At 36.1% G+C, this 65671-nt stretch overlaps 2 protein-coding genes and 1 long non-coding RNA gene across 3 annotated transcripts; all 3 read right to left on the bottom strand.

The window, feature by feature from the left end:
* Nucleotides 1-10483: 10483 nt before the first annotated feature.
* Nucleotides 10484-17546, bottom strand: LOC130630666 (uncharacterized). The gene is made up of 10 exons (XM_057444241.1): nt 15071-17546; nt 14928-14996; nt 14307-14372; nt 14127-14215; nt 13935-14040; nt 13748-13856; nt 13592-13677; nt 12931-13128; nt 12234-12260; nt 10484-12057 (listed from the first exon to the last, which is right to left on the bottom strand). Exons 1-10 carry the CDS (start codon nt 15239-15241, stop codon nt 11734-11736), a joined length of 1245 nt encoding a protein of 414 aa, XP_057300224.1. The 5' UTR covers nt 15242-17546; the 3' UTR covers nt 10484-11733.
* A 9494-nt stretch (nt 17547-27040) lies between these two features.
* LOC130630667 (uncharacterized) lies at nt 27041-30685 on the bottom strand. The gene is made up of 2 exons (XR_008982095.1): nt 28746-30685; nt 27041-28509 (listed from the first exon to the last, which is right to left on the bottom strand). It is a non-coding gene; the product is annotated as an uncharacterized LOC130630667 (long non-coding RNA).
* Nucleotides 30686-54961: 24276 nt separating this feature from the next.
* On the bottom strand, nt 54962-61138 carry LOC130630668 (uncharacterized). The gene is made up of 2 exons (XM_057444243.1): nt 61050-61138; nt 54962-59005 (listed from the first exon to the last, which is right to left on the bottom strand). The coding sequence occupies exon 2, from the start codon at nt 58993-58995 to the stop codon at nt 55285-55287; it is 3711 nt and encodes a 1236-aa protein (XP_057300226.1). The 5' UTR covers nt 58996-59005; nt 61050-61138; the 3' UTR covers nt 54962-55284.
* Nucleotides 61139-65671: the final 4533 nt, after the last annotated feature.

Genomic DNA, 65671 nt, shown 5'->3' on the forward strand with positions numbered 1-65671 from the left:
GTACAGAATAATTCTGACATTCATACCTGATTTTTTCTGTACCCCCTATGGCGTTGCCAGATATTGTACGCCTAGAACTGTAGGGGGGTACAGAATAATTCAGGCATCCATACCTGATTTTTTCTGTACCCCCCATGGCGTACCCAGATATTTGTACGCCCAGAACTGTAGGGGGGTACAGAATAATTCAGGCATCCATACGTGATTTTTTCTGTACCCCCTATGGCGTTGCCAGATATTTGCACGCCCAGAACTGTAGGGGTACAGAATAATTCAGGCATACATACCTGATTTTTTCTGTACCCCCTATGGCGTTGCCAGATGTTGTACGCCTAGAACTGTAGGGGGGTACAGAATAATTCAGGCATTAATACCTGATTTTTTCTGTACCCTCTATGGCGTTGCCAGATATTTGCACGCCTAGAACTCTGGGGGGGTACAGAATAATTCAGGCATCCATACCTGATTTTTTCTGTACCCTCTATGGCGTTGCCAGATATTTGCACACCCAGAACTGTAGGCGGGTACAGAATAATTCCGGCATTCATACCTGATGTTTCCTGTTCCCCGTATGGCGTTGCCAGATGTTTGTACGACCAGCGCTGTACGGGGTGCAGAATAATTCAGGCATTCATACGTGATTTATTCTGTACCCACTATGGCGTTGCCAGATATTTATACGCCCAGAACTGTAGGGCTACAGAATAATTCAGGCATCCATACCTGATTTTTTTGCTGCCACCTATGGCGTTCCGAGATATTTATACGCCCAGAACTATAGGGCTACAGAGTAATTCAGGCATCCATACCTGATTTTTTCTGTACCCCCCATGGCGTACCCAGATATTTGTAAGCCCAGAACTGTAGGGGGATACAGAATAATTCAGGCATCCATACGTGATTTTTTCTGTACCCCCTATGGCATTGCCAGATATTTGCACGCCCAGAACTGTAGAGGGTACAGAATAATTCAGGCATACATACCTGATTTTTTCTGTACTTCCTATGGCGTTGCCAGATATTGTACGCCTAGAACTGTAGGGGGGTACAGAATAATTCAGGCATTAATACCTGATTTTTTCTGTACCCTCTATGGCGTTGCCAGATATTTGCACGCTTATAACTGTAGGGGGGTACAGAATAATTCTGGCATTCATACCTGATTTTTTCTGTACCCCCTGTGGCGTTGCCAGATAATGTACGCCTAGAACTGTAGGGGGGTACAGAATAATTCCGGCATCCATACCTGATTTTTTCTGTACCCCCTATGGCGTACCCAGATATTTGTACGCCCAGAACTGAAGGGGGGTACAGAATAATTCAGGCATCCATACCTGATTTTTTCTGTACCCCCTTCGCCGTTGCCAGATACTTCTACGCCTAGAACTGTAGGGGGGTACAGAATAATTCAGGCATTAATAACTGATTTTTTCTGTACCCCCTATGACGTTGCCAGACATTTATACGCCCAAAACTGTAGGGGGTACAAAATAATTCAGGCATCCATACCTGATTTTTTCTGTACCCTCTATGGCGTTGCCAGATATTTCCACGCCCAGAACTGTAGGGGGGTACAGAATAATTCAGGCATTCATACCTGATTTTTTCTGTACCCCCTGTGGCGTTGCCAGATATTGTCGCCTAGAACTGTAGGGGGGTACAGAATAATTAAGGCATCCATACCTGATTTTTTCTGTACTTCCTATGGCGTTGCCAGATATTGTACGCCTAGAACTGTAGGGGGGTACAGAATAATTCAGGCATTAATACCTGATTTTTTCTGTACCCTCTATGGCGTACCCAGATATTTGTACGCCCAGAACTGAAGGGGGGTACAGAATAATTCAGGCATCCATACCTGATTTTTTCTGTACCCCCTTCGCCGTTGCCAGATACTTCTACGCCAAGAACTGTAAGGGTGTACAGAATAATTCAGGCATCCATACCTGATTTTTTCTGTAGCCCCCATGGCGTACCCGGATATTTGTACGCCCAGAACTGTGGGGGGGGTACAGAATATTTCAGGCATCCATACCTGATTTTTTCTGTACCCCCTATGGCGTTGCCAGATATTTGCACGCCCAGAACTGTAGGGGGTACAGAATAATTCAGGCATTCATACCTGATTTTTTCTGTACCCCCTATGGCGTTCCCAGATATTGTACGCCTAGAACTGTAGGGGGGTACAGAATAATTCAGGCATTAATAACTGATTTTTTCTGTACCCCCTATGACGTTGCCAGACATTTATACGCCCAAAACTGTAGGGGGTACAAAATAATTCAGGCATCCATACCTGATTTTTTCTGTACCCTCTATGGCGTTGCCAGATATTTCCACGCCCAGAACTGTAGGGGGGTACAGAATAATTCAGGCATTCATACCTGATTTTTTCTGTACCCCCTGTGGCGTTGCCAGATATTGTCGCCTAGAACTGTAGGGGGGTACAGAATAATTAAGGCATCCATACCTGATTTTTTCTGTACCCCCCATGGCGTACCCAGATATTTGTACGCCCAGAACTGTAGGGGGGTACAGAATAATTCAGGCATCCATACCTGATTTTTTCTGTACCTCCTATGGCGTTGCCAGATATTTGCACGCCCAGAACTGTAGGGGGTACAGAAAAATTCAGGCATACATACCTGATTTTTTCTGTACCCCCAATCGCGTTGCCAGATATTGTACGCCTAGAACTGTAGGGAGGGTACAGAATAATTCAAGCATTAATACCTGATTTTTTGTGTACCCCCTATCGCGTTGCCAGATATTTGCACGCCCAGAACTGTAGGGGGTACAGAATAATTTAGGCATTCATACCTGATTTTTTCTGTACCCCCTATGGCGTTGCCGGATAGTGTACGCCTAGAACTGTAGGGGTGTACACAATAATTCAGGCATCCGTACGTGATTTTTTCTGTACCCCCTATGGCGTTGCCAGATATTTGCACGCCCAGAACTGTAGGGGATACAGAATAATTCAGGCATACATACCTGATTTTTTCTGTACTCCCTATGGCGTTGCCAGATATTGTACGCCTAGAACTGTAGGGGGGTACAGAATAATTCAGGCATTAATACCTGATTTTTTCTGTACCCTCTATGGCGTTGCCAGATATTTGCACGCCCAGAACTGTAGGGGGGTACAGAATAATTCAGGCATTCATACCTGATTTTTTCTGTACCCCCTGTGGCGTTGGCAGATATTGTACGCCTAGAACTGTAGGGGGGTACAGAATAATTCCGGCATCCATACCTGATTTTTTCTGTACCCCCTATGGCGTTACCAGATATTTGTACGCCCAGAATTGTAGGGGGGTACAAAATAATTCAGGCATTCATACCTGATTTTTTCTGTACCCCCTATGGCGTTGCCAGATATTGTACGCCCAGAATTGTAGGGGGGTACAGAATAATTCCGGCATCCATACCTGATTTTTTCTGTACCCCCTATGGCGTTACCAGATATTTGTACGCCCAGAATTGTAGGGGGGTACAGAATAATTCAGGCATTCATACCTGATTTTTTCTGTACCCCCTATGGCGTTGCCAGATGTTTGTACGACCAGCACTGTAGGGGTTACAGAATAATTCAGGCATTCATACTTGATTTCTTCTGTACCCCCTTTGCCGTTGCCAGAAACTTCTATGCCCAGAACTGTAAGAGGGTACAGAATAATTCAGGCATCCATACCTGATTTTTTCTGTACTCCCCATGGCGTACCCAGATATTTGTACGCCCAGAACTGTAGGGGGGTACAGAACAATTCAGGCATCCATACCTGATTTTTTCTGTACCCCCTATGGCGTTGCCAGATATTTGCACGCCCAGAACTGTAGGGGGTACAGAATAATTCAGGCATTCATACCTGATTTTTTCTGTACCCCCTATGGCGTTGCCAGATATTGTACGCCCAGAACTGTAGGGGGGTACAGAATAATTCAGGCATCCATACCTGATTTTTTCTGTACCTCCTATGGCGTTGCCAGATATTTGCACGCCCAGAACTGTAGGGGTTACAGAATAATTCAGGCATACATACCTGATTTTTTCTGTACCCCCAATCGCGTTGCCAGATATTGTACGCCTAGAACTGTAGGGAGGGTACAGAATAATTCAAGCATTAATACCTGATTTTTTGTGTACCCCCTATCGCGTTGCCAGATATTTGCACGCCCAGAACTGTAGGGGGTACAGAATAATTCAGGCATTCATACCTGATTTTTTCTGTACCCCCTATGGCGTTGCCGGATAGTGTACGCCTAGAACTGTAGGGGTGTACAGAATAATTCAGGCATCCATACGTGATTTTTTCTGTACCCCCTATGGCGTTGCCAGATATTTGCACGCCCAGAACTGTAGGGGGTACAGAATAATTCAGGCATACATACCTGATTTTTTCTGTACTCCCTATGGCGTTGCCAGATATTGTACGCCTAGAACTGTAGGGGGGTACAGAATAATTCAGGCATTAATACCTGATTTTTTCTGTACCCTCTATGGCGTTGCCAGATATTTGCACGCCCAGAACTGTACGGGGGTACAGAATAATTCAGGCATTCATACCTGATTTTTTCTGTACCCCATGTGGCGTTGCCAGATTTTGTACGCCTAGAACTGTAAGGGGGTACAGAATAATTCCGGCATCCATACCTGATTTTTTCTGTACCCCCTATGGCGTACCCAGATATTTGTACGCCCAGAACTAAAGGGGGGTACAGAATAATTCAGGCATCCATACCTGATTTTTTCTGTACCCCCTTCGCCGTTGCCAGATACTTCTACGCCAAGAACTGCAAGGGTGTACAGAATAATTCAGGCATCCATACCTGATTTTTTCTGTAGCCCCCATGGCGTACCGGGATATTTGTACGCCCAGAATTGTGGGGGGGTACAGAATAATTCAGGCATTCATACCTGATTTTTTCTGTACCCCCTATGGCGTTCCCAGATATTGTACGCCTAGAACTGTAGGGGGGTACAGAATAATTCAGGCATTAATACCTGATTTTTTCTGTACCCCCTATGACGTTGCCAGACATTTATACGCCCAAAACTGTAGGGGGGTACAGAATAATTCAGGCATCCATACCTGATTTTTTCTGTACCCTCTATGGCGTTGCCAGATATTTGCACGTCCAGAACTGTAGGGGGGGTACAGAATAATTCAGGCATTCATACCTGATTTTTTCTGTACCCCCTGTGGCGTTGCCAGATATTGTCGCCTAGAACTGTAGGGGGGTACAGAATAATTCAGGCATCCATACCTGATTTTTTCTGTACCCCCCATGGCGTACCCAGATATTTGTACGCCCAGAACTGTAGGGGGTACAGAATAATTCAGGCATCCATACCTGATTTTTTCTGTACCTCCTATGGCGTTGCCAGATATTTGCACGCCCAGAACTGTAGGGGGTACAGAATAATTCAGGCATACATACCTGATTTTTTCTGTACCCCCTATGGCGTAGCCAGATATTTGCACGCCCAGAACTGTAGGGGGTACAGAATAATTCAGGCATTCATACCTGATTTTTTCTGTACCCCCAATCGCGTTGCCAGATATTGTACGCCTAGAACTGTAGGGAGGGTACAGAATAATTCAAGCATTAATACCTGATTTTTTCTGTACCCCCTATCGCATTGCCAGATATTTGCACGCCCAGAACTGTAGGGGGTACAGAATAATTCAGGCATTAATACCTGACTTTTTCTGTACCCCCTATGGCGTTACCAGATATTTGTACGCCCAGAATTGTAGGGGGGTACAGAATAATTCAGGCATTCATACCTGATTTTTTCTGTATCCCTTATGGCGTTACCAGATGTTTGTACGCCCAGCACTGTAGGAGGTACAGAATAGTTCAAGCACTCATACGTGATTTTTTTGTACCCCCTATGGCGTTGCCAGATGTTTGTACGACCAGCACTGTAGGGGTTACAGAATAATTCAGGCATTCATACGTGATTTCTTCCGTACCCCCTTTGCCGTTGCCAGATACTTCTACGCCCAGAACTGTAAGAGGGTACAGAATAATTCAGGCATCCATACCTGATTTTTTCTGTACTCCCCATGGCGTACCCAGATATTTGTACGCCCAGAACTGTAGGGGGGTACAGAATAATTCAGGCATCCATACCTGATTTTTTCTGTACCCCCTATGACGTTGCCAGATATTTGCACGCCCAGAACTGTAGGGGGTACAGAATAATTCAGGCATTCATACCTGATTTTTTCTGTACCCCCTATGGCGTTGCCAGATATTGTACGCCTAGAACTGTAGGGGGGTACAGAATAATTCAGGCATCCATACCTGATTTTTTCTGTACCCCCCATGGCGTACCCAGATATTTGTACGCCCAGAACTGTAGGGGGGTACAGAATAATTCAGGCATCCATACGTGATTTTTTCTGTACCCCCTATGGCGTTGCCAGATATTTGCACGCCCAGAACTGTAGGGGGTACAGAATAATTCAGGCATACATACCTGATTTTTTCTGTACCCCCTATGGCGTTGCCAGATGTTGTACGCCTAGAACTGTAGGGGGGTACAGAATAATTCAGGCATTAATACCTGATTTTTTCTGTACCCTCTATGGCGTTGCCAGATATTTGCACGCCTAGAACTCTAGGGGGGTACAGAATAATTCAGGCATCCATACCTGATTTTTTCTGTACCCTCTATGGCGTTGCCAGATATTTGCACACCCAGAACTGTAGGCGGGTACAGAATAATTCCGGCATTCATACCTGATGTTTCCTGTTCCCCGTATGGCGTTGCCAGATGTTTGTACGCCCAGAATTGTAGGGGGGTACAGAATAATTCAGGCATTCATACCTGATTTTTTCTGTATCCCTTATGGCGTTACCAGATGTTTGTACGCCCAGCACTGTAGGAGGTACAGAATAGTTCAAGCACTCATACGTGATTTTTTTGTACCCCCTATGGCGTTGCCAGATGTTTGTACGACCAGCACTGTAGGGGGTACAGAATAATTCAGGCATCCATACCTGATTTTTTCTGTACCCCCTATGACGTTGCCAGATATTTGCACGCCCAGAACTGTAGGGGGTACAGAATAATTCAGGCATTCATACCTGATTTTTTCTGTACCCCCTATGGCGTTGCCAGATATTGTACGCCTAGAACTGTAGGGGGGTACAGAATAATTCAGGCATCCATACCTGATTTTTTCTGTACCCCCCATGGCGTACCCAGATATTTGTACGCCCAGAACTGTAGGGGGGTACAGAATAATTCAGGCATCCATACGTGATTTTTTCTGTACCCCCTATGGCGTTGCCAGATATTTGCACGCCCAGAACTGTAGGGGGTACAGAATAATTCAGGCATACATACCTGATTTTTTCTGTACCCCCTATGGCGTTGCCAGATGTTGTACGCCTAGAACTGTAGGGGGGTACAGAATAATTCAGGCATTAATACCTGATTTTTTCTGTACCCTCTATGGCGTTGCCAGATATTTGCACGCCTAGAACTCTAGGGGGGTACAGAATAATTCAGGCATCCATACCTGATTTTTTCTGTACCCTCTATGGCGTTGCCAGATATTTGCACACCCAGAACTGTAGGCGGGTACAGAATAATTCCGGCATTCATACCTGATGTTTCCTGTTCCCCGTATGGCGTTGCCAGATGTTTGTACGACCAGCGCTGTACGGGGTGCAGAATAATTCAGGCATTCATACGTGATTTATTCTGTACCCACTATGGCGTTGCCAGATATTTATACGCCCAGAACTGTAGGGCTACAGAATAATTCAGGCATCCATACCTGATTTTTTTGCTGCCACCTATGGCGTTCCCAGATATTTATACGCCCAGAACTATAGGGCTACAGAGTAATTCAGGCATCCATACCTGATTTTTTCTGTACCCCCTATGGCGTTGCTAGACATTTGCACGCCCAGAACTGTAGGGTGGTACAGAATAATTCAGGCATTCATACCTGATTTTTTCTCTACCCCTGTGGTGTTTCCAGATATTGTACGCCTTGAACTGTAGGAGGGTACAGAGTAATTCAGGCATCCATACCTGATTTTTTCTGTACCCCCTATGGCGTTGCCAGATATTGTACGCCTAGAACTGTAGGGGGGTACAGATTAATTCAGGCATCCATACCTGATTTTTGCTGTACCTCTATGGCGTTCCCAGATATTTATACGCCCAGAACTGTGGGTGCTACAGAATAATTCAGGCATCCATACCTGATTTTTTCTGTACCCCCTATGGCGTTCCCAGATACTTATACGCCCAGAATTGTAGGGGTGGACAGAATAATTCAGGCATCCATACCTGATTTTTTCTGTACCCCCTGTGGCGTTCCCAGATATTTATACGCCCAGAACAGAAGGGGGTACAGAAAAAATCAGGCATCTATACTTGATTCTTTCTGTACCCCGCATGGCGTTGCCTGATGTTTGTACGCCCAGCTCTGTAGGGCGTACAGAATAATTCAGGCATTCATACCTGATTTTTTTTGTACCCCCTATGGCGTTGCCAGATAGTGTACGCCTAGAATTGTAGGGGGTACAGAATAACTCAGGCATCCATACCTGATTTTTTCTGTACCCCGTATGGCGTAGCCAGATATTTGCACGCCAAGAACTGTAGGGTGGTACAGAATAATTCGGGCATTCATATCTGATTTTTTCGGTACCACCTATAGCGTTGCCAGATATTGTACGCCTAGAACTACAAGGGGGTACATAATAATTCAGGCATCCATGCCTGATTTTTTCTGCACCCCCTATGGCGTAGCCAGATATTTATACGCCTAGAGCTTTGGGTGGTACAGAATAATTCAGGCATCCATACCTAATTATTTCTGTACCCCCTATGGCGTTCCCAGATACTTATACGCCCAGAACTGTAGGGGGGGGACAGAATAATTCAGGCATCCATACCTGATTTTTTCTGTACCACTTATGGCGTTTCCAGATATTTATACGCCAAGAACTGTAGGAGGTACAGAATAATTCAGGCATCCATACCTGATTTTTTCTATACCCCCTATGGCGTTGCCAAATATTTGCACGCCCAGAACTGTAGGGGGGGGGGGGTACAGAATAATTCATGCATCCATACCTGATTTTTTCTGTACCACTTATGGCGATACCAGATATTGTACGCCCAGAACTATAGGGAAGTACAGAAAAATTCAGGCATCCATACTTGATTTTTTCTGTATCCCCTATGGCGTTGCCAGATATTTGCACGCCTAGAACTGTAGGGGGCACAGAATAATTCAGGCATTCATACCCGATTTTTTCTGTACCCCCTAATGCGTTGCCAGATATTGTACGCCTAGAACTCTAGGGGGGTACAGAATAATTCAGGCATCCATACCTGACTTTTTCGCTGCCACCTATGGCGTTCCCAGATATTTATACGCCCAGAACTGTGGGTGGTACAGAATAATTCCGGCATTCATACCTGATGTTTCCTGTTCCCCGTATGGCGTTGCCAGATGTTTGTACGACCAGAACTGTAGGGCTACAGAATAATTCAAGCATCCATACCTGATTTTTTCTGTACCCCCTATGGCGTTGCTAGACATTTGCACGCCCAGAACTGTAAGGTGGTACAGAATAATTCAGGCATTCATACCTGATTTTTTCTCTACCCCTGTGGTGTTTCCAGATATTGTACGCTAAGAACTATAAGGGGGTACAGAATAATTCAGGCATCCATACCTGATTTTTTCTGTACCCCCTATGGCGTTGCCAGATATTGTACGCCTAGAACTGTAGGGGGGTACAGAATAATTCAGGCATCCATACCTGATTTTTGCTGTACCCCCTATGGCGTTCCCAGATATTTATACGCCCAGAACTGTGGGTGGTACAGAATAATTCCGGCATCCATACCTGATTTTTTCTGTACCCCCTATGGCGTTGCCAGATATTGTACGCCTAGAATTGTAGGGGGTACAGAATAACTCAGGCATCCATACCTGATTTTTTCTGTACCCCCTATGGCGTTGCCAGATATTTGCACGCCCAGAACTGTAGGGTGGTACAGAATAATTCGGGCATTCATATCTGATTTTTTCAGTACCACCTGTAGCGTTGCCAGATATTGTACGCCTAGAACTACAAGGGGGTACATAATAATTCAGGCATCCATGCCTGATTTTTTCTGCACCCCTCTATGGCGTAGCCAGATATTTATACGCCCAGAGCTTTGGGTGGTACAGAATAATTCAGGCATCCATACCTGATTATTTCTGTACCCCCTATGGCGTTCCCAGATACTTATACGCCCAGAACTGTAGGGGGGGGGGACAGAATAATTCAGGCATCCATACCTGATTTTTTCTGTATCACTTATGGCGTTTCCAGATATTTGCACGCCCAGAACTGTAGGGGGGTACAGAATAATTCAGGCATCCATACCTGATTTTTTCTGTACCCCCTATGGCGTTCCCAGATACTTATACGCCAAGAACTGTAGGGGGTACAGAATAATTCAGGCATCCATACCTGATTTTCTCTATACCCCCTATGGCGTTGCCAGATATTTGCACGCCCAGAACTGTAGGGGGGGTACAGAATAATTCATGCATCCATACCTGATTTTTTCTGTACCACTTATGGCGATACCAGATATTGTACGCCCAGAACTGTAGGGGGGTCCAGAATAATTCAGGCTTCCATACCTGATTCTTTCTGTACCCCCTATGGTGTTGCGAGATACTTGCACGCCTAGAACTGTAGGGGGGTACAGAATAATTCAGGCATTCATACCTGATTTTTCTGTACCCCCTATGGCGTTGCCAGATATTCTACGCCTTTAACTGTAGGGGGGTACAGAATAATTCAGGCATCCGTACCTGATTTTTTCTGTACCCCCTATGGCGTTCCCTGCAAACCAGACGCGCTTCGCAACTTCGATCGATTTTGATACGCTGGTGTTTTCTATTTTCTGAAAATAATACGCATGCACATTAACGACTTGCCTTCCAGAACATGCTAACGATGTTATAGCTCCCAATCCCCTCTTTTCACCAAATGTGAACGACTAAGGCGAAGTGCACAGTCTATGAGTAGGCTAGAGTGTGCTGTGATATTTGATAGTCGTTTTTTTCATGGTGATCAACATAATACTTCTGGTCGCATTTCCAACCTCGTTTCTAGAGCTTCTTCTTCTTCTTTTTGACCTACTGGGGACGGTTCAGGTTCCGTCCCGATGTTAAGACCTAACAAGGCCAGGGGGGACGATTATGGCCGCGTTTTTTTATCCATATCCAGCCGTCATTCTTAAAATTACTCTTGATTTGATCCATTTTATCGTACGTACGTTCATAAAATAATGTTCACCCTAAATGCAAAACAGTATTTATGTATCATGAATGCTTTATATGCATTACATAATGAATTTTATATTATATGGCGCACGATCTTGACGCAGCGAATTGCGTACGTATGACCATTAGATTTCTCCTGCAACGCAGATGTTAAAGACGCTGTCTTCTTCTTGTTCTTATTTATTCTTTTTGTGCGAAAAATATAAAAACACACATTTGATATGGCTATTCAAACGTTTGAAGTTAAGTGATTGTATCTTACAATAAAATATGAAGAAAAGGAACACCATTAGATCAACAGGAAAGTCTGACACATACACATATTCCGCTGTATTTTAAAGAACATTTTCGTCATAAAACAGTCATAAAATACAATCTCTATAAAAAAAACTTGATAATGCTAAAAATTCTTGTTTTTCCTTAAATCCACCCCGTTTTGTTTAAATATATCTAGGTTTTCTTTTGAGATGAAGACGTTCATCGGATTTAATATATTATGTGCTTCAAATCCTCTGCCCAAACACTTTTGATCTATGTGGTAGTGCACATTTGTTTTCTTTCGTTTCCCGTGTGGTGCCTTTTCTCCTCTTAATAATCTCAATTCTGTTGTCATGACACACACATCTGTGCCTGTGAAATCTCCGCCACACCCGGCACATTTCCTCATGTAATTGTTTTTCCTTTTTATAACGAAGCAGCCCTCATCAACTTCATTTACGTTCTTCTAAAGGTGTATTTATTGGGTCAAACAAGGTTATACACACATTAATTTTAACAAAAAAGCTTTGTTTCTTTGCATAAAATGTTGTATAAAATCTTGAAAAATATTTTTTTTAAATTATACGTTGTCCACTTTATACACATGGGTTCATTATAGATTTCATAGAGCTAGACACATACCTTGACTGTACCGGTGTCTTGGTTATTCTAAAAATAATTTGTATATATAATAATAATACAGTATCATTTTTCTTCAAAGCCCCTGAAAAATGCATGTCTTAGATGTTACCACATCAATACATTAATTTAACGTTAGTTAATAAAAAGTCGTTAGTCCATTGAAACTAAACTGGGATTCACTCGTAGTTCACGTCAGCAAATTTTTTAAATCTCTATATTTTCTTAACCTTTATTGGTCTTTCACGTTTTCTTAAGTGTTTTAAGCTTTAAGTAATCAAATCCCTTAATATCAAATTTTACTGTCAAAGTGGATCTTCTAACGATTAGAATATCTTAATCAGTAATATTCCAAATAAAAGGAAAAAAGCTGCCCTAACCCTTAACCTTGTACTTTATGAGAATGGTTTCCTTTGTTAGGAGAATTCAACGACGACCTTCATATTGACCACAACACAAATTAAAGAAGCATTTAAATTGACGTGCTCTGATTTCGTAACATTTTTTTTATTTGATTGTTACCTTGCTGTAAGTAACTGATATTCATCCATCAAAACTTGTTTTATTTGTAGTTCAAGTTCTCGTACAAGGAGATTATAATACGTTCATTGTAAGGTTCCCTTTAACTTTGATTTGACACGCAAGAACAAAGCAGGCAGATGCATATCTATTTTTAGATAAACCTTACAAAAAGACGTACATTAATATCTTCGTCTTTTATGACAAGTACCTCCACTTTTTCATTTTTTTGTACAGTCCACAACTTCTCATTAAATTCCGGAGGAGCGACTTGCAGCATATCACAATTAAATGGGAAATTACTGTACGATTTTCTTAACGACTTGTGTAAACACTGCTGATGATACCACCTGGCTGGTAAGCAAGTATCGCAGCAAACCTATTAAATCAAACGACACGTTCAAACATAATTTTCGTTAGCAAAGGTAAAAAGATATTTATCAGGTATTACTGCAGTTTATATTTTTATTGGTTATTAGTCGTTTTTGCCCGTCCTTTATATATCGCATTTGGTGTTTCCGTAACAGACAGACAAACGATTAATATAGAGATTAGGCCTTATTCCGTGAAATATTCATGGGAGCTCACCTGTCGCATATATTATATATATTATTTGTTATTTGTAGCATGAATATTTTGCGTGTTGTTCAACATGGCCTGGTTTTGACAATAAACAGACAAAATACGGCTACTATACAGAAAACTAGTCCGGCGAACCCGTGGAAACATCCACGGGTTTGCTTATGCTTTATTTACTGCCTTTTGTGTTTCCGTAAAAATACTTTTTTCGTATGCAGACAGACCAAATAAGAGTATTAATAATATAGAAATATATCTCATACCCACGCATCAGTTGGTTTTCCTTGTACTTTAGGACCCTCTGCCTTTCCACATACTCGACATACGCTATTGCACCATCGTTCTTGACCTAAATATATTAAAGTCGTCAATTGCACCATCAAAAACAATTTGTAAGGTTAAAAAGAAATTCATCGTACCTCCCTCTTCAAGCAATTTTTTAACAATTTCCTCTCTGTAGGTTGTAACGCTTGATGTTGTTAAAGTTATTGGCACCTCTTGTTTTTCCAAAATAAGGCACTCTGCAAACTAAAACAAGCTATTGTTGTTACAAGTCTATTTGGACAAAGGGCTATTTTTATAAAGTGGTTTTTGAGTGATGCTTACTTTCAAACAGTATACACCACATGAAATGCTATCTTTCTGTCGTGCATGTGGCACAATTTCCACGTTAAAGTTATCTTCTATTTGATATTTCGCCGCAAGATAAGAACTAAGAAAGTACAGAATATAAAATCGTAAAGCGGTTTTTTAACTTAAAAATATATTCTTTTTAATTCATCATTAAATTCTACTTACTTCCATTGCTGTTCAACATTTACAATTTCTTCAGGTAATTCACCGAGTGGGTTGAAGTAAATTATGGTTGAAGCAGATGGAATAACAACCTGAAAGTAAGTACCAGCTGTTAAAAGTATTTTGAAAGACAAGATACATGGTATTAATAAAACGCTAATAAACAAGTAAAGGTTTTGGTACCGAAAGCGTCCAGTGGTATCCTGAACAACGACAACCAATAATTTGATCGTATTTTGTTATATCACGCTGAAATAAAGTACTGCATTTAGAAACATGATACAAACTATTTACACCACCAGTAACATGTTTTTCAAGGCGGAGAAGGGCTGGCACGAAATGGGGTCTAACATGGTTGAGCGCTAATTTTACGTAAATAGCAGTATATTTTCAGTATTACTTTCTTTTTTTAATAAAATTCAAATGTCGAAATCATAACATGTGCGATCATGCTTTTTTAGTAAACTTATTTACTAAAAAAGTAGAGTAAAAGAAAATTGTTAACGCGATATTTTTTCCCATTCACAATTTGAATGATAATGATTTGACTTGTTAGTGATTTTATTCTTATTCTTTTTGATTACTTAAATTTAAAGTACGTAAAGATGCACTTACTTGGAACACCTTTTATTTTGTATAGTTATTTGTAGACATGCACGTGCTTTGAATAATAAAATTTTTTTATTCAGAAACTCTTATTTGGGAGATAGACTAAGATCGTAAGTTAAAGAGCTAAACTTTATGTGAGAGAGGTGTATAATGGATCTTAGCCCTAAATTTGCCTGAACGGTAAAAACCACTCACCTGTTTCATTTTTGACGCTGGTTCATCAAAAATCAGAGACATCTCGCCTGGAGTAATAATCTTTACACTCTGTGAAGAAAATATTTTTATCAATTTGTTTTAAGACACTTGAAAAGTTTAGAAAATAAAATTCAAATCGTTACCTTATGTTTACTTTGCCGGGAAAGAATACACAAATAGGTGTATATGACTTCGTCATTTACAGAGCTATGCAGAGCTTCCTTTAGTAAAACATCTGTTACCGGAGTACTTCCAAATTCAGGAAACAGGCTGAGAACAATTTTCTTTGTTTCCACTGATTTCAACGCAACCATTTCTACATAAAAATACTTAATATCTCATAACATGTGGATTGTGTAATATTTAACTATCTATTGTAGCAGCACACCTTTACAACATTTTAATATCGCAATAGCTTAAATGATAAGTTTCATTCTTTTAAAGGAAAAAGTACACTCTTGCTGTTGTAACACTTGTTCTAGTAGAATCTAATTATCACAGAAGACAAATGTTTGGTAGTTTTTATCAAATTTTTAAATCCAAATTCGCTTTATTAATTCATATAATAAATTTCCCAGATATTCTCTCTTTCAGGATCTGCGGCAAATTCTTCCAAACCAAAATTTGAATTTATATACAGAAATGCTAGAAGTTTTTTCCATATCGCTTCGAATTAGACATCTTGGACTTCTAAATACACCAGTAGGCAAAAATTGAAGTTTTTTTTACAGGGAAAACAAATCTTCTCCGTAAAAAGACAAATGAATAATAAGTAAACGTTTTAAAGTTGTATTTTTTTATTTTATAAGAATTTTTAATTAATTATTTTTTAATCAATCATGTACAGTACATGAAAAGATTACAAATGATACACACTTACGTTCATGAACCGTTGCTGCACAAAAACACACCCCATTTGTGTTCGAATCCATGTCCATTTCATCTAAAAAAAAGAGATATAGAGATCATCTAAAGTCAGGTGGTGATTTTTTCCAGTGCAGGATAAATCTTGCGAATCCAATCAGGCAAAAAATATGCGTCAGGCTTTAGTCACATGTTAAAAGTTCTACATAAAGGAAAATTGGAAAAAGCTATCACGAAACTTTATTAAATCAGCTTTACTTTATATAATAAAATGTGATTTCATTGCACAGTTGCAATTCTATTTTAATTAGCAAATCTATGTAATAATAGCCTTACTTCGTCTGTCTGTCTATGCGCCTCCGCCTATGCAGACCCCCCGCTGAGTTAGAAACTAATGTTGCGGTAACACGAATATCAAATGCGGTATATTTTTATCCACTTTGTTGCCACGGCTGAATATAAAGGACGAGCGACCCCGTGGATTTTTCCACGGATTAACGACTAGTCTCTTTAGTAATAGCCGTCTTCTTTTTGTGTGTCCGCAAAAGACGCGTTCTGTTATGGAAACATGAAATTTTTATAATACGCACGAATGCAAAATGCGATATATGTTTGTCTATTTTGTTGCAACGAGTAAATTTAAAGGACGGGCGAACCTGTGGACGACAAGTCTATATTGTAATACCCGTATACGTCTGTCTGTCACGCAAAATAGTACCGCAAGTAGCAAGATGCAATATCTCTCCTAAATATTATAAACAGTAGACAAGCTCACAAATAAAAGGCCCATAAACTATCATTTTCCCTCTTAAACTGTCAGATTACATACCAATAATGTTCTGATATAAATAAAGGCTAAAAGCAACAGTGCGACAAATGACACACACGCACACAAAAAGAATGACTTGAAATGTCTTTATTTTACTTTTCTTGAGCCAAAAAAGTCTAAGATGAAAGCGCAATATTGGATTAGGAAAAAATAAAATAATAAATAAAAAAAAAACAATTTAATTATCTCAAAAGATATAAATAAAAAAATGTTAATGGAATAATACCGTTATCGATCTTTTTTGTCTGCTTCTCTTCAGCTTTGATATTTAGGCCAGTAGCTAATAGATTGAACAAAATGATAACAACAATACCAAATATACACCACCAGTAACATAGTTTTCAAGGCGGAGAAGGGTGGTACGAAATGGGGTCTAACATGGTTGAGCGCTAAAAACGGTTTGAGTTTAGAGCGACAATAATATCTTCAAATTGCTTCAGAATACAGCAAAAGGTGGGGTCCTACTGGACACACCAGCAGGTATAATTATCGCTAAACTTCACAATTCTTTTATAGATAAAGAAATAGTAACTGAGGAGTACCGCTATAAGTACCATCAGCCTGTTCCTTGTTGTTAAATTCTGTTGTTGGTTCAGAAACTAAGATAAAAAATAAAACAATGATAAGTATAAAATTAACATATATTCCGACTCTTTTGATAAGAAAAATTGTTATACTAACCACATCTCAAAATATCTTCATCAGATATTTCATCTGTGACATCAGCTATTAAACGCCCTTCTAGCAATGAAAAATCAGGTAATAGAGGTTACTTCTTTGAACAAGTAATGACAAATAAGTGCTTTAATACAAACGTAGGCGCGATTGAACATTTCCTCATAAAATGATTGGATAAAATCAATTGGATATATGTGGACACGGAGTACGGAAGGCAGAGTTTTTAACAGTCAACAAAAAAGTCAAATAACTCTTTAGCTTTCCGCATAACACTTGGAATTGAAAATTTGCCAAAGTGATCCTCCTCAAGAGTGCTAGCTAAAAAAATGTATAGTTTTATCATTTTTTTTTTTCTGTCTATCAATATACCGATAATTTGTATTTGCCTGGAAATGGAATTTAATCGATTTATTTCACCGTTCTATTTGCTTGTCTTACGGGTCTTCTTTTTTGTACATTTACTTAAAATCGATAAAAAGCAGTTCTTGTTCAACGACAATTTGTAACAATTTTTAGACACTATAATTATAAAAGATTTTTCCCGTCAGGAACCAAACACAGCACAATTATTAGATAAAAGAGCATTGTGTCATTAGAAAAAAGATTGTTCAATTATCTCAAAAGGTTATGCTTGCTATAGATAAAAAAAATGTTAATGGAATAATACCGTTATCGATCTTTTTTGTCTGCTTCTCTTCAGCTTTGATATTTGGGCCAGTAGCTAATAGAGTAAAGCAAAATGATAACAACAATACCAAATATACACCACCAGTAACATAGTTTTCAAGGCGGAGAAGGGTGGTACGAAATGGGGTCTAACATGGTTGAGCGCTAAAAACGGTTTGAGTTTAGAGCGACAATAATATCTTCAAATTGCTTCAGAATACAGCAAAAGGTGGGGTCCTACTGGACACACTAGCGGGTACAATTATCGCTAAACTTCACATTTCTTTTATAGATAAAGAAATAGTAACTGAGGAGTACCGCTATAAGTACCATCAGCCTGTTCCTTGTTGTTAAATTCTGTTGTTGGTTCAGAAACTAAGATAAAAAATAAAACAATGATAAGTATAAGATTAACATATATTCCGACTCTTTTGATAAGAAAAATTTTTGTACTAACCGCATCTTATAATATCTTCATCAGATATTTCATCTGTGACATCAGCTATTAAACGCCGTTCTAGCAATGAAAAGTCGAGTAATAGAGGTTACTTCTTTGAACAAGTAATGAAAAATAAATTTAAAGTAATTCTTTACCTTTTTCTATAATATTTTTAACTGGATATTCGCAAGCATAGTCATGGTCGAGAATGGTAGCTAAATAAATCATATGGAAATGAATGCATTTTGTCTTTCCAAATTTATGTAGTTTTGTTCTTAAACGACCATATAAAATAGTTAGGTTAATAACCCTCTCGCAAAACGTAGCTATGACTTCTTACATCGATTTTTGGTAATATTACATGATGTATAGCAATATGGTTGTTCAAAATGGAATCAACACGTGGAAATGTCAATATAACTGATTTTATTTAAAGACTAGTGCAGTGTAAAACATGTGGGTAGGCGACCGCCGGCGGGCTGTACACGAAATTCTAAATGTATGCATTTATCATTATGCGTGACTTTTCAAGTGCGAAATATGCAAACCTCTGAATTTCGCAAAAGTTTTTTCCGCAAAACTGCGTAAGTATTGTCTACGTGAGAAGTTTCAACTTTCGCGGGTTACAAATTTTCGCGAATAAAGCCCGATTTTACATTTCGCGGGTTCGACAAAAATGTTTTTTTCTTTACTAGCGTTTAGTATTTCATCCGAAAAAGGCCATGATGACACTGCTTATTTTTGCTTTTGGAAATTGGTATACTTCCACCATTCGCGAAAGTTTTCGCACTAAAATTCTCCATTAACACAAAATCATGAAAGTTTGTTCATCGCCAAATTAGGTCTAAATCGTGTATTTGCGAAAGTAAAATTTTTTTCGATATTTCCATCGGACTAAGCGTACGCGTGAGTTGATGGAGATAATTCTTCTTTTTACGGATCTAATTAACTCCGTCATTCTTCGCCACTCATTTCAAAAATGGTAGGCGTTTGCAGCGAGTCGAGATTTCAGTTCCTTCACCGCTGGTGGGACCGCTTTTAATAAAAAATTGCAGTTTATGATTGCAAAAAAAAATAATAGGCAAACATTTGATTAGTACTGTTTTATTACCATCAATCTGTTGCAAACCGCAATCTTTAATGCTTGGTTTAGAAGCCGAGATAGAAAATAAAACAATGATTAACGTAACTGTAATTCGATGTGTTAATTTTTCTTTAAATTTTCCAAAAAATGTATGTCTTAAATGCAATCGGCAAATTGAAAATCACGACTTCGATAACATCATTTTAACATAAACAGTTTAATATAAATTAACGAAGCATTATAACTTTAATGCTAAATAACTTGGAAACGGGGGAAAATAACTGACTTTATCTCCTGCGTTGGTAACTGAGGACCATTTCAAGGCAAAAAAAGGATCAATTTCTCAAAAATAGGACAACCCATAAGTTTATAACTCAACAGAGACGGTTAAAAATGAAAAAAAAATGTGCATAGACGGGTCAATGCTACCGTTAATAAAATTTAAATGACAGGGCTTTTGGATTGTTCTGGCAAAGTGTAACACGGGCTTATCGACCAATGAATAAATAGTACCGTTATCAATACCACCTTCATCTACCAGCATTTCTTTCATAGACATGGTGGTTGGTTCAGAAACTAAGATAGAGAGGAAACAATAGAATAACTATCACCAAACATGTTATAGTAAAACATCTAATAACTGAGTCGTACTATTATCATATTTATCATATTTCGAATGACTACAAGATCAAAGAAAATTATTTTTCAGTGTAGGTTCTCTGAAAGGGGTTTATCTTTTGTGTAGCGAAATAGTAATTTCAGGAAAAGAAAAAATTCAACTGTGTAATTAGTAAGGTGGTGTTGGCCTCATTCTCCCACTCCCACCCGTTCACCTCTCCTCATATCTGTCAATTGTATTTTTTAGGAATATTGTATGTGTAGTGAAACCTAACTTCAACGAATTTTTTTAAATTTTTCGGATGATGGCTGTTTTTGCTTTCTCTAAATTTTACATTGCCATGGGGTGTCACTGACTGCACGATGAAGGGACCTTTAAATCTGGCTTTAAGGCCCCTTTTTTTCGATTGATCCGCCAATAGAACTTTGTCTCCTTCTTTGAAATCTCTTTTTATGTCCGTTACTCTGACGCGCTTATCGTAGGCCTTCTTTTGCTTTTCTTGCGCATGTTCTATGTTCTAAATATGGAATATTAAATAATACAGTAGCATACTCAAACTCGCAAGAGATCGACTTTTTGGTTTTAACTAGTAGATGTTACCTAGGTTTAAGGAACAAAATCAACAAAAATTTTTTAATTTTTACGAATGTGACATAAACTCTTGGATAACTAACTTTACAAGGTAAATCTTAATGATGGGGAAGACCTTGAAATTCCCACCCTGCGAAATTCCCACCCTGCAAACTCGGTTCTATTAAAAATTATATCGTTGATAACACAAAATGACGTAATTCTACGTCAACGAATATATTTGGGCTTGAGGAGCAAAAGATTAGAGAGAAATGACTAAATTATTCGAAGTTCAAGCTAAGCAGCAAAAATATCTGCCTTTCTTATTCTAAATTTATAAAAATCATTATTATCAGCATTCAAATTAGCAGATGTATACTATAGTCTTTAAATACTATGATGACGTTAAATTTAAAAAAATAAAAGACCAAGTAAAAAAAAGGAGAACGTAAGCCTATTAACGAATTTTTTGTTATCATTACTCTAAAAATACAGAATGCTTACCTCTTTTACGATTTTAGTAGCTTTTTCTATATTTTTAGCCGCTAAATTCATGGCATCTACAACTGCTTCATTGGAAGGCATTCCATCCAAAACTGTACTCTAGTATATTTAAAAGTATCACGCAATTAAACTTATTACGAGGACATAACGAATTTCCATAGCCTCAAATGGGAGGACAGTTTATATTTCTTGAAGTACCTTATGAAAACGCTTCCTTTATCTTCTTCACTTATCTTAAATTTCAGCCTATCGCTCCTGTACGGGTGGTGCATATAAAAAGATATTCTTACCTCATTAAAATTTTCTTCAAATTTTGGTGGTCGGCCACCAAACATGATTTCGATTGGCGAAACCTTCGTAGAGGTTTACCGTTCTGTCCTCATGGAGAAGAGGCAGACGTCGAGATAGTCATCCCAGTCTGCCCCTGTCTCACTGACCATTTTTTTTAATTTCCTAAATAGATAAACACATACAAGTATGGTTACTGCAATTTAAATGCAATGGGAAAAAACAAAGAGTGTACCTTTTCAACGTTTTGTTGGTGTTTTCATCCTGCCCGTTCGATTGGGGATGGTATACCGCTGTTTTTCTCCTTTCAATACCCATTTTATTATATATCTCATCGTTCAACTAAACAAACAATAAACGTAAGAATCATGGTAACCCCAAGAAAATGTTGTGTACAAGACTAATTTCATTTTTAAATCTTGAATATTTTATTTGTACCTTGTTGTTGAATTCACTCCCGTTGTCTGTTAAAATCGCCTTTGGAATTCCAAACGTTGTGAGTACTTTCAACATACTAATTGCCACAGTTTCGGCATGCTTGTTGGGCAATGCATACGCAAGAGGCCATTTGGAAAATAAGTCTGTACATGTTAAAATGTACTTATTCCCCCTGTTGGTTTCTTGCAATGGCCCAACAAAGTCAATGCCAATTAACTCCCACACCTTGCTCGTCTAAACCATTTCATAGATTATAAATTACATTAATACATAAAGCATAATGCGCATCAAGAAGCTTTTCTCGAGAAAGCCATCTTTTTACACGAGTGTACACCTCTAAACTCGAAAACGACTTATACATATCGTGTTCCAATCAGGCTTACAAGCTTAAAATTACCTGAATAGGCGTCATTTCTTTTTTTAACGATGGCAACGCCCCATGCTTCTGACAAGTTGCGCATTGTTTAATCTGCGAAGGAAAATGACATACTATTTCGTTGAAAGTCTAATTTTCTAATTGGATAAATGTTACAAGGACTTTTTATTGAAAAGTTATAAATGTTAAAAATATGCTTTTACAAAATAGGATAATTTCATCCGTAATACTATATACACCATACGCCATCGAGAGAAAGAAAAAGAAAGCAATGAAACCTTGAAAATAACTTACCCAAGATTTGATTTCGACATACATCCCAGGCCAGTAAAATTTTTCTCTTATTTTGTCAATAGTCTTCGTTTCCCCTGAATGGCCACCTATAGAGCTATTATGGTATTCTGTATAAATACTTTGCTTTTCTTCTGCAGATAACACATTTTTAGCGTAACATCTCTGCCCACAAATCGCAACACGTCTTACAAGCCTACCTGTTTGATACAAAAAATTAGTGTTTGTTTCTTCGAGACTATATTTCTCGAATTTACGTCTGGAAATAAAATTTAAACCAGAAAATTTGATTTAAACATAGTCGATTCACGTCGAAGCATGGAGGGCTCAAATGGTGCTTAGGGCGTAAACTAGCTATGGTATTTATGGCACGAGTACTCACTATTTTCCACTTTTCCCTTCCAAAGTGTTAAAAAAACTTGGAATACTTAGTGTTAAATCCTAAAAAAGATAGACGTATACGGGCATTATAATATAGATAACGCTCTTTAATGTAAGGGGCGATAATTCGAGAGAGGTCGTTAAATCGAGCATATAACGTATGTGTTTTTACTTCGGTGAGTAAATCAGACGTTATTGAAATCTAATTCCAGATGCTGATTCTCTTCGGGGAGTTCATCCTAACGGCTAACTCTTCCTCCGACTTATCGGTAAAAAAAGTCGGCAGAAACATCAGTCGGCAAAATAAAAAGCGGTAAAAATATTAGTCACTTGGAAAACTTTTTGCCAACTAAAATTTGAAATTAGTCACTTTTTGCCAACTAAATTTTTGAAAAAGAAAGGGAAAAACGGTAAAAAGGTGGTTGGAAAAAAAAAGTCGGAAAAAGTAAGGTCGAAGAAAAAATGTCGGCAAAAAAGTCAGTCAGCAAAACATATTACCCAGCCAAAATTTAGTCACTTTTTGCCGACTTTAATTACGGATAAGGTATATTACCGCCAGAGATGCGTACAGTATTGCTCTAACTTGCTTGCCGCTGCACAAGCCAATTCGCAGTTGGGTAACAACACCCTATTTAAAGTATGTCTGAGTGGGGTTATGTGGAAAAAATTAAAATTTTTAAGGCAAATAAACATTTATAAAAAGACTAGTCGTTAGCCTGTGGAAGAATCCACGGGTTCGCCCGTCGCAGCTAAGCTACCATTTTGCGTGACGGACGGACGGACGGACGGACGGACAGACGTATACGGGCATTATAATATAGATTAAGGAATTATTTTAGCTAGATGGCGTAATGACAGGCTGTTGCCCTTTAATCACATTTTTTTAAGATATCGCACCCTAATAGGTTGAAGTATTTGCTTCACATTGATGTCCGACAGGCTTTACCTGCACTAAACGCTCGTTCTGCTGTCACTCACAATCAATTTTGGACTTTTTCGGACAAAATTCAAACAGAATTTATTTCTTATTTTGATTTTCAAACACACACCAAAACCAAATTAAAACGTACGGCTATGTTAGGCGCTCCACCTGAAGTTCGACACCATTTACCTGAACTTAAGCACTCAGCCTGAAGCTTGACGCTCAATTACGGTGGCTTAAGCCCGCGTTTTGTGTTTAAAAAAAAGGTCGTGCTACGGAAACACAAAATGCGATATATGAAGGAAGGGTGAACCCGTGGAAGAATGCACGAATACCGATCCGACAAATATTCGCAAAGTGAGGATTGCCGTGGATTTTTCCACTGACGACTAGTATATTCAAACTTTGTTTTCAATGCAAATGAGTTCATTTATAGGTTTGACCAGTTTTATTTAGGCGGTAGTCAGGCTAACAATATATTAGGAATACAGGAACGTTGAAGGCTGAAATAAGAATTATTCTTTAAAAAAACATGTATGTTTATGATTGGTCATAATAATTGGCATAATTGGCCGGAATATGTACAACGGGAACAACCATGAGTTTTTTCACTCGCTATTTACTTGTGTAAGATTCTTTTATAAAAAACGTGCATCTACAGACAAACTAAAACTAGTTTAAGTACAAAAGTTGCTTATCTTCTAGGACGGAGTAACATTTTGATTTTAGGCGTAACAACCTCTTTTGTGTTTTAGTAAATTTTTCTGGATACGATCCTTTCTTTAAATAATTTGTCAAATACTCAATTTCTTTTTTAAAGGCATCCATACTTTAGCTTTGAATAAACTTTCACCGTTTTCTTATAAATTGAAAAAGACCTTTTTCTCTTTTCAACAAAAATAGTGATATCGCATGATAGTGGTTACTCCTCAGCTGTCCGATGACGCACAAGTGTTACAGATCAACACAGGTCATGGAAGGCGTAAAGATTTACGTTTACGTGTAAAACGTGTGAAGGCTATTCATTCAAAAGGTGTAAGTTGAATTCATGCTCTTTCGTATGCAACATTTTGAAATACAAAGTTCAAAAACAACTAAGTCCGGCCTGAAGCGGCAAAACTAAGACTAATAAAAGGCGAAAAGAGGAATTATTAACAAAGGGTCCCGCTAAAAATATCTAATTTCGAAAGTTTTTTAAGTTCAATACAAAAAAGGCGATAAGAACTAAAGTTTGCGCAATTACCAAATGGCAAAACACAATATTCTTAATTTTGATTAAATGTCAGCTTACATGTTCTTTTTGTAGTCGTATAGGTACAAACGTGTAGATGGTTAAACCTAAAGTTAATCTCGGTGAAGTATTTCACGGATTCCAGATTTTAGTGACTTACATTGTAGCCAGGGAAGAGTGAAGTGAATTGACGAAAAACTAGATGATGAGATACCTTGGTGTGGACATCTGGTCATATACTAAAAAACAAATATTTTATCACTCTTAAATTTAATCAGCGCCAAAGTATATTTACGCTAATTTTATCCGACACGGCTCTAAATATTTTTAATGAGACAAAGTTTTTTGACACCATGACATGTCTCCGGTGTAACAAGGTGCACGTTGTTATAAGTTTTTGTGTGGGATAAAGTTCCGTTCGTTTAGAAAGCACAATTTTTAAAACGAACTTTATTGTTTTCTTTAATTTATTTTTTTGGACAATAAATGAAAACATCCGTTTTTTGCTAGCATTCTTGGACAGTACACACAGTTTTATATTTACAAATTTCACGTCTGGAATGCTTGTATTCTGTAATTTGTAACCGTTATGTTCTTTTACAAGTTCATATCTTACGTTATTAATCTTTACAAGAAACTGATGCAATAAAGCTAGGAGCCAAACCAAAAACACTTTTGTCTATGATGAAACATCCAGGCAAGACTGCTCAATCGTGTTTTTACGACGCCTGCGTATAAACATCTCCTTCGCGGATGCAAAGCTTTCTTCCCAAAAACAGAAAGAAACTTCTTTTAATTCTTTCCTACGTGGCAAAGGCAATCTCGCGTTTATTTTATTAATTTTTTTTCTCCATTATCTCTCTCTTTATTGAAATTTCTACAATTTTGTTATGGAAGGAACAAGAAAATTGTGGTCTTAGATACTAAAAGAAGGAACTAACAGTAACGAGCAGTTTATAGAATACCGTGTGATGACTAGTAAATATCGGAAAAAACCGGGAGAGAAATGAATATTTTTTCCCCCTGATTAAAACTTCTTATCCCAGGACATACTTTTCGTTTCTTTTCACAGTTGTAAATTTTTTAGCAAAAATTTCTGACATGTTGAATCGTATAAATAGCGAATATATTTGCACAGATATAAGAGAAAATTCTAAAGGTTAGATTTTATACGGTAACTTAGATTAAATGATTAAGTGATTAAACAAAAGTCTGATTTCAATTTGAGGCACTATCCTAATTCAGCAAGCAAACACGTGAATTCTTTTCCCAAGTTAATGGCCAACAAGGCAGCAAGAAAGCAGCATTGAGCATCAGCGAAGAATTTGTGTTGCTTATTATGGAAAGTGTTTAGAAATAGAGAATAAAAGTTTGGCCTACTGAAAATTATTTTTACATACATGCAATTGCAATTGTCACTTTTTTTGGTATAAATACACAAAACATTTCAATCAACTCAAAAATATATGAGATTACAAAGTCTGATAGGGTGGGATTACAAAATGCGACATAAAAAAGATTACAGATTGCGATAGGTTTGGGAAAACAAAGTGAATGGATATTAGAAAGTGATACCCTACACCAGGATAACTTTAATCTTAAGTCGAAGGTTCTTAACGCCAGCTAATTCGACAAATTACCAAGTAAAGCATGACTTTTGTATTCTTTTGCTTTTGTCTATGGGTTTTAACCATACCACGGCGTTTCGCTAGAATTTCATTCTTTGTTTTAGCTGGTTCGAATACGTTAATCAACGAATAAAAAGTTCAGATATATTAATAAACGAAACACATTTTACGTTATCTGCATTTTTTGTCACCGTTGGAACAATGCGAAACAGAGTTTCAAAAAACGACAAAAAATGTGTGTCTGGGGAACGTAAACATATAAGTTAGCAGTAATAGGTAGTAATTTGTGTTTTGCAATTCGTACGTGCAATTCAAATCACATGTTTCTTGAAAAATATATCTTCTTATTTTGCTCGTTACATCAGTCATGGATGTTATACCTTCTATACCTCCATGCCTCAGTCGAATACAAAGTCAGTAAATTCAATTTCCTCATAAAATTATTTTATACTAATTCTATCTGAAACGTTACTCGTAGCAAAAAAAAAAACGTATTTCTAGACATATATACACAAATAAATTACCGCCATAGCTCAAGTCAATATCCGAATAAAGTAAACTACAATTTCAGAACATTACGAACGTCTAGTCTATAAGTGCCAGAGTCTTTCTTTTTAAAGTTACTTTTCATAACCATATTGTAAAGAGGGGGCTTACTAAGAAGGGGTTGTTAATTACCTTCAAATCGATAGTTGGAGTTGGTGTTTATAAATTATGTAGGTGGATTTTTATTCAGATGGATGAAAGAGGGTGAAAGGGAATTGGTAATATTTGGGGGGAGGGAGTCGAATCAAAGACATTCGTGAAACACAACGCTTGAATTGTTCTGAAAAGTATAGGCGGAAGTTACAATTCTTTAATGAGGGGTGTGTTAATTAAAATAGGTGGTACAACTTTCCAAATTTGGTGTAACAAATATAGACTAGCGATCGATTCGACCGTTATTTAATGCGAAAACTTTTTTTCAAAAATTTTAACCCGAAACAAGACAAAACTAGTCAGCAAACGAATAACGACATATTAATTGCTGAAGAAAGGTTATATATATCGTATTTATGCTCTATCATTCCCGCATCTTTAATATTCCCGTCTCTTTACTAAACTTGACTTTTTGGTGTGGGTTAAAAAAATAACCCCGTATCTCTAATATTACGCTTGCGAAATTGCTGTAATTTCTATTATGTGCAGTATCTACGCGTTTCAACAACTTTTCTTGCACCGATGATGTTCACTTCAGTGGGATTCCACTGTACAACAATTTTAAATACTTTCAACTTAGAATTTCTATTAAAAGTTGTAAAAGCTGCGTTTTTTAAATACACATCTTTACAATTCCCAATTGAAAGTTACGGGGCAGCCTGAAATTCTTATCCAGAAACTAATCTAAAGTATATCTTCCTGTAACTTTTCCAACAACACAACCTTTTTATATACATTTTCGTCACCAAGTTGTAGCTCGGCTTCTTGTAAATAGACTACCGTTGAACCTTTATCAGCCTCCTTGAAACAATAGAAGTACCATTTGGCGCAGTGTTCTAATGTTCTTCTTTCACCTTTAGTTAGATTAGAAGATTGGATATTCGTGTCCAGGCTAAGATCTTCATCCTAGCCAAGTGGTAAAGCTCGATAGCTGGATCCTTTCTGTTTAGTTTCGGTTGAAATGGGTTAAGTTTTGAGTTAACGATTGACACATTTTCCACCAATAACTTCTAACAGAGCTTTAATTGACATCACTCTTTATGTGGACAAGTCGACGTGAATTGAAGTTTTTAAACTTAAAATAAAATGAGGAACAACATTAGAACCACCTTCAGGATTTTGCAGCCAAGCACTGCAAAGAACGACACATTCGATAATACAAAAAGGTCTTAAGACTGCGGATTCCAATTTCTTTATTATTTGCAAAAAGGTTTTTTCCATTGCGAAAATAAAAACAGGCGCTGATAGCATAAAAATACAAATATTCAAGTCTTTTTCCAACATTAAAGCAAAAAAAATGTTTGGGCTAACCTTCACTTGTTGCAAGGATACTTGTTCACTAATTCTCTCACTATCAGTTTTGTCAGCAAAATTGACTGTCCAGCCTACACAAAGGAAGAAGCAGGACAAAGAAAAAAGGGAAATAAATGTTAATGTATACATGAAAAAAAAAGATATGCAAATTCTTTTAAATAGTTATGTGAATGTTTACCAAACGCGAAGTTCCCTTAAATAATTATCTTGTTGAAATAAAAATAGATATTAGACAAAATTCGAAATCAACAAATGAAAAATGTCATAAAAACATGCCTGTATTAGATACCTAAAAGTATTTAGCATTTAAAATATCAACTATAATTGCAGGTTGTTGCTTAACATGATACTTACACAGACACTGTTATGACATTGCACCTTACCAAAACGAATAAAGTACTACTTTGTAGAAGGATCCACAGCAGCCGAAGGATCCACTGCATTCTATTATGGATTTTTTTCAATTTTTTAAAACCAGAAAAAATACAATCTCAACACATGTTTTGTGATATACTGTTCAAACAAATCACATACAAGTACAACATGACCAATGCATAAAACTTTAGTGGTCTAAATTTTGTATGGAACTGTTTACTGGTTAAATTGAGCCAGTTGACTTATGTCACTTTTAGATTTATATACTTCCTCAGAATTTTAGTTACAATTTCTGCTGCCACGTCTCGAGTGTGAAGAGAGTCTACTTTTTACCACATGATAATGTGACAATAGTGATCAGCCATAAAGTTTATTTTTATTTTATCTTTTTTCTATACAAAGTGCTTTCTTCCCTCCTCTCCTTTGCAGCCATTCATTATGTGTAGCTTTAAATGAGTTATAAAGCGTTGTCGTTCGAAACACAAACAAAACATTCGAATCATGCATTCAAACAATATAAGGCCCACAACACACGTAAACAATAAAATATGAAAATGATAATTCGTTCGAGTTAAGGAGACGTTCGAGTAATAGAGGTTCGAGTTATGGAGACTCTACTGTATAAAGACAAAAAGGAAACACTTCACGTAGTACATGCAATTTTGGATAGGCAAATAATAGGTTTTCTTATTGTTTACTAACAGTATTCACGATTTGGTACTACAACCATATTTTAATAATTCTTGATACAGTACCATATTCAATCAAATATAAGTAGTTAGAATGAGATAAGTGCAATTTGGTGGCTGTATATTATATTGTACAATAATAAGATATATTATGTAAATATGAACACAAAAGTGGAAGTTAGAAGTGGAAATACCTAAAAGTGGAATGAAGTTTATAAGAAATTTTGAAGTACTTGAAACAATTACAAACAAGTATGTAGTAGTTAATGCAGTAAATGAAACTCTATTTTATTTAATAAAATGATGGATTGTAGTTAGTCATAATTTAGTAATTTTATGGAATGGAATCAACTGTATGGCATTTTAAAAAGCCTTTGAATTTTTAGAAGAATTTCTGCAAAATGGGTTAACACAACTTAGTTATTTATTGTTTGTACCCCCAAGAGTGCGACAGGTGCGAATTTGGTCATTTTTTTATGCCTTAATGCCGGTTTCCAAAATCAAATTATATTATTGTCCATAAGGCCCGTGGAAAGATATACTTAAACAGAAGGAAGGGCAACGGAAAAGATCTGTCATATAAATTTTAATGAAAATATTTCAGCATCTTGCATAATGCCCTTTACCAAAAAATGAATCCGAAAATGTCAGCTTTCTAGATATAAATTTAAATGCCTTTCAAACTCTGGTTTTGACATTGGTCTTAAAAATAATGTTGAAAGAACTGTTTTTTGTTGATTTTAAATGTACTCCTTGCAAATTGTTTTCCTGTGACATTTCCAATTAAAATATTGACACATTCTCAACAAAAACAAAAACGTGAAACCGTGGAGTTTTCTTCCAGCAAAACTGACATCACATATACTGTCCCCCCTCCCCCCCCCCCCCCCCCAATAAATATATTTATAAAAAACATAAGTTACGTACAAGGGAATACATTAATTATGCAAAAAATGTAAACAAATATGCTGGCTAGCTTTTGAAACTTTAACAATTTTGATAGCAGCTTTTTATGGGAATGTGAGTCTCCATGTAGCACTAGCTTACAAAAAAAATAGAAGTCTTAAAATTATTAAAGTTCTTACTTTCTCTGAATTATAACCCACTTTAAACTCTTGCCTTCAACTACTACTTCCAATAGTTTCTAACTTATCCTTTCTACTTCTAACCTTTTTAATATGCTTTTGTAATCCACTCTACTTCTTCACTTTTTTTTTCTGCTTTTACTATCTGCACCTAAAGAATTGTAGAAAATAAGGCATTTTTTATCCACTTCTTTATGATTCGCCTTTTGTGGAGAACTTTGTCGACAAATGTTCATGTTTGTTCGTTTTTACACCAAGGGAACTAACTTTCTACTTGAATGGTGTCCTGTTCGAAAGTACACATTAGAACAAATCATAATTTCAAACATTATGACACAATTTGGTACTTTTGTAGAACAGAATCAAATTTACATTATATCTTAGAATTCTTAATAGATTTCTGCTAACTTAGTAGTATTTTAAGAGATGTAAAGCATATTTCTGTAAAACGTTGTGGACACAAAAATTCACCATCTAATTTATGAACACATTCCTATTTATTTTTTATTACTTCAATGCTACTTCCTAACTGCTACTGGTCAAAAATTGGTCTAAATTCCAATGGTTCCATCCTTATCAGACACAATGCTAACAATAGTCAATGGTCATTGATTTTGAACAGTACACAATGTTGGATATTTTAATTATGACGATGTTTGCAATCTTAAAGTTACGTTTAAATTGTGTTCAAGAGTCATTGTTCCCAAAATGTTTAAAGGTACATTTTTGCCATCTAACTCCTTCGGTTTGTGTGAAACCTTACATCAATTGTTATTATACCTTTTTATCCTACTTCTCCTGACTTGGATCCAGAAGCAAGTCTACAATATTTGTATAGTGGAGGGTCCTTGAACCTTTCTTACAGCAAGTCAGCCATCTTTTGCTCCACAACAGGTGCTCTCTGAGATCTGAATTTGATAAACTTAGGAATTACCATTCCTGTTAGAGAATATATATATCACAATCCAAGTATTACACCTCTGCTTGCTTGTAGGAAATTTTCATAATAATATTGAATAATCAACATGTTAATTGTGCTATCTTTTGCATGATGTACATGCAGGGTTCAGACAAGGGCTGACAAAATAAATAGAGTTTTTGGTCGTTTTGAAGGCATTTTTTCCTGAAACTGACATGGTTTTGGCACCTTTTTCCCTGAGCAAATATAAGTAGGAAACGTTAGATGTCAAATATAAATCTTGTTACTCTAACAAATTGTAATAAATAAAATCTAACAATGCAAGTGTGATAAACAAAATATGGTTTGTAAAAATTCTTCAAATATGAGAAGAAAACATCAGTCAGTTGCCAACAATGAGAATTAGAAAACTAAAACAACATATGAACAAGTGAAAAATTACAGCATCTTAAAAATGTCTTCCGCAGGGACAGGGATAGTTAATAAAAAGAAATATCATACAACATTTAAGAGTTTAGTGTTATTTCATCTGTTACTACATCAAAAATGATGAAGTGACAAAACAGCTGGCTGTTGTGATATAACTTGTCTAATGACAGCTGGTTAATTATTATAGAGGTTGTAACCCTCTGAAGATTCTGCACAATAGCAATAACCTCTTTTTAACTAGGATTCTCTTAGAAAAAATACATTGACCATTAAACAAGACACATAAAACAAGTTGTGTTGTAGGCAAAATTGTCAGATTTATATCTGACAATTTTGCCTACAACACAATTTATTTGTTGAAAAAGTACATAACTTGCCATAACCAAAATATTAGAGCTGGGGATCATCAATAGGTAAAATTATAACCCATTTAAGTATCTTAAAGATCACTTTAGATTTAAACAGGTTTAGGACGTAAAAAGGTGGTAAAGCTGACAAGAAAAATTCCTGAGTTTTCCCTGAATTATTCCAGCAACAAATGCCTTTTTTAAGCATGCTGATCACGTCACTTGTGAACTTCCCCTTCCTGTTATTTTAATGGTTCTTTCTTCATCAGAATTAACCAAAGAAGGTTGATCTATCTTTTTCTGTTTTTATTGAACAAAAGAATATTATTTGTAGAAAATCTTAGTTATAATAATTTAGAGCACCCAAATATTATTTGTTGTGCAGAGTAACGCACCATTGGAAGGTATATGTTGATTTCTTCTTTTTTGTGCTTTTGTTGAACATATATATCTTATGTACAATAATGGTTGTCAAAATACACATTCTGCTCCACATACAACTTCGCAATATGAGCCATAAAAGTTAGAACACAGAATTCGAACAGCAATGAAAATGGCAACGACTCCATTTAGCACCAGGCTAAGTGGACCCAACACACAATTTATACAACATAGAGTAACACCGCTTCAAATCTCTATCAACATAAAAAGTCCGACACACGTTCATTGAATTACTTCAAGCAAATAGACCCAACACCCGAACCCTCATTATACGACATCCTCACAACGCAAGCATATTTCCCTGTAAATAAGCCATAATCAACGTAATAACGCATAATACTCCCTATCAACCTTAGAATACTCTCATTGCTACATAACAAATATATATTTTCTTTGAAGATAAACCGTAACCAATGTAATATGGCATAATATTGGATAATTGTAGTAATACGTTCTTTTACTACTTAACAAAAACATGTTTTCCCTGTAGATAAGCCATAACCAACGTAACATCTCATAATAGTCGGTGGCCCGTGGAAAGTACACATGTTCACCCGTCCTTTTTATACTGCATTGCGTGTGTCTCGCTACTTGCAGAGCTAAGCTACCATTTTGCGTGACAGATAGACAGACGTATACGGTATTATAATATAGATATTCCATATTATCCTGAAAATACGCACTATCACTACATAACAAAAACATGTTTTCCCTGTAGATAAGCCACAACCAATTTAAATCTCATAATAGAGCTAAGCTACCATTTTGCGTGACAGATAGACAGACGTATACGGTATTATAATATAGATATTCCATATTATCCTGAAAATACGCACTATCACTACATAACAAAAACATGTTTTCCCTGTAGATAAGCCACAACCAATTTAAATCTCATAATATTCCATAAAATCCTTATAATACTCTCTGTTGCTACATAACAAATATATATTTTCCCTGTAGATAGGCAATAACCAAAGTAACATGCCAAAATATTTCGCATAACTGTAATAATACTCTATCGCCTTAACCAATATAAACAGGGAAGTCTTAATGCCGGCGAATCTGATGAAGACGTTATTTTATCAAACAAAGGTTTAAGATTTAATACATACCCATTCACAAACAGAAACAATATTTTGCCCAAATAAATTCTCGCAAAAAGACTTGAAATGATATCAACCAATTTGAGGGAACACATTGTACTATAGCTAGTAATTAACAGGAATGCATTAGGGTAGGACACAAATCCTTCCACTAATAGAACAGATACTTTGACAAAATTTCCTCCTGCTAACTGGTCCAATTGCAAGGTAATTAGTGAGAAGCCTAAGCACTATACATGGAACAGGCTGTAATGTTCTGTACTCATCCATGCACAAGTAAAACAATATTTTAGACAATTATCCTCCCGCGAAAGGACATTAAATTTCCTAAAGCACACCAATCAAGAAAAGACTTTAAAATACAAACAAACACTTATGTTAGATACACATCCATACACAAATAGAAACCGTATTCTGGACAAATACCCTCCAGCGAAATAACAGATTAAAAGTCTTAAGGCAGAATAATCTGACGAAAGACGTTATAATTTTAACATATTTAGATAAAACTTACACTAAATGTAGATGAGTCTGCATACATAACTTGTGTAATACTTATTATTGGTTATTGTTATTAGTGTTTTTGATTGACAAAGCAACAACCTGCAGCTTTTAATAATTAAATATGTGGTCTTCACTACTTTTGGATATCCCAACATAAGGAAATGCTTTTGTGTCTGCTTTTCCATGTGATAATTTAAATTAAAGAGATTAAATGTTTATCATTCATTTATTTTGTATGTTAAAAATAATTATTTGAGGAAACGTCTCAAACATTCACATAACTATTTAAAAAAATGTGCAGATAGTAATTTTGTTTAGATAAATGTTATAATGCCAACCAATGGTAGCTGTTTTTAAAATTTGATTTTCAGAAAAAGAATATGAAAGTAATGTTGTGTGGGTTGCACTTACTATCACTTTAAGCTAAAAATCTGCAAAATCAACATGACAGTACACAAATAATTGGCGATATCAACTTCTGAGCATATAACATATTTCAGGATTTGGTGGTAACTCAATTTTTTGTCAGACTTGCAAGCATTGGGTACATAAGAAGTGCAGTAGTATTGGTGGAAGGTTAAGAGCTGACATTCAGTTTGTATGCAAGCATTGCAAAGGTGAGATAATAGAGAATGAAGTATTTCCAGCTTCAATGATGTACAACAGTGGCTCGTTAGAGATAGTTGAGAACTTCTGTTACTTAGGTGATATGTTGGGCAGTGAAGGGGTGTTGGAAAAAGTGTTACTTGCAGGATAGGTTCTGCTTGGATCTTCCTTTGTTGACTAGCAGAGTCTTGTCAATATAGTTAAAAGGTAGGTTGTATGAGGCCTGTGTAAGAAGTGTTATGTTGTAGGGTAGTGAGACATGGGCAGTGAAGCAGGAAGACCTTGACTGTTTAGAAAGGAATGATATGAGAATGGTTAGGTGGATGTGTAACACCAGAGACAGAAAGAGTTCAGATGAGCTAAGAAGCAGACTAAGTATCCGTAGAATTAAAGATGTTATCCAGATAAGAAGATTGAATTGGGTGGGGTACTTGGAAAGAATGGAGGGGGATAATTGGGTAGGAAAGTGTGGGGACTTGATAGATCCTGGGGCAAAGCCCAGAGGCAGACGAAAAAAATACTTGGCAGGAGGTTATAAGGACAGACTTGATACAGAGGAAGTTGAGTTTAGATCTAACACAGTCTAGATCAGATTGAAAGAGGGTCATGGAGGTCATGGAAAACGGACGTTAAGCCGAGGATGATGATGATGATTGCCATGTTGTGCTTTTTTTGTTTATAGAGAACGGACAGACAATATTGCCGACAGAAACAATAGTGAGATCATTAGAGAACGAAGAATCCTTACAACAAGTGAAGGTTAGTCCTAACATTTTTACTGTTTTTATGTTAGAGAAATGCTTGATCTATTTTTGTTTATCTTATTATTTTTATTATAGGAACTCAAAGTTGCAATGACCTAAATCCACATCAAGCATGATGATTAAATTTAAAATAATAAATTATTAATAGATAGAAAATTTGTCAACCAGGGCAGAGCTTTTGAAAAGTTAAAGTATATACAATAGACAAGAATTAAAAATTAGAACCTACAAAATATTTTCCTGTGGATCTTAGTGTTTGTGAAGGTAAAACGTTATATGTAATAGTTTTGCATATTGGAAAAAGCTTTGATTAACCACCGAAAAAAGCTCAGGGATGAGTTCCCATATTCAAAAGCAATCCATACACATTAAATTCAGTTGTTTTAGTAAATTTGGTCTTTGAAAAAAAAATTGGGGAGATAATATACCCGTATTAAGAAGCAATCCATACATGAGATTAGCCTGATTTAATAACTTTGGCATTTTGCAAAAAAGATTCAGACTGAAATCAAGAAATAATCTATTGACATGTGATTAGCTCGATTTTTTTTAATTAGGCATTTACAAAAGGAAGGAGAAAATTTTCACATCAGGACCCATACACGCAACATTAGCCCGATTTCAGACAAAAAGCAATCTATACACATGAAACTAGCTTACATTTGTAAACTAGGCAATTGCAAAACAGAAAAAGAATTTCCAGATCAAGAAGTCATCCATACACACACTTTAGATTGAATATTCTAATTGAACAAGTAATCCATGACACACAAGATTAGCTTAAATTTGTAAATTGGGCATTTGCAATAAACAGTACTCTAAGGGTTAAGAAGAGACCTCCCACTCCATTTGTCTTGTTTCCTTGAATTTAGGGACATAAAACAAATTTTCAGAAAAAAAAGATGCGAATCGAATACTAGATCATGATAATGTTCGTAATGCACACCCCGTTTTTCTTGTTTTGTTGAATTTCAGAGACTGAAAACAAATTTTCAGAAAAAAATGTTCTGAATCGAATACTACACCAAGATATCATCCATAATGCACAGTCTGTTTCTTTTGTTTCGTTGAATTAAGGCCCAAAAACAAATTTTCAGAAGAAAAGGCTCCGAATCAAATAGTAGACCATGATATCATTCGTAATGCGCACTCCATTGGTCTTGTTTTGTTAAATTTAAGTCTGAAAACAAATTTTCATTTGTAGTGCACACTTTGTTTAAACCAGAAATTGTTAACTTAAAATATAAGTTAGTTTATTCAGATTTTAACCTGAGCTGTGGCATATGGAAATTAAATACATACAGTTTATATTTGTACTCAATAGTGTTTTAGATAAAATTCAACAAAAAATAATTTTTTGAGGAAACTAAACTCATTCATGTAAAACAAGGAAGGCAGTTTGTAAAGAAGCGTATATTTCAAATTCTACGTAAAATTGCCAAATACTGATGTCTTGCTGTTATTTCAATCAGTTTTGTTTCCCAGACCGGCAATTCTGTGTCTGAGAATGGAAGATGAGCAGAATGCAGTGGTACACCTATGAGTGTGTCGTTTTTTGAAACTATGTTCTTTCAATTTGATCAATTGGTGAATGAAAAACTGCAGATACAACATGAAATGTGCTTGGCTGATCAATCTAACTGAACTTTTTATCCTCTGGATGAAGCTGTTAAAGTGTTCACAAGTCGACATATTCAGGCTTGTGAAACCAAGAATGGAATTTGAGAAAAAATGCAGTGGTACACCTATGAGTGTGCCTGTGAAAAACATCATGAAACAAGCGCGTATGTTGGTAGAATCCGGACTTTCTGTTCTTGACATATTCACCTTAACTACACGTATGATTATAAAAAATATCTAATGGGACCCATTCTAAATGTGTGTAAAAAGAAGCAGATGCATCACTTTGGCCTTCACTACCAGGTATGACGTGAAATCCATAGCAGTGGTCATGTAAGGAACAGAAGCAAAAGAACACAAACATCATGCCTTGCTTGGTAACTTGTTGAAATGACTTTTGCCAAACTTCATTGCAGACATCGTCGTATTTGAGTTGCTGGAGTCCACAGAAAATTTCTTAACTTGTTGAATTTGTTTGCTGTGGTTTGAAAAATAAAAGTTCTGAAGACTTATAATTATACATCTGTAACCTCTCGACAGAAGAATTGTTGCTGGTAACAAAATTCCATTACAGACGAGCAAGTGCCCCTCCCTGCTTGACATGCAAATCTAAAATCTATAATAATATCTACTGCGCAGAAAAGCATAAGAGTATTAACACAAGAATCGAAGGACAGCTGTTTAAAAGGGGACACTATTGATTTTTTTCATTTATGTTGCATGATTGCTCCTAATGAAAACATAATGCTTCGTCACTTATCTAATCTTTATCTGAGATCTCCCCAAGAATACTTTTGCATACGTACAATAGATGGCTACGAAGAGAATGATATAATTTTCTACAATGCATTCTTGAATCCCATTTCAATCTTCGTACATGCAAGCATGTTAGGCTTCCCATCATCTTACAGGAGAATATTTCGCCATAAAACTATTTCTATTGGTGTATGAAAGTGTGTCCAGCCTTAATGATTGTTTATTTTACTGTGTTGGGTCTTTGCATTTATTGGTCTGATTTAGAACTTTCAATATTTCATTTCCAGGGAGGATACTTTTTTCTACTGCTTTATGGATAAGTAAAGAACACTACAGCCTGTTCAATGCATAGTATAAAAATGTCTCTTTGTTTAGCCTGCAATAAGGCCGTTAATATGTACATACTTCTGCAAAAGGGTAATTGAGCAAAATATCGTTCCTGTTTGTGTATGGATGTGTATCCAACCTCAAACCTTGTCTATTTTATAGAACAACATGTTTCCTTAGATTGGTTGATATTAAGACTTGAATATGCCTTTACTTGGAACGCCATTTGTCCAATTTATTGTTTTTAATTGTGTATGGATGTGGATTCTACCTCAATGCTTGTCTGTTCCATAGTACAACGTGTTCCCTCAGATTGGCTGATATTAGGAATTTCAATAAGTCTTTTTGCGAGAGTGTCTTTTGCAAAATGTTGTTTCTGTTTGTGTATGGATATGTATCTAACCCTGAAACTTGTCTACTTGAATAAAACAACGTTCTCCTCAGATTAGGACTTTTGCCTGTTAAGGCAATAAAGAGTATTATTACAGTTATGGGAAATACTGTGGTATGTTACATTGGTTATGGCCTATCTTAAGGGAAAATGTGCACTTGTTTGTTTGTGTGTAGCTATGATATTAATTATTAGAAAGCAATTAAGTTCATATGGAAATAAAACTTACTTTGATATATATATACAGGTATCGATTTAACTGTTAGGAGTAAGATATGTCTCTCGTTTATTTGATTAAACTGTGTACGTAACTACAAGCTAGATAAAAACTGTGACAACATCCTACCTTCTTAGTTTTTATAATATATAAGAAAGCTGGAGCAAGCACTACCGTCTATTGCTTTTGTTATTAGTTAGTGTCTGTTCCATTTAGTGATATTAGAATAATCCAAGCTGCACAAAGGAAACATAAGTTTATTATGGAAAATGATCTGTGCAACATATGAAAAAGCCATGTTCTTCTTCTCTTTTGCAAAAAAGTATAGTCACTGTCAATCTACCATTATGGACTTTTGAAGTTCCGGACATATAACCAAGTCTAAAAACCATTAGCCAAAACCCGAGGGGGTACAGAAAAAATCAGGGGTACAGAAAAATTTATCACAAATACGGCTATTATTAAAGAGATAGTCGTAAGCCCGTGGAAAAATCCATGGGGTCGCCCGTCGCGTTCGCTCGTCCTTTAAATTTACCCGTCGCAACAAAGTGGATAAAAATATATCGCATTTGATATTCGTGCGCATTTTAAAAATTTCGTGTTTCCGTTACGGTACGCTGCTTTCGCGGACACACAGACAGACGACGGCTATTATTAAAGAGAAGTCGTTGCCCGTGGAGAAATCCACGGAGCCAGCCGTCGCAACAAAGTGGATAAAAATATATCGCATTTGATATTCGTGTTTCCGTAACATCATTTTCTAACTCAGCGGGGGTCCGCGCAGAGACAGACAGACGACGGCTATTATTATAGAGACTAGCCGGGAAAGGTGGTAGTTGTACATGTTTTCAAAAATAAAAATAAATAAAAATTTAATGATAAAATTTTTTAATATAAAAAAAATAATATGTTGAAATTTGGAGACAAAACTGTTAATCTGTATGTATCTACAGAGTCCCATATCTCTGTAGTATTCCCCGAGTTTAGCAAGTATCCCATCAAAGTTTCAACAAATTACCTTAACGATCCCGTACAATTTGGATGAGATGGGGAAGCATTGTATTACTGGAACATTCAGGTTAATTTTGCAGCTCATTGCGCGACAGCAGCATTACGCATATCTGCCAAACATATGACAGGATCTTCACCCCTTGTCAAAACCATCTTTCGATTTTATGTATACTATCACATGCGTCGTATATTGGGAAAAATGAAAGTGCCCATGCCTTTCGACAATGGGTTTAGTCAGTACAAGAATCCTTATTCAACATCTGGATTCGCGCGAGTATGTCGGTTTGTATAAATTCATTAGGTGCTTCACTAACCAACGGTGAATGGTGGCCACAAGTTGATGGGGATTACGCAAAGTTCATTATGCCAACAAGCCAAGGTCTTACATCAGAAGGTTTGACAAAACTTAGCGAAAGTGTTCGTGTATACGTGGTCTTGATACTTGGCTCACAGGCGGAAGCAAAAGCATCCTTGCTAGGTTCTGGAGCAGACAACTATACAGCCAGACAAATCCTGCTACAAAATTTTAAAAGTGTCGTGCTGAGAAAAGAAAATGTAGGGCAAGATAAAACAAGTTTGCACAAGGTGTTCCAATATGCTAGAACTCCAGTGAATTTTGCTGTCATGCCCAGGGTGCACATGTTACCGTCAGACAAGAATCTTCATACTGGTAAAGTTCAAGGGTATAATAACAATGTCTTGATTGCACCTGCAACGGTGAACGTTAGGGTTCAAGTTGATCTGAATAAGGTGTAGCCTATTGTGAAGTCAAAGTCAAACCACAATCATCCTGATCTAACCACAGTAGAGCCTCACACTTCAACAATGCTCCCTAAGCACGAAGAAGTAGAAGCAAAACAGCACGCCGATAACAAGGCTGTATTGGTTACAACTGGAATAGCGATTATTGTTGGTTACATACGGCTTAGGTAAGAAGTCAAATGTCCGGTAGTTTTTGTAAAGTAACAACCTCACAAAGCAATAAAAAGACATGGAAAGTAAGAAATGCACGCACTGTACACACTCTTATCCTTAAAAAATTTTAAGGTGGGCCTACATAATGGACAGCTGACAGAAATGTGCATCAACTGCCTTGCTGCTGGCGAGGCATCAACGGAACGTACAAAATGCCCCCATCAAAAACAAAGATTCAAATGTCTAATATGCCTAAATCAGCTAATTCTAGACAGAATACGCCCTAAGGTATGATACAGAGATAGCCTCACAAGAATATCTGGGATGTGATATTGTTACATTTATGAAACACATCCAAGCACAGTTTACAGACGGTATAAACTGGGGAAACCGAGGGCAGTGGGAGTTTGACCACAAGACACCGATAACATATAGAGAGAACGGGGTATATCCTGGCGAAGAAGAACAATTTGCAAGACTGCACTACACCAGCATTCAGCCTATGTGGGTTGCGGATAATCAGACGAAAGCTCTCGATATATCTCTAAGTAGTGGTGAAGTGTTGCAGTAACGCGGATGGTTCCAAAGCGCCAAGCAGTCTAGTGTGTTCGATCGACAAACTGGACTCTACCTACCGGATATATTTACAACCTTATACCCTTGCTACAACCGATGTATGCTACAATAATAGCAACAGCACCTGCAATTGCCATGCACAAATGCTTAGCCACAAATTCAAAAACATTTGCAGCCACCATAAAAAAGAATGACACTATAGTGCCAATGACACAAGGAAGAGCCGCGCCAGCCTTACCTGCTAAATAGTGCTAAAGTTGGTGAAATCCATGGCTATCAGACGCTTTTTACCTAACTTCCTCTGTATCTCGGTTATGACCTTGAACTCACCAGTCTGTATCGTTTGTTCTATCCCATGATAGAAGAGTTGATTGGTTTCATTGAGCTTAAATTTGTCATAACTCAATATTATCAATGTCATATGATTTAACTCCCCCAGGCCCATCTTGCGAAGATATTCATAAAGAGAATCTTTGATCTTTTGATCTCTTCCATCTGTTCTGGTTAGGGATTTACCTTTCTATCAGCCTAGATTACATGATAGGCTGCAGTTTGTTCTCCATTTCGCATTGTATGCAGACGTCATCAAAGATGCAGGTACGGCGGCCTCGGGATCTACTGCGGCAAAAGCGGCAGATGCTACTTACAAGATCAGCAATATTGCACTAAAGTTTAAAATGGTCAATCATGAGGGTGTGGCAAGTGCAATGGTATCACGGTACAATTTCCTATCACTACCCTTTGGGAGAGTACTTCGAAGCAAAGTTATTACAATGACAAAAGAGGATAGGAGCTATAATTTACAAATTGATACACCGGCAAAGTGTTTAAAGGGTGTTCTATTACTGCTCATAGACCCCTCAAAAGTTAAACCATATAGTGGTATTAATGAAACCTTCTACAATCCAAAGATTGAAAAGATGTCAATCACTGTCGAAGGAGAGCCTAATGAACTCTATACACATGCTATGCTTGGAAAGGATCATTTTAAGCAACTTGTGAACCTCTTCGGTAGTCAAGACTCTGACATTACTATAGGTCAGTTAATGACTGAGAGATACGCACTTTTGTCGATTTCCGTTCATCTCCTGATCATAGTCTGCACGGTTCTGGAAGACCTCTTCAACGTTTGAGTGATGGCGAAACTCTCCATATGATAAAAAAGCCGACAGCAGGTGCAATGTTAAATGTTATGTCTTTTTGCTGAGCGACGCTCAATTAAAAATCACAGGAGAGCGATTTCATGGCATAGAATATTAAAGTTTCAAATAAATGACTATTCTAGAACCGCACACATCCATACTTACAGGCCTGAAAAACACAGCGTGTCCTTGATCTCCTCGAAACTGAGTACAAGAAACATTTTCACAACATAGTTATTCTATGCCCAACTATGCAATGGAATAGCACGTACCCTGAGAGATTCTCGTTGTGGCAAAATAATTACGTGCTTCTGATCAATCCCAAAGAGCAACTTTTTGAATGGATAGAAAATTTTTCGTTATTGTTAGCTGGTGAAGACACACTGTTCATCATTGAAGACTGTATAACAGACAAGTATCTCGATAAAAAAGACAGTCTCTACTTGAACTAGCGATTTCAGGCAGGCATAAGAAGCACTCTTTGTGCCTTCTTACACAATCGTATACCGCTTGACCAAAAAATCTTCGAGGACAAAAAAGTAGCTGTTCCTCTGGTCGAGAGGTTCGATATGAAATTGATTGCTGAAGAAACCAATATGATCAGTGATTGGAAAGATATCAAGGCTCAACTGGAAAACTCAAAACATGCGTGCTTGTAGGTTAGGTTAGAACACCCCAGAGCCCATAAAATTCTCGAGTGAATGGTGGTTTTATGGATCAATTTGGTCCACAAAACGGCGGTACATTTATTTAAAAAATATACTAATATGTTTGATTTGATACGAACCCAAATTCAAAAAATAATTGTACCACCCGGTTATTTTGGATCTCGAGTTTTTTACTTCTCAGGAAGAAGTCGAAAGGTAGTTTTTTTGCGATTCCAAAGGCCAGTTGAGCAACGTGGTTGCTGCACCATAACCACAGAGTGCATGATGTATATGTTTTCCTGTTCCCATCGAATGTGTTCTAACCATTTAGATGCATCATAGCTATAACATTCACCATAAAATACCTTCTCCGACCTGCATGGCATATGTTTCACTTTCTTATCTTTACAAATGATCGTCGTTTTGACTCATTCACATTCTTTCTTCTTGTGCCGCTAAAGGTGGCAGGCTTTTGTGGGAAGTTGACCGCACATTTTTGTCAACACTTCGATATCTTTGATGAAAAAACAGTGTCCTTGCAACATTCCAATAGTGATGTCATCTAACCCTTTCTTATGCTGCTTCTGACCATAGACGAGTCGTCATGGTGCTTTCTCGTTGTTTGACTTAGGCTCATACACTGTGATGTTAATCTTGAAATGTTTTGCGATATCTTCCAGATCCCCCAGCTTTGTAGGGCGCACGTCTTCACGCTTTAGCTTAGGTTTCTCGTAGTACTCCCGGACTAAGGCAAGAGCTGGTCTTGTGAGGAACGCTGTCCCGCGTTGTACATTATTCCTCTTTTTTACCGCTTAACATTTCCAGAAGCATAGATTGTCTGTTCTTTCATTTTTCCCGTCAACAGCGTAGATAAATCTCTGCTTACGCAACCAGTCTGGAAGAGGTCCGCATCTCACCAGAGGGATCGATCAAAGATGATTTTCCCTTCATATGCTTCCAGGCTCTCGATGGTTCTGACTGGTGGTAAATATGCCTTGCTCCAAAACTCACCATCTTCCATATCCAGACGCTTCATTTCACATTCCTCTATGAATGCTTCGATCTCTGCGATGCTTGAGAGCGACTTGGAGCTCTTAGTTTTATGATAGAGAGATACACCGCCTCCACCTTAGTGAATGTTGCAGCTGAAACTGTAAACAACATTTACTCGCATATCTATGTATGGTGTAATTTTTCGCATGATCGCATCTGTAAGTGGTTGGTTCAGATTCTTGTTGATTCTCCAAGTTCCGTCTTCCAACATATTCATGTCGTGTTCGTCAAATATTCGTTGGATATCTTCGAGACCTTCTGGATCCGTGGGTTGGAACTGCGTTCCGCGTTGCTGCTGCTTCTTTTCTCGTGAAAAAAGGTGTTTTTTTATCTTTGATCACGGTGGCCCGGTTCTTCTGTCTTGGGAATAGGTGTTTTATATCCTCAATTCCTATTGCAGGCTTTTTCTCTCGTGGGAATAGGTTTCTTATATTCTCGAGCCCTTTATATCCGTCTTGTGTATCCTCCAGGTCATAGTAATTCTCTTGTGCTTCCTGTTCGACCTCATCGTGACGCGTCGTTCTTCTTGAAAATTCCTTTTACGCTTTTTTGTAATAATTAGTAATAGTATCCCGCACACTCTCCAGTCGAGTGGTAAGAGCATCACCAGTTGCTGCTACAGGCGCTGCTACAGCGTTGTATAGTTGTGTCATTGTATTTCTGAACCAACTCATGTTTCCTTTGTTATATACAGATTTTTTAAACAAACAAAAATTTTGAAAGGGACAGAAAATTTTGAATCATGGGAATTTCCCTTCTCCACTTGCGCATGATGACGTCGGATTCTTTCGAATTTATCGGATGCCGTGGGATTTATCAGATTTTGTTGGATCCTATCGGATTTATCGGATGATGTATTATTTTTGGGCATGCGCGGATGTTTTTGCTGATGTCAGCATAAATTTATCATTTATCATCATTTATGCTGATGACGTCACAAAATTTTTTCGTATTTTCGTATCTCTATAGAAGCGGGAGGTTTACACCTGAACCCCAAAACTATGGTTTAAGTGAATCCCTACTACTACTGATAATCATATTACAATTTTAACACTACCCGCATAATTGTTAAATTAATGTCCCATATCTTCATTTTCGCCTCTATTATAAAACAATAAAAACATTGAAATTAATAACTGTTGCATAATTGCGATGAGTTTAGTAACAAAAATAATAGAAACACAAAATATTATAACAACACAAAGTAAGAACTCATATAAAGCTTTTGAAAACATGTAAAAACTTTTTTTAGTAAAACTAATTTTTTAGAATCTTACTTAACATAAAAAAAATTGTTGCCATAGCAACACTTCGGCATAGTTCCCGAAAGAAAGTTTTGGAAGATAAAGCTAAATAAAAGTTAGGAAAAGTCACCAAATTTGAAAGTGTAACTATAAACACATAAAAAGTTATTAAAGAACATTTAGGAGCGGGGGCTGAATTATTAAGCAGTTTAATGTTTGAGAATTCTCGAAGTTTTGTAAGTGGAAAGCGGGAGTAATAATATGTTATTGTAGCTGTGTAAGCAACTTTCAATGGTTGCACGAAAGCATATCTTCTTAATTGAAGTTCTCAATCGCTATTGGATACATTTCCCCATTTAAATGCTGATAAAACACCCAGACTATTTGTTTGTAGACATTTGGAAAAGAGTTGAATATACTTTCCCATTTCCGTGTTGATTTGTTGGCGTTAATTTATACTAATAATGTTGCTCCTGTTTTCTATCAAAATTCGTCTTTTTCTGCGCTTAAGAAATAAATTTCGTTGTAAGTGCTAATGAGACATTTCTGATTCTTGTTTAGGTGACTTTCACTGCATCAAATGGCGGAGATAAGTTTTCGAACATTGCAATAGACGATGTTTTCTTCTTGAACGGTCACCGTGACAAGGCATATGAGTTTTTTGTTTGATAGAACAGCTGCCGAAAATGACTTTATTATAGCAGGGTGAACTCACTTTTGAATTGCGTAATTATAACAATTGTATGTTTTTTTCTTCAAGAATGAAATGAGCTAACTCGACAACTTATATTTTAATACAAATATTTCCGCTAGGGCTACTTGTGTTAAGCGAAGTCAAATGGATAATGGTAAATTTCACAAAATAACCGCGCTGTCAATGCCATGTGTGCTGTTATCTATTCAATTCCCACTTTCTTCTGAAATGAAATAAACCAATGCATACTATTTTCCCCGCATATATAAAATAAAAAACACCTCTTTAAAACAAAAGGAAAATGATTTTAATTTTGTTAATTCAGTCCTGAATTTTTGCACTTCTTCTTTTTCTCCAATTATTGCACTGCCCATAATTTCTTCACTAGACATATCACAATATGGGGCAAACTATATCCTTTAAGATTTGTTTTTTTCATTATTGAAGTATCATCAGCACTTTTTACGTATACTGGTCAGACAAAAAGAGTTTTAGGAAGAAATAGAGGGAATTAGAAATTAACAGTGCATGTTCAATGTGACGCGGAATTTGCCTAATTAGTACCTAAATTTTGGTATAGTGTTTAAATACAACCTTTTGTACGTCTTTGCCATCTATGACTGTTTTGTGACATATTAATAAAAACTAGTCGATAAAGCCCGTGAAAAAATCCACTGAGGCAGGATAAAATTGAAAAATAAGCGTCATATGAATTTTGATGACGTCAGAAACCCATCTGCAAAAAAATTAGAACCTTGTTTTTACGTTGCCTCTATGGTGCGGAGTTTAAAGCGCTGATCAAGAAAATGTATGTAATCACGTGCTTTTGATAAATGATTAATGAGATATAAAGGTTAAAAAAATTTGCTGACGTCAGCACTGACCCGTCTAGACCCCCAAATTTTTTTTTTAGAAATTTGCACTCCTGTTGCCTTCATCGTATAGATCTTGAAACGCTGATCAAGAAAATGTATAGGATCATGCACTTTTGACAAACGGTTGCAGAGATATTAGGGTTTAAAGGTTGTTTGATGACGTCATCAACCCGTCCATTCCGAAACGGATTCGGGGACCCAGGTTTGGGAAAATTACCCAAATTGGTCCTAGTTGGTCCCTAGTTACCCACGCGGTGAAAAATCATTGACGTTACCACCTCGTTTCCAAGTTATTTGGCCTCAAAGTTTTAGGTGCACTGTAATGGCTTCATTAATTTAATATAGGATATTGACGTTAAAGTAGTGTTATTTTCGTCGCGTCGTAATGTCAGAAAATTTAACATATTAGACATGCATTTTTCGGCAACATCAAAGGAAAATAAAGACATCCACTTTGCCTGTCACAGACACACAGACACACTTAGCGTATTATTATATAGACTAGTCGTTGCCCGTGGAAAAATCCACGGGTTCGCCCGTCCTTTGAATTTACCCGTGGCAACAAAGTGGATAAGAATATATCGCATTTGATATTCGTGTTTCCGTAACATCATTTTCTAACTTAGCGGGGGTCCGCGCAGAGACAGACAGACGACGGCTATTATTATAGAGATAGCCGTTTACCCGTTGGAAAATCCACGGGGTCGCCCGTCCTTTATATATCGCATTTCGTGTTTCTGTAACAGGACGCGGTTTTCGCGGACAGACAGACAAAATACGGCTATTATTAAAGAGACTAGCCCTTAACCCGTGGAAAAATCCACGGGGTCGCCCGTCCTTTATATATCGCATTTCGTGTTTCTGTAACAGGACGCGGTTTTCGCGGACAGACAGACAAAATACGGCTATTATTAAAGAGACTAGAAATAAAAAGATGTGTCGTTATCAGTTGCGTGAAATATCTTAAAATTAAAAAAATTACCTGTTACATCTACTTCACTACTTTCTACATCTAAACCTCATCAAAATTAGTAAGTCTGGAAAATAGAAAATGCAATTTATAATAATGACTCCATGTATGTTCTCCCGTAACACTCTCATATTTTTTAATTCGACTTTCACAATCATTTTATGCGTTGTTACTGAAAAATAGACTTTCTAAACAAAGAAATTTTTAGCTTATCCTTTGCATACTTTATACTTTAATTAAGCCACTACAAAATCGAAGTGATTAAAATAACACATAAAGAAAGTCTTTGTGTTGAAGGGTGAGGATCTTATTTTTTCTGATCTTTTTATACACTTGTTTTATTGCGGAGAGAATACGAGTTTAATGTTATTAGTCTTTCCATTGGTCTTAAATCTAGCCTCATCAGCTTTATAGCTTCTTCTAAAATTTTATATTAGAGTACAATTCCCACTAAAACTTTAGCAACAAAGTTGTGTTATTGCAAACTCTCTAAATCACTTTAAATCACAATTCCGCGGAAATAAAGCATATTATGTCCTTCCGCCATCTCCTGACCTGTAGAAAATTGAGCGATATTAACTTTCGGCCCATTGTGCCATGACCTTTATTTTGTAGAAGTAATTTATATCTAACACGGGAAGGGTACCTTATTCGCACTAAGTTTTGAAGAGACCAATTTTCTCGCATTTTTGTAAAGAAGTTCGTTATTGCGGCAACGCAATACTTTAATTCGTGCAAATTATATTTCGCAAAAAACACGTTGACGTTGCGCTAAAGTTGTTCCGCGCAAATTTTATAGATATGACGTAATAAATGGCAGATTAATGCTCTATTTTGCAGATATTGTAGTTTGCTGATATGTTCTCATTAGTCCACTAATATTTTCTCATTAGTCTATTTTTTTGAGATGTCTTTGAGAATCGCCCAAAATATTCCTCCTAATATTATTTTCCATCTTGTTCTTGCTTCTTTTGCTTGCGCATAAGAATTCTTGTTAAAGGTGCAATATTGGTTTAAAATGTATAGAATGCCAAAGCATTTTAGTATTTTTAATATTAGGAGGAATATTTTGGGCGTATGTAATGCGCATATACTTTCCATTAACATTTCATTTGTGATGAAATATTTCATAGTATTGTTCTCATATTACCATCTAAAGTCTGCGTCTTTTGACAACTTGGTTTGCATCGTGTGATAAGAATTTAGCATAATAACTTCGCATCCCCTATAATAATACCTCTAGTTTCACGAGTCTACAACAGGCAAAGTAGTCGAAGTATGACATCTTTTTTATTCTATTTTGTGAATAAAATTTACGGTAAATTGGTGCATTATATTGAAGAAATAAGAGAAGCCATTTCTTTGCACTTTTAAGTTGCACGCCTTATAACATGGAAACAGATTGAAAGAACTGACGATAACTTCGGATTGCTTCACAATATTAGTGGGTCTTCGCTGACGTCATAAGATTGAAATTGCCATTCTTTCTGCGGAACATAGGATTTCCCACTAAACATCATAATTTTCAATTTGGGTAATTATTTTTGGACTGGGTTTCCCAGTAGTTTAATATGTCCGCAGCGGTTTCCAGTTGGCCAAAGTCAGCGTGTAGTTTTAGCCACGTGATTTATAGGTCACTTTTACTAATATCGTGTGGTTTCTTTCTCAAATACATAACGCCTCAAGCGGAACTTGCGGTGATTCTAGCTATATGGCGCTGGTGGTAACGGGCGGGCATTCTCATTAAAACGATAAAAAGATATGTATAGCAGAAATCTTAAACAATAATAATAAAACGAAGGCGGGTTTTATCTCACGTTTCAAAAACGAAGTGTCAAACAGTCAATACGCTCCAGCTGGCAGGTTTCAAAAAATGCTACTTTTGCACACACGTAGACGAGGCAGACAGTCTTAAAATGTTTCTAGTCACATTCTCTAGCACGCCGCCCACAGAAATAGTTTACGACAGTCCTGAAATATATAAAAACAATCCCATGCCAACGTCAACAAAAATTAGCACATTTTAAGAGCTTGGACTTAACATAATAGTCCTAAGTCCACTCTGAGCATTGACAATTGAATTTTGACAAGGTCAAAATGTGTGAATCCAATATGGAAATAGCCCGCGGAATTACTTGTTACTGCTACAACCGTTAACAGGCGAAACCTTCGATCGAGCAACAGCAAATTGTAACTATGAAGCAAGGTACGATGTGAGTACTCGTGGTTTTTGGTGTACAGGTCAAATGGCATTTTTTGATACAAGGGTGTTCAACCCAAACGCCAACAGATATGTAGAGCAGGAAATTCCGAAATGCTATGAGGTGAATGAGAAGGAAAAAAAGAATGTACAATGAGCGCGTGCTTTCTGTTGAGCATGGTAGCTTCACCCCGGTCGTTTTTGCTGCAACTGGTGGTGTGAGTCGTGAATGAAGACACTTATTTAAACGATTAATTGAGTTGATTACGGAGAAAAGGAAACAGAGATATGTTTTGATAGCCTGCTGAGTAAAAAGAAAGATGTGCTTTTCCTTAATTAATTAATTCCATTGAACTTTGTATATATAGCAGTCAGTCAGTATACCATTGTAATGAAAGTTTGGCAAGATCGATAGGAAACAGTGCTGATGTTAGCGAATCGATGGCCAATATCACAGTTTAGTTGTTTTTTCTTGTTTCGTAAACCTTTTCCAAATATTGTTATCTTTCAACGCATAATGTCTCCAGTTAAATTTAATGTTTCATTGTAAACGTTTTTACTGGCCGGTTTATGCCATAGCCAAAATATTTGTTCTACTCTAAAATTAAATTACTTGTGGTGGCAAATTTTAAACTTAGCTTCCTTGTTTCAACATATTCTGACCAAGATCGTATCCTTGATATTACTATTTTTATGTATTGAACCCATTTTTGGCCTCAGTAACACCTATAGCTAACTAGCATAAAACTATTAACTTAAATAAAGCTAGATTCTTAGCTAGCTGGCATAAAATCATCAAATAAAATTTACTTCTTAGTTGGCATAAAACTAGCTACTTAGCTAGCATTAAGCTAGCTACTTAGTTTAACAAAAACTAACAAACTTAGCTGGCATAAAGCTACCTAATTAACTAGCATAAATCTACCTATTTAGCTGGCATAAAACTAGCTACTTATCTATCAAAAATAAGTTAGTTAGCTAGCTTAAATGGAAACCTAAGTACAGAATTTTCAGCTACACATGCTGCAAAGCAAGTGAGATATTTCTGCTTTGATAAGGCATATCTCTACGTGGCTGCAATCGGCCACAAAATATGTTTGCCCTGGCAATTGTAGATCAAAAACCAAGGACCAAAAAGTTTAGCAAAATCATGAATGGAACATAGCTATACATTTACACATGTAATGGGTTACACCGCTCAGCCCCAAAGGACATTATTTCTATATAAGGAAACGTTTCCTACATCAACATCTACATTTTCTGTTCTGAGACTCTCTAAATTCTAATGAGCGGTTCTCGTGCTATTAGAATTCAATCAGAACAAGTTTCCGAAAAACAGAAGTTTTTCAGATCAAGAAATCTCATAATATCTGCACCGGGAAATATACCATCTTCTAATACAAGAGATTCTAAGCAAAATATGTCGCTGGACGTATTGCGTCAGGAAAAGACTGCAGTAGTGCTAATGCAGATGTTCTGTGGCATATTTCATAAATTTACTCTGGCAAGAATAAAACCGTTTGACTGGATAAGATAAAGCTCGTATGAACTTGGTTTTTATGCGATAAACTGAAAGTGACCCTACAATTTTATGCTTGCGAACCAAGGGGACCCTCTACTCTTTCTATAATAATCCTCTATTCTTCTGCGAAGTGAAACTCACTTCGCAGAAGGATAGAGTCCTATCAACTAATTTATTGTAATAAATGTGTTTGCTTGTCTGCCTTCGGACAGACAAGGAGGTTAATAATTCCCTAGATTTAATGAACAAAAATGTCTCTCATTTCTTACAGTTTTGACGTTAGGACACGACGCCAATATGGTATACTGACGTTAATTTGTCGAAAAGATCATTGAAGCCATCACATTATCCTTAGTTCAAGCCGTTATCTGTTGATACCTAATAAACTGCGCTTTCAAAAATAACTGACATCACCACCTTGGTATCAATTAAAACGGATTAGTTACTTTAATCCTTTTTTCCTTTGCTTTTAAACGTTTTTCCACAAGAAAATTTATTTAGCAAAAAAAGGAAACGAAGAAGTTCGTGTCAACTTTGAAATGAGTTTGTTGTAAAGCGGCAAGGACGAACTTGTTTCGGAGATATGAGAGCCTTATCATACATGGAAAGAAATGAGAGGTCTAATTTTATTCTATCCTGCAACGAATCTCGCAATAATGTTGTTTTCATTATCAAATGAGGCGCAGTACTGTTAAAAACGTATTAATATTATTTTGTAAGAACCGTGCACACTAAATAATATACTATTCCATCAATTAACAATACGTGAAAACTACTTGATAAATATGTATGTTGCAACCAGGATTTTACACAGGTTTTTTTTGTCTTATGGACGAAAAAAACTGTCGTTTAAACTAATAAGGTTAGACTGTTAAAATGTTTCTGTCTGAAATTTGTGCCTGCCGAAAGTTTTTTTGTCCAAAAATTTGAGTGTTTCAAATTTTTTTAAAAAATAAGCAGTGCATAGAAATTATAGGGTAATCAGAAAAGCAATAAAAAATGCAGTTCTTGAACTTATTAATTTCATTATTTTCACATTTGGCTGAGGCTCCATCTATACGTTCGATCCTGAAGACCCTTTGTTAGACCTTGATTGAATATATGTACACTATAAATTCTTCTAGCCTTCTTTTTGTGTCATTTCACGTAATCTTCACTTTGTGACATTTGGTTAAAAGTCGTTCAAAATTCGTTTCTACACATTTTTTAACTTTAAAAATCTTGTTCAAAAATTTTTCAACTGAATTAAAAAACTGTTCATATACACTTTGTATTTCTTTGTATAAAGCAGACTTGTTTTTTTGGGAAAGGTTCATCTTTGTTATGTTGAACTACTGTGTGCTCTTCCTGTCTCCATTTATGATAAAAATACAATAAATACAAAGAGAGGAACAATGAGAAAGGAGAAATAATGCAAAATATACGCTTTGTGGAACTATTCGTAATAGAAAAATCAACATCAACAAATTTAGACAAGAAATGGAAGTCATATATAGACAAGATAGAAGAGTTTAAATCATTTATTACAGCTTTAGGAGATAGTGAACATTCAACAATGTCTACAATCCAAAATTAGTGACATACGTGGCGTAAAATATATCAGTGATGACATAATAGTGTATTCTAAAGACATAGAGGAACATAAGAAAATTATTAAACCGTTTAAAAAAATGGTTTTAAAGTTAATGGTGGTAAGTGTTCAGTTGGGCAAATCGGTAATTCATTTCTTAGTATCGTCTTATCAGCTAACGGTATCCAGCCGGATCGTAAGAAAGTCGAATGTTTATCAAATGCTAACCCACTGCAGAACGTAAGTAAATTAAAATCCTTTTTAAGACTGGCACATAATAAGTCGATTTATTGAAAATTATTCACAGAAAACCACATCTCTTCGACAACTTTTATAAAACAAATATAAATATATTTGGAACGGTGAACATCAAAACTCCTTCTATCTATTGAAGTCGGAATTAACCTCAAACACTGTCGTATCTTTTTAAATCTCCTTCAACCGAGTACTGTTTGGGTAGTCGCTAGTAACCACGCCTTATTGCAACCTGACGATTTTGGTAACCCTCGACATGTTTGGTACACATCAAAGGCCTTATCAACTACCGAGCAAAAATATTCCATGCGAGAGAAGAAGTCACCGGCTTTAGCTCAATATATTAGTAAATATTTATACAATGCCGAATTTTACGTTTATTATTGATCACAATTCTTTAAAATTAATCTTCACATCTCGTACCAAAGCTACGCCTAGAATAGAAAGACTGCAAATGAAACTCCAGACTTATCTTTTCATTCTTAATAACAAACAAGCTCAGAAAATATTGCTGATTATATAAGTAGAATTCGTAACAATCCTCCGTCAAACGATAATAGTATCAGAACCAATCGGATGTGGGTAAACCAATTCCAAAAATCCTGCAAAACCGACGATGAAAATAAGGAGATTTGAAATGGTGTTGTTTTACGTAACCATCACATTTTTATACCAATAAATAGTAATAACTAAGGGTATAGCTAGCTAGCTGACTGTAAAATGATCCTTAAAAATTTTCGTTTCTAGCACAAAATCTATGACATGACAATAAAATATGACATGACAATAAAATGACATTATATTTATAGGCCTAGAATCCTAACATTGACTACGACCACTTTCAAAACAAAAGTGAAAACAACAACTGCATGTAATATGAAATTATTCGTGTATCGTGTGACATCGTTGTTTAGCGGGAGAAGTTATGTCCTTACGTTCTTGGGCTAATCTTTGTACAAAGGAAATAAATACAGCATTTATTGAGTTTTTTGTGCAATAAGGAGTTAAGGCTTAGTGGCCAGGTAGTTAGCTACGCAAGCTTTAAGGTAGAACAGAGAAAAATAAAGACTTTGTACATCAGGGGTATATCTTTATTACCTTTAAAATATTTACTTGCAGTCGTTAATATTATATATTCATACATTAGACTAATACAATTTTTCTGGCACGGTAAAAATACTTTAAAAAGCTCAAAAAAATGACCTTCCAGAATTCATGCCTCCATAAATTGTCCTGTTCAGTTCCTGAAAAAAAAGAGTTTGCATGCGTCTGCATGCAAAAAATCTCTAAACCGTGGAGGTGTTTGTCTCACATTTGTCGTGTTGGCCTGATGACGTGCTCATTCCTTTATGCCGATAAATGAAGTTGTAATTTCTACCGGTATCTGTCGTAAATAGACTTCGTGCTCTTTTACGATATAGCGCTAAAACATTTGCGCCTATTATGTACACCAAGCACAGCATTAATCCTCGTATACTTCTAAAAGTGGAATACAACAGACTGAAACAGGCGTTAAAAACTTCCTCGTTGTAACTTGGATGTGATTTAACTATTTGGATAAAACCTAAACCCTCGGTGACGCCAAGTATAATACCAAGCTTTAATGCGATTTTTAAGGTCTCCTTCTTACTCTTCTTACCAGTTTTCAAAACTTCTTCGTTCACTTTAAACTCGCTATGAATTTTACGTACTGTATACAGCAAAGTTAATAGTGTGGTGAAAAATATGACAGCGACTGGAATAATGTAGAAGCCAATACGTGCATAAAAACCTGTGATCCAACAAATGCCTTTTGTGCCATAATCAACAACGGTAGTTTCTGCTGCTAGTATTACAGACAGAGAAACTATTAAAGTTGGAGGAATGAGTGAATAAATACAACGACGGATGAATTTCTTATTGTTATTTCCTCGACTGGCAACAGTGAAAGAACTAAATTTTGAAATCAAATCAAAAGCGATGATTAGATTCCACATAAATGAAATCAATATACACCAGTGCAATGTTGCAGCAACTATTTTGCAAGCAGTTCCTGAAAAATTAGAGTTTATTGCCAGTAAGAATATTACCTCTGCGATAAATAATGATATGCACATTCCCAATGTGTTCAATCCAGGAACAGTTCGAAGTTCTTTGAAAATTAGGAAACTTAGAATAACAAATATGTAAAAAATGATACTAATAATTGTTCCTATTAAGGAAATGTAGTGTTCAATCACATAGACAGTCTCCAAGCGGTTGCCTTTAACGCCGTACCCTGTAAACGAACTTCTGATACAAACACCATAACCTTTAGATAGTGGTATATATTCGCTCACGTTGTAAGTATCTATTTGACCAAGCCTTTTATGCAGAAGATTTCCCTCTTCACTGAAAGAGATTTGACCACTTATTTTTCTCCGAGGACAGTTGGAATGTAAATGATACTTTCGACAGGTGCTGTACCATTTACTTGATGAGTTTCTGCTTATTTCAATCCACATTGAAATATTGTGTTTGGAGAATGTCTCATTTCCTTTCGTTACCATGCATGATCTAGTAAAGGAGCCATCAGTTCCATTGCGTATATTCGCCTCGGCACATATACGATTTTTTGGGAAGTAACGAGACATTTCTAACTGGTAATGTTCTGTATATTTTAACTTTCTTCCTTTAGTTATCAAAATCTTTTCAATATTGTGCCATAAATTGTAATTATAACCCACTTTTGATGATTTAAAGAATTTATATATGTTTTGATTTACGTCTGACCAAGGAGGTAGAAGAAAATTTGACAAAATGATTACAAATTGGTCATCATTTGTTTGGTTTATCACTGAATAGGTTGTAAATTTATCATACATATAAGGTGGAAAATTTCGTAAAATCTTTATCTTACTGCTACTTATCACCTTTTTTAAAACCATATACAATGTCACGTTGCTACTAAAACATTTATCGAATGTTGGTTTAAGCACGTGTGTTTCAGGAATGGGCTTTTTGGGTTTTGGTAAACAGTCTTTCCCATCAAAGACAAAGTCAGGTGGACAAATGACTTTTTCACACTTCAGCGTTCCTGTGTCGTATTTGCTTCCATTTCTGCAAATTGACCTTGACTCTTGATTGCCAATTTGAAATTGATTGGTATTAAAATTTAGCAGTAACGACCACGGTCGATAAGGTTTTTCGTAACAATTACTTTGCCCAATTGGACAACGTGTGCTATCACAGTATTCAATAGGTGGAAACGCAACAGTCTGATTATTTTGACTACAAAGCCAGCAGTGATAATTTTGAAATCCTCCAACTCTACCACTGTAAGCATGGCAAAGTTCGTAATGTATACTTGATCTTGGACAATTTCTCTTTGAGCTTACCCAGTGGTTGCATTTTTTTGACTTGTAGTAACTCGAATTTGCTAAAGAAAAGTCACATTCTTGAAAACTGAAAACAGAAGTGTTATGAAACATGTTAGCAAAATTTTGGTGATTTTTGCAATTTACTTTAACGCTGATTGGTTGGTATTTGGTGATAGAATTGCATTTAGCACAAAACGAATTTCGATATATGTATCCATCAAAGCTGGTTACTGGTAAATTAGAATCAAGTGATCCTTTTTGAGCACCGTGTATACACTTCTTTGCGTTATCAACATTCGCTTTTAGCAAGCAGGACTTAACCATTAGCTGATGTTCCACATTATACGTAAACGAAAACGCCATGGGAAGTACCGGTTCGCAAGAATGGTCTTTATATCCCTGCGAGGTTTGAATGAATTGGTTTATGTACGAATTTAAATTCACAGGATGTGTTTCGTTCCAAAATTTATCAATACAACATCTCTTTCTTACCATACAGTCGTCACTGCAGTCGCAACATTTTTCTCTAGGAGCATTGCATAGATATTGTTCCAAACCTTTGTTAAATCCAAAATCATACGCTTTGGAAATATTCATAAATTGTCTAATTGGAAATTTTTGCTTTAAATATTTTATTTCACCTTTATTTTCTTCAAGGGCTCCGATTGAGAACGTGCTTTCAAATTTTGTAGAATCCTCGCCATTGGGCAGATAACAATGCCGAGATTTGCAAGGTGCAGCAGAGCAGGTGAAATCAATATCCGGCATGGGCAATGTAACTGGATATGCTTCTTGTATTGTCACGTTTTTAAGTGTGGTAACATGATGGGTTCCGTTATGAAAATGAGTTGGTTGAACAACAGTTCTATTGATAACAATAACTTCAAAATTCTGATTGGCTGCGCACATTGCACAATCGTAATTTTTGTATTCACCCATAGTCTCTCCATACGCATTGCATAAGTTATAAAACGGGTCAGTTTGTGGACATACATTCTGTTTTCTTTCACACGCACGAATATACCTTTGTTGAAAATGGTCGCTAGTATCTAAGGAAAACTCGCATTTACTTAGTTTGTTCAACTCCTCTTTACTGATGGTTTTCCTGAGCATTAGATTTGACGCATTTTCGCACTTTGCTTTTATATCAATAAATTTGTAATCAAATACTAAATTGCATTTTGCACAGTGCAAGTTTCTATACAAGTAGGTGTCGTTGCCTAGTACTGGAATATCATCCTTGATATGAAAGCCCGGTTGCAGACAGCGCTCTACATCATCTCCTGTTGTATTCGGAAGACAGGATTTTACCATGAAATATGATTTCACAGCGTGTGTTTTATTTACTGTTAAAGCTGGTTCACAGGACATATTTTTATACTTTTGTGATTTACTCAGAAATAGTTTGAGATACATCTCCAAGTTTTCGTTTTTTTTCTTGTCCCACAACTTGTCTATGCAGCAAGTTTTGTACTTCATACAATCGTCAGAGCAATCGCAACATATTTCTCGTCCAACTGCTGCAAAATCACAGAAATGTAAATGTGCTCCCCATGAATCGAAATGATAATCAAAAAATTCCTCCATCGGAAACCTATCTGCGTCAAGAAAGTTTAGCCGTCCCAAAATCAACAACGTCAGTGGTATAAACAAAGCCATGATTTTGTTGCTAGAAAATAATAAGTAAATTATGGTAGTCATCAATGTAAGAAAAATACTTGCAAAAAAAAGGTAATACTTTTAGCATATTTTGTGTGTGTTTTATTTGTTGATTTATTAAAGTACAGGTTTTAGTTACAAACTAACTGTTTCATGCTTTTTTTGAAAGGATTACAAAGTGCGACAAGAAAGGATTACAATTTGCGATGGGATTACAAAGTATGATGGGATTGCGAAGTGTGATGGAATTGCAAGGTGTAATGGACTGCAAAGTGTTATGGGATTACAAAGTGCGATGGGATTAGAAAGTGTGATGGAATAACAAAGTGATACACTACGACAACTGATGCACGCACAAAAAGAGACTTTAGTGAGCAAGTTTCTTGTAATTACGGTGTTGCGCAGAAGTGATGAAACTGTTTGTTTTGTAGCTTGTAAGTTTTAGTGAATCACAAGTTGCGAGCTAAAATTCACGAGTATTTTGACCAGTAGCTTTTGAAAGTGCTATTCGCAAATTTAAAGTACGAGTTGAAAATTAGAAATAGGAATTGACTATTATGTTCTATATGTTGTTATGTTCTGTAACTATCACGATATTTCAAACTCGCATCACGTGTACTCAAAACTGAAGAAAAACTCGAAAGTCATGAATTGAAGGGTGTAGTTGCTGAAAAGCGCCAATATTGTTCCGAAACCTAAATCGTATAAAAGCATTTAAACTGTTTGAGTAGTTTCTTTTTCGCCATAGTATATGTATATTAATAAGACATGTTTAAAATATATATGCGTATTTTGTTAAATTAAAACGAAAAGTAAAATCTTCGTTTCCTTTAAAAGACAAAAACAGATATCCATCCTGTGTTATATACGAAGGAGTGTGCTCGTGCGGCGAGAATTACATTGGCGAAACAATCCGTAATGCAGAAATCCGCTGGAGAGAGCATGAATCGATGAAAGGAAAGTCAGAGCCAGCCATGCATGTTGTTGCATATAGTGGTCACTCGTTTAAGTGAAAAATAATTTCAAGAGCGCCTCAGGGTTTTCGTAAAAGAAAAATTCTTGAAGCATATTTTATACGGATACAGAAGCCAACTTTAAATGAACAATTAGACTCTAACATATTAACACTTTTTCATAATGGAATAACTTAAAAGAGAAATTAGATTTTAGTATGAACGAAATCCCCTAGACGATGTTTTAATTATGTAATTTTTGTATATATATATGAACACACGTTTTAAAGTTTTATACCTGATGATACTTACGAAAAGCTTTGTTTTAATTTAACAAAATACACCTATATATTTTAAACATGTCTTTTTAATATACATTAAAACTGTGAAAAGGCAATGTGAAAGTTTGTCTGGATGTATATAGAAAATTTATTCTAGGGTAATAATTATTTTCTCACACATTCCCAAAATATTTGACAAAAGACTTATTGTAAATGACACATTTTTATTGCATGACAAGGATGTAATTGGAAATGAAAGTTTTATTATATATACCAAAGGTGCTTCTGCGAAAGAAAATGAAACGATCATGCAACAGAAGCCTGGTTCACCGAGAGAGGAAAAATGGTTAACATCATTACGATTTGTTATCAATCTTGAAAAAGACCTTCATTATTTAATAGACGGCAAGATCTTTATATTTAAAGAACTTTAACATTTATTGCCCGATTATATGGTGGTAAAGACTTCTTGTGATTAATTGAATATAGCGAAAAAATAATTTCAACTTATCATGTCTGATTGAATTTTAATTTACAATGTCTGCTTGAAAGAAATTTTGTTTGTTTTTTGTTTCTGCTTGAAAGAAATTTGTTTACTACAAAATTTATTTCAACACAACAAGGATAATACCAGATTATCAAAAATAATTATGAAGTACCGAAAATTATTAAAGTCTAGCACATTTTCAATTAGACATAGGAGACCATACCTTGAGAATACTTTTTTATCTGATGTAATTAAAACAAAACAAAACTCTTAAAATCTTATATTTATAATTCTATAAACAACGTGTTTAGGTTCGCATGATACAAAACTTACCAGTTCTATTTTCAATCACTTCTCCTCTGTATTTCGTGATACTTCTCTCTTTTGAAACGATTTTGAAACGATTGTGACAAGAAATAGTTTGCACAATTATATAATCTACCTAATTAATATTTTAACAATATATACTATTCCTTTGATAATAGCTAATTATTTCTATTCTAATATATTGAACTACAACCTCTGCAGAAAATAAAAACCATTTATTTTGCTTATAAATTTCGGGCCATATTTGTTATTCTTATTCACGGCATAGAAAAAAAAATGGAATTACAAAATTTATTAAAAGAGATTGTAACCTTACGGCTTATAGCGTTTAAAACTTTATCAGGCCATCTTGTTGGTTTTAAAATTTTCCCAGGGGTGACTCACAAAACATTTTTTAAATTTAGGTTGCAACATATGGTTCACAAAAGATGCTCTGTTGTTATGAAACCGAATGTTGTAAGACATTTGGCGCCAAACGTAAAAACTTTAACAATAAATCTTGGCCAAATTTTCGAGAGGGTTCTGATAGTATCGTAGACTTGACAGTTTTCAGTTACTTAAATTAGTAATGAAATGTGATCATTATTAAGTTCTACCTCGGGGTTTTTATCTCTCACTGGCGCTCCCTTTATTTATAGTTATGGCGAAAGAGCATATTTTAACAGTTTTCATTAACTTGACTGGTTTTCGAATATTTTAGAGAATTTTGTATAAGCCTTACTTTCAGAATTTTTAAAATCAAGCTAATTACATTTGCAAAATAATCTTCACAAGTGATTTTTCGAATCGTAAGATACTTTTCATTTTGTGACATTTCAGTGTTCATCCGTCACGTCTTTCCGTCACGCTCGAAGTATATTTAATACAGGGTCTGATCCAAGTATAAGCAGGGTAGGGTAAAGCCTACATTGAGAATTTATTCAATTCTTTGTTTTTTCTGTCATAAAAACTTTTGTATTGTTGCTTTTTTCGAGAAATTTGAACCATTCAAGGCATTTAGATGGCTTTAAAAACAGCGTTGGCTTCCAGCTTTTTCTGGATTGAGAAATTAACTTATTAAGATTTTTTTTACTTTTTACTACTTTTAAAAAATTTCTGGATCCGACCCTATAATAATGAGTTATAAATTTCAGAAAAACCTATTTAAAAGAGTTACTGATATATGTGAGTTTTTTTAAAAGTATCGAATTTTGTGTTCCTTTAAGAATTTAGGATGCAATAAATCAAAATGTGCTATTTCCCTTTTTCTCAATTTCTGTCTTGTCTATCCGTCACGGACCCTTTAATTAACTAATACAATGCACATAACGACTCCTAACAAAAGTTCTATACTGAAATCAACAAGATTTGGTATGCCTAAATACAAAAAATAACATTGGCAGTTACCAGTGAATTTTTATAACACGTCAAAGTACAGTTGGAACCTCCGTCACAAAAAAATGGTTTCGTAATAGCCTCTTAAGCATTTTAAAACAAGCTGATAAAATTTTTTTTACAAAATTATGAATTTGAACCAAATGATAGGCAAATAAGCAAACTTTTTAGATACATTTTCTTATAAAATACGCGCATGCTGTTAAAATTAACAAATGAACCAAACATAACATTAACACACTGTTACCTAGAATTACCTTAAACTGTTATTAATACTTTCAGGTTTTATATCCAAAATGTGGAGCTTGCTTTTGAAATGAAAAAGTTAAGGCTTACGTTAAGACGATCGACAGTTTTAAGGTTTATTAACATCTAAATTTCAGTTGAGGCTGCGTGTGATTATTTTCAACAATTTTGTGGCCTAAAATACTTTTATTTGTGTTCATCCAGTCATATGGAGTAGCGTGTCGCGTTGGTTTGCCCTTTTTGTCCCGGCGGCAATATTTGGGACACATTTTTATAACACCGGATTCGATTTGCTTAAGGTTACTGTAAAGGAAAAGGATCACTTTATGAGTAGTCTCAGAAAAACCCTTATAATTTATCAATACTTTTATATTTTTTTTGTTTTGTTTTTGTTTCTGAATGCTTGATGAAACACTTTTTTGATGGTGTTATTTTCGTGTTATGTTTATTTTCTAAAGAGAAATGTTGTTAATTTTCTGTTGTTGATTTTCCAAAGAGAAAATATAATGAAATAAATACACACCATTTTTTCACCGTACATTTTAAAATGACTCCTTTTTACGAACGCGTGGTCGCAGACTTCTCGTTTTTACACCAATATATTCAGCATAAATTAAATTTAAAAAGGTTCCCGTGTTTTTTTTTCTAACAACGTCGTTATGAAATTATTTGTAATTATATATAATCATTCAGAAAAATGCATATTTTTTTCTTTCTGTCGTCATAATTCGCTAATCAGTAATTTATACAAAAAAATCCGGGAACCTTTTGTGCATAATTTATTCAGCTTTCCATTACCGAAAATTTCAATGAGCCAATAGGAAGCTTTCGGAAAAAGAGACCACAAACGTAAAGGCATGTATGCGAAAATTTACTGACGAGATATTTGTTTTTAAAGATTTTCGTAGGTGTTATGAAAATGTGTGAACAGAGTATGCATAAAGATGATAGAAGTGTGAATTTTTTCTTTATGCTGAATATGCGTGACGCGTTCAGAATTATTAACAGACAGAAGTCAGGGTTACAAGAGAAAGCTTATATGCATTCTTCTTAACTTTGATTTTTTTAACGATTTTTTATACGACAACATTTATATATGTATATCAAAAAAATATTATTTTGCATATTTTCAATGTTTACAAAAAATATGCTCAACTCATTTTGCACATATTTTGTCGAAGGTGTGAAGGATATAACAGCTCTAAAAAGGCTTTTTCCGGAAAAAAGGGATGTTCCAAATATTTTCATGGAATATAAAATATGTCATTCGAAAGAGAATTTTTTTTTTCTATATGTCATGAATTTATTGCAAAAAACCTAAAAAAAAATTTGTTTCCTTTACAGTAACCTTAAGATTGCGTATTTCAATTCATTTCAATTCAAAATCCTTTACTATTTCTTAGCGCTGGTTTCTTAGCGTAAACAGATTCTGATAATTAGTTTAAAGTTAGTTAACTAAAAAGTTATTTAATTGGTTAAATATTGGTTAATTATGGTAACTAGATTATCTGTGCAGCCAGGAAAGGACGTGAAGCAACCTCGTTCCCAGCCCTTTTTGTCTCTCAGCGGCGCTGCGATTTTTGATAGGTCTCACGAAAAAGGCCCTGAAGAAGGCTGATTTTATTCCGAGCCGTGATTGGTCGAGAATTTCCAGCGAATTATGCGAAAGATAATACGTTACTCGGTCCGTGAAATATTCACGTTGAAACTAATTGTAAACAATAAAGATGGGCGACACTACTGTGCACACATGCTTCAATTAGCTTCACCCAGTTAACTCTCAGCCCAGATGTGCTTACATGCTTCTTATGCTCAAATTAATGTTAACAACCGACCCAAGCGATTGTCTAGCTAGCTAGTTATAAAACAAGAAGTGTAGACGTATATATAGTTACAGATAGATAGCCATCCGATACGCAAAAGAGACAACATGTCCTGGGATTGAGATTGGACGTGAAGGTTTTCAATTGAAGTTTTGTTTATTTTATGTTTGCCAAGTTTTTTATGCTAATCAAAATGTGGAGACCAGGAAAACTTTTCCATTTTTTTTATTGTATCAAAACAAACAGGCTTTTGTAAAAACGTGTTGCTGCATTCATTTTAGCGCAAGAATTTGTAATTATGCTTTTCTTATTCATTTATGGTTGGATTTCTTGTGTTTTAACTGTAAAATTTGAGGATAGGTGTTTGCAGTTTTTAATTTTTTATAATAACATATTACATGTGTTTTTAACAAAAACGCTGTTTCTGACACATAAGAAAAGTGCCACCCGAAACACCCGTTCCCAGCGCCTGTTGTCTCTTTCTGTAACAGGGACGGCGAGGCGAACATCGCTGTCTGATGTGAGACGCAAGAAAATATACAATATTCCCTGGGTCCGAGATTTCCAATACCCTAATAGTGACGCTCGGGAACCGATGCTTTAAATATTTTAATCAAAATGTAGATTTTATAAAATTCGAATTGTGAACAGTCAACCTTGATCCCAGAATTTCCGTCTCGCAGTCCCGTTTATTAAAAAAGAAACAAAGAGCCCGGGGTCGAGGTTGGTAAACAATCTTTAAATATATTGAATGCAGGTTCGTTTCCGCTATAATGCAAAAAGCTTACGAACTTTTTCACCGTTAAAGAGTTACCTATTTTTCGTAAAATATAAATACAAATCTATCGCTGTTATAACGTTCAAATCTAGATAATGTGATTACTAAATTGACAAGACCAAGAAGATTGTAGTAGTCTCTCAAGCATTTATAGTTTTTTTAAAAATATTCCGTCGCCGGGCGGGGTGGAATTTTTAAAATCGCCTGATGGAAGATATAGATATATATCTAGAGACAGCACAGAGCCTGGACGCTGCTTAGTTTGTGTTCAGGCTAAAACCTCAAAAAATTTACATATTTTTGAAAGTCAATGCTTTATTTTAATATTTGTCAATTTAATGACTAATCTGAACGGAAATTGTGTACTCTTCGTGCGGCCAGAACATTTTGTGTACGGCCATAACTAA

Source organism: Hydractinia symbiolongicarpus, chromosome 2, assembly GCF_029227915.1.
Source record: "Hydractinia symbiolongicarpus strain clone_291-10 chromosome 2, HSymV2.1, whole genome shotgun sequence".
NCBI lineage: Eukaryota > Metazoa > Cnidaria > Hydrozoa > Anthoathecata > Hydractiniidae > Hydractinia > Hydractinia symbiolongicarpus.

Bases quoted from the DNA above. Each gene is read 5' to 3' on its own strand.
- LOC130630666 (XM_057444241.1), bottom strand. From the start codon at position 15,241: ATGGTTGCGTTGAAATCAGTGGAAACAAAGAAAATTGTTCTCAGCCTG. The intron at 13,129-13,591 runs GTATGAGATATA...TTGATTTAATAG, and splicing joins GAAAACCAACTGATGCGTGG to GTTTGCTGCGATACTTGCTT. The intron at 12,261-12,930 runs GTACGTCTTTTT...AATTATTTTTAG, and splicing joins TAAAAGACGAAGATATTAAT to AATAACCAAGACACCGGTAC.
- LOC130630668 (XM_057444243.1), bottom strand. From the start codon at position 58,995: ATGGCTTTGTTTATACCACTGACGTTGTTGATTTTGGGACGGCTAAAC.